Source organism: Miscanthus floridulus, chromosome 14, assembly GCF_019320115.1.
Source record: "Miscanthus floridulus cultivar M001 chromosome 14, ASM1932011v1, whole genome shotgun sequence".
NCBI classification, from domain to species: Eukaryota; Viridiplantae; Streptophyta; class Magnoliopsida; order Poales; family Poaceae; genus Miscanthus; species Miscanthus floridulus.
Window position 1 is genome coordinate 67,371,137 of NC_089593.1, and position 70,777 is coordinate 67,441,913.

The window sequence follows — 70,777 nt, forward strand, 5'->3', positions numbered from 1 at the left end:
TCAAGTTTAGCATTTATTAGCAACAAGGTAGTACCATAATTCCCATAACACATGATCATTATACTGAGACAACAATTAGCTTAAAGAAGACTTAGTAAAGCACAATTAAACAAGAGCTCATTTATGGTGTAAGAATCCCTTGGCCACTCGTGACCGTGAGCACGGCTAGTATACCAGTTTATTAACTCTGCGCAGAGGTGTACACTTTCACTGTGAGTCATGGTTTTACAAGTGCATGGGTTAATTACGTCCAGACACCGAAAACCACATAAAGCTACTCAGAAGTTCGTCTAACCGGGAAGGGCCGTAGAGTCATCAGATATAGGAACCCCCCTTCCCAAGAAAATAAAAGGCCGCTTCATAGCAAGGCACAATAGGACAGAGGTTGTCCTATACCCGACTCACAGTATCCTCTAAGCCAGCTAGAAGAGGTCTCCTAAGCAACTAAAGCCATAGCCATGTAGCCCTCACAGCTGTACTATAAGTCCCAGATGATCACTTACAAACAAGTCCTTAAGGAGAGGGAATTATACCCTCCTGTCATTGCTAACAAGTCATCTTAAATTGTTTAAAGCTCAATTATCAGTCAAGTATCAAGATCATGGTTATTGTTTAGCACTAGCATACACTACCCAAATGCATAAATCCAGGTTTCAAGGTATTCAAATCAAATTCTAGGATATCCTACATAGGATAACAAAGTGGACACATGCAAATGAATTTTAGTGCATCTCATGAATAGGACAACAAGGAAGGTCCTTAGCTATACTTGCCTTGATCAGAATTCTCCTGAAAGTCTTGCTGGTCTTGCTGGTCGTAGAAGTTCTCTTGATCACCAATGTAAACCTCACCGTCTGAACTCGATCAACAACACCAAGCAGCAACATACAATCATCCGAGCAATCATACACGAGGCAAACAAATAAATTTAATTAGAATAGTACACCAACTAAAACAACCAGTTTTGAAAAGTTCATAAAACTATTCTACACGTTGCTACGATCACACAGACGCGAAGATCACAAAAAACAGAGTTACAATGAGAAAGTTAGGATTAAAACAAGTTTCCCTATTAAAGAAATAGATCAAATCTAAACTTTAAATTTAAAGTTCAAAAACATGGTGACAAATTATATGAATAGATAGATCTCGGAAAGACAAATCTAACGCAAGTTGAATGGATCAATTTGGAGTTAAAACGAAGAAGTTATGAGCAATTAAAGGCAGTGGCAAAACTGTAATTAATTAGAACTTCCATTTGAATCTGCATATTAGAAAATATGTTTTCAAAAACGAGAAAACGTATTCACTGGAATACGCCATGGGACTGTGGGTTCTATATTTAAAAACCGCAGGGGCTCTTTAACAAAAGTGCCACGCGAAGGGGTATCTTCTATTATGGATCGTCCGATCCAGATCGGACGGCTGAGATCAGATCCAAGGGGAAAAAAGAGCTAGCCGGCCGGCACAGTACGCCAGCGCTGTGGCGGCCATTACCGGCTATGGGGAGCTCACCGGCGTAATTGGCTTGGGTGATTTTGTGCACCAAATTGCATAGGACCGGTATGATTCGACAGAGGAGATCGAAGGCAACTCACCTAGGGCAACGGCGTGAGTTGAGGCGATCCAAGGACGACATGCCGCTCACGGTGGTGGATGGCGGCACTCTGCAAGGTTCGGCGACGGTCAGAGACCAAATCCGAGCAAAAAACAGAGAGAGGAAACGTCCGGCGGCTTCGTGAGATTAGTATGAAGCTTGGCCTCTGGCTTACGGTGATGAAAGAGCTGCGGAACGTCAGGAACAAGCTCAGCAGCTTAGATGCCTTATGGCTAGGGTTCCGGGTGCTGCTGCGAACTTGAGCGCGTGAGTGAAGGCAGCGGTTCGCTTAGGGTTGCAGAGGGCGTCGCGGATGCGGACGCTGGGGGCTTTATAGACGACACGGGCGTGCGGATTGCGCCGTGACACGAGGAAATCGCGTGGATCAACACCGTGTCGGTGTCCACTTCGTTGCCGACTCAGAGAGGAAGACGGGTGCGGGCCCCAGCTATCAGTGGCACAAGGAGGCGGGCTGCTGCGACGTGCGGCACTCACGGGCTGGCCATCCTGGGCCATGGCCTGTCGGCCCAAGAAGAAAAGGGAAGAGGCCAGTGCGGGCCTGCGCTAGCTGCGCGAGCTGGGTTGCGAGAGAGAGGATCAGGCCAACTGGGCTAGAAGCTAGGCAGAGAGAAAGTTTCCCTTTTCTTTTTATTTTCCAAGCTTTTGAATCCTTTTTTCAGATGAATTTGAATCCCCTTTTGAAATCAAACACAACCAATTCGATTCAGCACAAAATATGCACCAGCATGAATGCTCAAGCATGTATTCCAACTTGGATGTTGATTTTATTCTTATAAATTTATTATTTAGCCTATGTTTAAATGCTCACACAAGTAAAAGTAAATCAATTTAACAAGTTTAAATCTATCCAAATTTTAGGGTGTTACAATTCTACCCCCCTTAAGAGAATCTCGTCCTCGAGATGAGGCTGTGCTTACTCAAACAACTGCGGGTGTGTCTTTCTCAATTCATCTTCTCTTTCCCAAGTTGCCTCTGCTTCTGAGTACCGATTCCACTGAACCTTACACATCTTAATAATTATGCTCCTTGTAACCCTTTTCGCTGTCTCTAAAATCTTTACCGGAAACTCTTCATAAGTAAGGTCATCTTTCATAGCAAGTTCCTCTAGTGGTATTTGTTCTTTCGGTACACGCAAACACTTCTTAAGCTGAGACACATGGAACACATCATGCACTCCTGATAAACTATCAGGCAATTCCAACTGATAAGCCACTTCTCCACATCTCTTTAGAATTTTGAAAGGACCAACATACCTTGGTGCTAACTTTCCTTTCATGTTGAACCTTTTTACACTCCTCATTGGTGACACCTTCAAATACACATAATCTCCTTCTTCGAAAACTAATTCTCTCCTTCGATTATCTGCATAACTCTTCTAACGAGTTTGTGCCACTCTAAGGTTCTCTCTAATCATTCTGACTTGGTCTTCAGCATTTCTAAGCACATCTGGTCCAAAGACTTGACTTTCTCCCATTTGATTCCAAAACAATGGTGTTCTACACTTACGACCATACAAAGCTTCAAACGATGCCATCTTCAGACTATTCTGGTAGCTATTATTGTAGGAGAATTCTGCATATGGTAAACTTTTATCCCAACTAGTACCATACTGCAAAGCACAAGCTCTCAACATGTCTTCTAGTATCTAATTAAGTCTTTTTGTTTGCCCATCTGTCTGAGGATGATAAGCGGTACTAAAGTTCAACGCTGTACACAAAGAACTATGGATTTGTTTCCAAAAGTGAGAGGTAAACTGTGATCCTCTGTCAGACAGAATTTTCTTTGGAACCCCATGCAGACACACTATTCTTTCCATGTATAGCTCTGCTAATTTTGGCCCATTATAAGTAGTCTTAACAGGTAAGAAATGGGCAACTTTAGTCAATCGATCCACAATTACCCATATCGAATCATAACCTTTCTGGGTATGGGGTAATCCTACTATGAAGTCCATACCAACTTCTTCCCACTTCCACTCTGGGATCTTCATTGGTTGCAACAATCCTGTAGGTCTCTAGTGCTCAGCTTTCACTCTCTGACAAGTGTCACACAAAGCTACGTACTCAGCCACATCTCTCTTTAATCCATACCACTAGTACTTTTCTTTAAGATCTAGATACATCTTAGTACTTCTAGGATGAATAGAGTAAGCTGACTCATGTACCTCTCGCAGAATTACATCACGAATAGATTTCACTTCAGGCACACAGATCCTTTTCCCAAACCACAACGTTCCATTCTCATCTATAGTGAATCCGGGTGCTTTCCCAATCACTACATTCTCTACGATCTCTTTTAACTTCTCATCCTCTAACTGACCTCTACGTATCTCTTGCTCTAACATAGGAGTCACTTCTACCTCCATAATATTTGCAACTATACCAAGATTCAAGTGTTTCAACTCTTCACACAACTTCTCTGACCCAGGTCCCTTTTTAAAATTAGCGTTATATCTCTTTCTGCTAAGAGCATCGGCCACAATGTTTGCCTTACCAGGATGATAGTGCACTTCTAGATCATAATCCTTGATTAACTCCAACCAACGATGTTGTCTCAAATTCAGATCCGTCTGAGTGAATATGTACTTCAAACTCTTATGATCGGTAAAGATATCACTCTTATGCCCAATCAGATAATGTCTCTAGATCTTTAATGCATGAACCACAGCTGCTAACTCTAAATCATGAGTAGGATAATTCACTTCATGCTTCCTCAACTGCCTTGATGCATATGCAACAACTCTACCCTCTTGCATAAGAACACATCCCAAACCTTAGACGAGATGCATCACAATAGATAGAGAACTTCTTACTTAGATCAGGCAAAATCAGCACTGGAGCTATTGTCAACCGCTTCTTTAATTCCTCAAAACTAGCTTGGCACTTACTAGACCACTCAAACTTAGCATTCTTCTCTAACAGGGTTGTCATGGGTTTAGCAAGCTTGGAGAAACCTTCAATGAATCTTTGATAATATCCAGCTAAACCAAGAAAGCTACGGATCTCACTTACATCAGTAGGTGGCTTCCAATTTAGTACATCCTTCACCTTACCTGGATCCATTGCTATACCACCATTAGAAACAACATGTCCAAGAAAAGAGACTTCTCTTAACCAGAATTCACACTTACTATGCTTAGCATATAGCCTATGCTCTCTAAGCTTCTGTAGCACCAATCTCAGATGTTCAGCATGATCATCTTCAGTCTTAGAGAACACCAGTATGTCATCAATGAATACTACCACAAACTTATCAAGATACTCCATAAACACCTTATTCATCATATACATAAAGTAGGCAGGTGCATTGGTCAAACCAAATGACATAACTGTATACTCATATAACCCATACCTCATAGTAAAAGCTATTTTTGGTATATCAGTATTCCGAATCTTCAGCTGATGATAACCTAGAACGCAGATCAATCTTAGAAAACACACAAGCACCTCTCAACTGATCAAACAAGTCATCAATTCTAGGCAACGGGTACTTGTTCTTGATGGTTACCTCATTAAGAGATCGATAATCCACACACATACGTTGTGTTCCATCCTTCTTGTCAACAAAGATCACAGGCGCTCCCCAAGGTGATGCACTAGGTCGTATGAACCCTTTATCTAACAACTCTTTCAATTGTTTCTTAAGTTCTTCTAATTCGTTAACCCCCATTCTATATGGTCTCTTAGCTATAGGTGCAGTACCAGGTAATAATTCAATTATAAACTCAATGTCACAGTCAGGTGGCATACCTAGCAAATCATCGGGAAAGACATCTGGAAACTCCTCCACAACATGGTCCTGTGGATTAGCATCCTCATCTAGTTGATTCACTGTAGCTGTTGGTGGTGGCTGCACTATCACGCCAACACTGATTCGATCTCCCTTTGGTGTTGTCACTGCTACAACTCTCTCCTGACACTGAATCATAGCTCGATGTTCTTTCATCCAATCCATACCTAGAATCACATCGATCCCAAAAGTTCTCAACACAATAGGACTGACTATGAAGTCTACCCCCGTTAAGGTAAGACTTGCTGAAGGGCAACAATGTGCAGTAGGTATTGATCCCCCCGATGAATTTACTAGCATTTGGGTCTTCATTGCAATTAAAGGTATGCTATGTGTTCTAACACATGCTTGTGAAATAAAAGAATGTGAAGCTCCAGAGTCAAAAAGAACATTAGCGGGGATAGAGTTGATGTTGAACGTACCCATCATAACTTCTGGTGCTCCAACCACAGTCTCAGGCGCCACATGGTTCACTCTTCCAGTGTTGTACACGGGCTTCTGGTTGCTATTCTGCTTCTGAGGTGTCTGTTGATTCGACTTCTGAGGGCAATGCTTAGCATAGTGTCCCACATCTCCACACCTAAAACACCTATTGGGAGTGCTAGGTGCACTGCTCTTCATCGGGGTACTGTTGGGCGTTCCCTGGCGTGGAGTCTGATTGCCCATTTGCTGCGGTGTACGCTGGTTCTAATTCTGCTATTGGTTCTGAGAGCGTTGGGGAAACTGACCACGGTTCCACTGACTGACTGGACCTTGATACCTCTGCTGATTATTATAGCACGGGCGTGTGTTGCTTCCGGAGACCTGTCCCTTCATCTTTCTCTTCCTGTCCCTCTCCAATCGCATATTGTCAAGCACAATAGCGCGATTCACCAACTGCTGGAAATTAGCATATCTGTTACCAGCCAACTGCAACCTAAGATCATAGTAAATTCCCTTGAGGAAGAGACGTTGCTTGTCAGCATCCTCCCTCACGTCATTAGGAGCATAGCGAGCCAACTGAGCAAACTTGTCGTGATACTCACTGACAGACATAGAACCCATTCTGAGAGATCTGAATTCTTCCTGCTTGAGCTCCATCAAACCATCTAGAATATGGTGTGCCTTGAAATCCCTCGCAAATTCTAGCCAAGTGATAGCAGGAGCATTGTTGGGACGAGCAGACTGATACGACTCCCACCAAGTCTGAGCTGCTCCCTGAAGTTGTCCCGATGCATACAACACCTTTTGTTGATCATCACACTGAGCGATGTTGAGTTGTTTCTCCACTGCGCGTAGCCAATCATCTGCCTCCAAGGGGTCAGCGGCATGAGAGAAAACTAGAGGATGTCCTTGCATGAATTCCCTCCGCTTGTCTCTTGGTGGTGGAGGTGCTGGTGCTCCCATAGGTTGGTTCTGAAAGAACTGCATCATGGACTGCATAAACTGTCCTTGCATCGCCAACACCTCTGCTGCAGGTCATGGGTGGTGGTGGGGGTGGTGGAGCACCTCTCCCACGTCCTCTATTTCCTCCATGGCCAGACATTTGCAATCCAACACGAAACATCACCAATATGTAAGATATAGGCAATTCTGAAAATTTCTGGACGTGATGCAGAATCAGCAGGTCAGAAAAACTATCATAACTCTAGTTCCAGGTATCCAAATAAGATGATCTTTATATGGTTGGAAAGATTAAGAAATTATCTACAACTTTCATGTAGACCACATTTTCTGATTCTGACGTTACATTAATCAAAAACAGACCACAACAGAAACTGTCCTCAGATTCCAGACAGCACAGAAGTTCATATTGTGACAGTCATAACTCTCAGATACGAACAGATAAAAAGGTGATTCTTGTGCCATTGGAAAGACACAGAAGTCTATGATACTCCCTAGTAAAATTTCAATGACCATTGCTCGAGCAGGTGAAAAGTTATAACCAAAACATCACTGACTGTTCCAGAAAACAGCAAGCAAGGAGACAGGATAGACCAACCCGAATTATTTATTATAGCACTTTTAACCCTTAATATTTTAGCTAAGGAACTCATGGACATACCCACAAAGTTCCAGCACTCATCACAAAGATCCAAATCACACATAAATCACAATAATAATCCAGCTAGCACACCATTAGTTCACAAACACTTAAAAGACTCGACTCGACTCACGATACTAAAACGTGCCTATTACAACTGGTTTCATAAACTTAAGGGGCGGCGTTCTTCTTAGTGGAGGGCTCATCTAACTTCTCAAACAGCTTAGGACGGCCCTAACTCAGTGTTAAGGCCATCAATCTCTTTCTGGTATTCTTTGATCATGTCTTGTGCCTTCCTTCAGCTCTTCTTTTAATGCTCCCACCATATTTGTGAGTTCACGGTTTAACTCAACGGTGGCCTCAAGAGTCTTCGATCCTTTTACCATGACCTCTATGGTCCAAGTATTTTCCTTCGGAAGATAGCATGGATAATACAAGAGTCCATCATCCTTCTTATCATCAAAGAGTCGGCCTCGGTAGTAGGCAAGTGCAATGGAAGCAGCATCCTCCATGCTTCTTTCCGCGGTAGCCCGACTTACATGGTGGGTGACAACTGCATCTATCTTGCGAGTATTTGGGGTCTTGATCAGCAACCAAGTATCCCAAGATGATCCAACCAGGGGATGACTGTGCTCCGTAGTGTGATACTCCAGAGTGGCTTGCAGGTCTGGATAATAGCACTCCAACATAATTGTCAGCAAGTCATGGTAGAAGGCATTGTTATCAGGCTTCTTGATGCTTAACTTGTCAGTCCAACCTATACGAGGCAGTGGCTAGAGTACTTCATCTTCATCATCATTGGTCAAGTCAATGGCCTCCACACGTGCTGGGGATTGAGCTATCGGAGTTGGCGAAGAATGGACCTCTTCTCCAAACTCATTCTTCCAGTTCTTCCTCTAGACGTCCTCTCTAGTCTCCATTGGCTCATACACAGCACGCTGTGGTTGAAAGCATCCAACGTACAAGCGGGCAGGACTTGCGGTCACGTGTCATCTATAGAAGTTTCAAATTAATTAGAATAGACTCAATTGATTTTATAATAGAATAAGACAAAAGAAGCACAAAACTTAGCAAATATCAAGATTGAGGTGGAAAGCATGAAACAAGTGAAGCAAAGGAAACTAAAAATGACCATTCTAACTAGGCTTGTGTCCTACAGTCAATAGAGCTCTGATACCAATCTGTCACACCCAGTTTCAAGAACAAAAGAGGATGTATAAAAGTCTTATGTGCACCCCAGGAACGGTCGCACACATAAGTGGACAAATTGTGAATTGTACCAACACAATGTTTATTACATAGCGAATAAGTATTCAATACATAGTCTCAAGCATAAATATAATAACTACTAAGATAACTCTCTTGCGGAAGCTCCAACAGGGACGTCAACCGGTGAACATCAAGCCTAATACTCTTCACGATAATCTTCAATCCAATCTTGATCTGTTACCCATCCGGGATTTTTCCAATATAAAAGATAAAGCAAGGCATAAGTACATGTCGTACTTAACAAGATAACTAAGGGTTCATGAGGCTCAAATAGCTTACACTGGTTGAACTGCAAGTAGCTTTTATGTGTATGATCAAGTTTAGCATTTACTAGCAACAAGGTAGTACCATAATTCCCATAACACATGACTATTATACTGAGACAACAATTAGCTTAAAGAAGACTTAGTAAAGCACAATTAAACAAGAGCTCATTTATGGTGTAAGAATCCCTTGGCCGCTCGTGACCGTGAGCACAGCTAGTATACCAGTTTATTAACTCTGCGCAGAGGTGTACACTTTCACTGTGAGTCATGGTTTTACAAGTGCATGGGTTAATTACGTCCAGACACCGAAAACCACATAAAGCTACTCAGAAGTTCGTCTAACCGGAAAGGGCCGCAGGGTCATCAGATATAGGAACCCCCCTTCCAAAGAAAATAAAAGGCCGCTTCATAGCAAGGCACAATAGGACAGAGGCTATCCTATACCCGACTCATAGTATCCTCTAAGCCAGCTAGAAGAGGTCTCCCAAGCAACTAAAGCCATAGCCATGTAGCCCTCACAGCTATACTATAAGTCCCGGATGATCACTTACAAACAAGTCCTTGAGGAGAGGGAATTATACCCTCCTGTCATTGCTAACAAGTCATCTTAAATTGTTTAAAGCTCAATTATCAGTCAAGTATCAAGATCATGGTTATTGTTTTAGCGCTAGCATACACTACCCAAATGCATAAATCCAGGTTTCAAGGTATTCAAAATCAAATTCTAGGATATCCTACATAGGATAACAAAGTGGACACATGCAAATGAATTTTAGTGCATCTCATGAATAGGACAACAAGGAAGGTCCTTAGCTATACTTGCCTTGATCAGAATTCTCCTGAAAGACTTGCTGGTCTTGCTGGTCGTAGAAGTTCTCTTGATCACCAATGTAAACCTCACCGTCTGAACTCGATCAACAACACCAAGTAGCAACATACAATCATCCAAGCAATCATACACGAGGCAAACAAATAAATTTAATTAGAACAGTACACCAACTGAAACAACCAGTTTTGAAAAGTTCATAAAACTATTCTACACATTGCTACGATCACACAGACGCGAAGATCACGAAAAACGGAGTTACAACGAGAGAGTTAGGATTAAAACAAGTTTCCCTATTGAAGAAATAGATCAAATCTAAACTCAAAATTCAAAGTTCAAAAACATGGTGACAAATTATATGAACAGATAGATCTCGGAAAAACGAATCTAACACAAGTTGAACGGATCAATTTGGAGTTAAAACGAAGAAGTTATGAGCAATTAAAGGCAGTGGAAAAATTGTAATTAATTAGAACTTCCATTTGAATCTGCAAATTAGAAAATACGTTTTCAAAAACGAGAAAACGTATTCACTAGAATACGCCATGGGACTGCGGGTTCTATATTTAAAAACCGTAGGGGCTCTTTAACAAAAGTGCCACGCGAAGGGGTATCTTCCATTATGGATCGTCCGATCCAGATCGGACGGCTAAGATCAGATCCAAGGGGAAAAAAAGAGTTGGCCGGCCGGCACAGTACGCCGGCGTGGTGGCGGCCATTACCGGCTATGGGGAGCTTGCCAGCGTAATCGGCTTGGGCGATTTCGTGCACCAAATTGCACAGGACCGGTATGATTCGACAGAGGAGATCGAAGGCAACTCACCTAGGGCAATGGCATGAGTTGAGGCAATCCAAGGACGACGTGCTGCTTGTGGTGGTGGACGGAGGCACTCTGCAAGGTTCGGCGACGGTCAGAGACCAAATCCGAGCGAAAAACAGAGAGAGGAAACGTCCGGCGGCTTCGCGAGATTAGTACGAAGCTCGGCCTCTGGCTTATGGTGACGAAAGAGCTGTGGAACGTCAGGAACAAGCTCAGCAGCTTCGATGCCTTGCGGCTAGGGTTCCGGGTGCTGCTGCGAACTTGAGCGCGTGAGTGAAGGTGGCGGTTCGCTTAGGGTTGCAGAGGGCATCGCGGACGCAGACGCTAGGGGCTTTATAGACGACACGGGCGTGCGGATTGCACCGTGACGCGAGGAAATCACATGGATCAACACCGGGTCGGTGTCCACTTCGTTGCCGACTTAGAGAGGAAGACGGGTGCGGGCCCCAGCTATCAGTGGCACAAGGAGGCGGGCTGCTGCGACGCGCAGCACTCGCGGGCTGGCCATCCTGGGCCGTGGCCTGTCGGCCCAAGAAGAAAAGGGAAGAGGCCAGTGCAGGCCTGCGCTAGCTGCGCGAGCTGGGCTGCGGGAGAGAGGATCAGGCCAACTGGGCCAGAAGCCAGGCAGAGAGAAAGTTTCCCTTTTCTTTTTATTTTCCAAGCTTTTGAATCCTTTTTCAGATGAATTTGAATCCCCTTTTGAAATCAAACACAACCAATTCAATTCAGCACAAAATATGCACCAGCATGAATGCTCAAGCATGTATTCCAACTTGGATGTTGATTTTATTCTTATAAATTTATTATTTAGCCTATGTTTAAATGCTCACACAAGTAAAAGTAAATCAATTTAACCAGTTTAAATCTATCCAAATTTTAGGGTGTTACAACACCCTTGGTAAGCATATAACAAGAATCAAATTTGATTGAGGATACATTAGCATTCTTGCTCTTGTTCTTGCAATATTGCTCCCTTCACAAAATTATTATTGTGAGTGACAAAGGTCACCTTGCCTTTCTTGGGGGTTATTGGCACTTCTTAGCATAGCTACTAGGTTTGTATCCCTAGAAACGGCGCCAGAAGTGCCTTGTTGGTATTTCTTAGCATCATCACTAGTATGTAGCAATGCTACTAAGAAATAGCCTTGATAGTTCCTTAATAATTTTAGATATTTATCTGTAAGTGCACGGAGCTATCATTGTAGCATTTCACGAGAATGTATTTAGGGTATCATTATTTATATTTTCCCAAAGAAAGGCATTTATTGATTAAGAGTCTAGTATGGATATGATCATGAATAATAATGCTTGCAAGTACACCAATATATATAGCAGGGATAAAAATGGTGATTTCAAGATAGTGGACACACACTTGGCATTCCTCAAAGGATAAAATGAAAAGAAAGAATAAAAGAATAATCCTAATTCAAGCAGGCATTGATCTAGTATAGTCATACAAAGATTAGTTAATGATCATACAAGTTACATAATTAGTTTTAGGGCTAAGTGTGAAGCAGGACGGGAGACCACCGGGTACTGGTCTGCCAGCAACCTCATGTGACAATTTAGACTCCTACACCCCAAACGAATGTGAGGGATTATAAGGGTTGGACAGGGCTGTCACCACCTGTCGCCTACTACCTCAATCGTGGAGAGGGACAATGCATTCACCTGACTCTCCATACCCAAGCACCATGCTTGCGTATACAGAAACTACCTAAATTCCCTGGATCCCTTACCCTACGGATTGACAGGTAAAGGACATGGACACACCCAAAAGCACGATGAACCGCCACCTCAACTTAGCTCTAATCCTGATTATATAAGTTATATGAGTAGTTAAGCATAAAGTCATGTATGCTATTCTCATGATATACAAACTATAGACTAGTTCATATATCAAGATTATAACACAATAACTATACTCTAGTTCATAAGTATCACTATAATTATAATATGAGAGGATAACTTTGGAAGAACTCATGTTTCTATTCATACCTAAAGGTCTCTTCTTCTAAGGAGCCAAGCTCTCCAAGGTAGCTTTGCCTTGCTCTAAACTACTAAAAGTAAAGCTACAACTAAGTGAGGTGTGAGGGAACTCAAGTGGTGTGTGAGTATGCCAAATAGTGTGTGTTGTAGAGGGGGGTACCCCTCTATTTATACAAGGAGTAAGGGCGGTGCTATAGTTATTCTTTGCGTGAAGTCCTGAACTACACCGCCTCAGCATGTCCACATGCGAAGGGGTGACCGAGAGGAGCTGATGGAGGGTCGGCTGCCCCCTGACCAAGCTACCTCATCATCGCCTTTGCGTGGTGGGTTGTGGGCTAGACCTAGATCACTCCTTGGTGGGTACTTTAGCTGGTTGAGTCGAGTTGACGGGCGTCTCTGTTGTTCCTTTGCATGAATCAAAGTCGAAAAGTGCCTTTCAGTGAATTTTTCCATGTATTTGTGTTTATGTCCTGCAAAATAATATTCTCTAAATACATGTGGAACTTAGTTAATACTTAATAGTAAATGCATATGTGTTTAAGATTACCAATTTCTTCTCTTTTTGTACCTTAGTTGGCGGTCGAATTTGATCGTTAAAGACCGCCAACAAGATCCCCCAAGCTTAACCTTTGCTCGTCCCGAGCAAATAGCTAAGTTATTGGTTGTTGATCTAGAGTTGCTACTATGCCGAATCTAATTTACAAGTGCCATGCCTATAACTAAGTATTCTTTCTCAACTTAAATAAGTTTGGCATTCTATCCACCCTTTTAACTTAATTCCCATGGGGCTTATTGCTTTTCCAAGTCTTAGGTGGTTGCAAAATATAACGGTTTTAACATAATTACCAGTCATTCATTCTTTGATCAATCTTCTATCCGAAGGTTTTATGAGTTTTGCAAAATGAAATGTAAGTTCCTCAAATGATCCACTCGATCGTTCAATTTGTATGATCCTCCCCAAGGCATTTGATTGTTTTGCCTTCTTTTCATCCTATCTCTAAAAATGCTTTGGGTGGAGTTTTAGGGAGGTATGAATGAGAGGCATACTTGCATCACATATATTGCTAAGTCAAAAACTGGATCCAAGGAGATGCAAGTCATACACTTTGATCAAGATGTGCAAGTGTGTGGAATATTTCCTAATCCTAACATTTTTTGTACTCCTTTGATCATGACTTTCTCTCTTTTGGGTACTCTCTTTTTTTAGCATAGCCCCATACTTCTTTTTGGCACACGAAAACTTTGGAGAGAAAGAGTCTTGATAAATGAATGGAGTTTTTATTTAGTGGACGGAAAAAACATGTTTTTGCATAACTCTCAGTGTAAGAGTTAGCATTATATTTGTGGGTGTACATGAATCTTGATCATGGGTGCATGACGAGAATCTATACAAGGGTCACAATAATTTGACAAAACTCAATGTGAATACAAGTAGTGTATGACTAAGGTTTTGAATTTGAATCATGTCATATGACCGTGGTAGGAATTCATAATTATTGAGGAACTTTTGATTTTAGCATTTTTTTAAATAAAAAAAACTTCGGATGTCAAGTTTCTCTTAAAATAAAGTCATAGCATATTCTATTTACCATATCATAACTTGCAACAACTTAGAAAAGGATCATGCTTTTGCAAACCATAAGTTTCAAGTTTTAGGATGAGACATTTTAGCCAACAAACTTAAATCTTGGGGAATACTAAGTTATAGCCTAGGCACAAATGAATTATAGATAGAGCAACTATTTATCATTTCAACAAAGGATAAACTAAACATTCTTAAATCACATATGAGAGTGGAATAAATATTTTTGTTGTTTTTATCATATTTCTTTTTTTTTTTTGGATTTTATATTGTTTTGATTTTTTTGAATGCTAATAATTGTATAAATGCAGGAAATAAATAATGCGAAAATAAAAAAAATATGTAAAATAAAAGATACTACTTACCTCTACGGGGGTCCTCCCCCAAGCTAACTCGCCACCTATGGTCCGGGATTGTATCCCATGAACCGCCAATAGGCCACCTCTGCGTCGTGTTGTTGCTTCAACATCGAATTTATTGGCGCCTTCTGTTGCTGCTGCTGCTGATGCCACTGGGCCAAATCCTGCATGTGAGCATGAAGTGTGTTTTGGATCTCACTAGTGTGGAATTCTAATCCTTCGAGACGGGTGTTAACGTCCTCCCATCCTTGATGGTCTAAGACTGATGGTCGAGGATACACAGGTGGGGGTAGTCCCTTGGAGTCAGATGAGTGCATCGTCCATGTTGTGGCATCAGCCTTTGCCCATCTGGATCCTCCAGCCTCGTGTGTCTATGGAGTATGATCCCAACCGGGATGTTACATAGGTGTGAACCCCGGCACTTGCCCAGTCGGGAATGACTCCATGTGGAACACCTGGGGCGTAGTTAGAAAATGTTGCGGCTGCAGCTACTGTGAACTACTTGCTTCATTTCTAGCTTTACTTCTAGTCATCCTGCCAGACATAGAACTTCTGCGAGCTTTCTCTTGTGGAATAAGAGGGAAGGTTAGTGTAGGGGAATTATACAAATGAAGATCTGGGTTAGGTGATGGGATTTCGTTTGTACACCCCCGGAAGAAAAATACAAGTTGTCCAGCTACATTATCTTTCAAGTGATGCCCTTGCAACAAGTAATGCTCATCGATAATAATACGCAGAGTCAAAATATAATCTACATCTCGATCTTCCATCGCACCAACACTAGTGGCAATACGAGTGACAATAGATGTACAAGATGTGGAAGTAGAAAACAATTTGAGCAACTCTAACCAGTACTTGAATATTTCTTTGACAGGAGCAATTTTAATCTTTTTAATCATGGAATAGAGTACTTGCATTTTGGTATTATGAACAACTTGAATATCTTGCCTAGAGAACAAAGTCATGGTGATACAACGATGCATGAGCCTCAAAGTGGGGTGTTGGATGTCCATGTTACGAGGTTGAAATTTTCCAACTACGTTTTGACCCAAAATTTCATTCCAAAATTTATGGCGATTAAAACCACTAAGAGCATTATCTAAGTCAATTAAGCATCTTTATTGGAAACCTATGTGTTGAGCAAGATCTTTCCAAGTGCAAAAATATTCTATTTTAAACAAGCGGAAGGTGGTCCCATTGTCAACTTCTTTTAGTGAGCATAAAAATTGAATGGTTAAGAGACAAGAACCTTGTTCCCAAACGGGATCGACTTCCTCCAACCCAATGGCTTTCCAAATAGAGATGAATTTGACATCCATACCTATTGCCTAGAGAAGCATGGGGTCGTACAACGGCGTGTGGTCGAACTCATGATTCTTGGTGATGTTGTATGCTTCCATCTCCCAGCCTCTTTCCAAGTCAAGGTGGGGTGCGTCATCCTCTTTCATCGATTGTCCTTGTCGTTGTTCTTGTTCTTCTTCTTGCTCTTCCGTCGGCACGGTCTCTTCATCTTCATGCATCAGACTCTCTTCATGCTCGGTGTAGCGCGTGCTTGAGCTTCCATGGGAGCGACTTGAGCTTGACCCCGTGATCTTCTTGAGGGTGCCGGCAAGCCTCATCCCAAGCTTACCCATGGTGAAAAATAACACAACAACAAGCGAAAACTTGGCCACAGGTTAGGGTTAGCACAAAATATAAAATATGAACCCAAGGACTAGCTTGAGCTTGGAATTTTTGTAGAGCTTTCTTGCACTAAGCTTTGTTGGAAAAATGCTTGAAAGAAACTTGGGAGCAAGTGAGTGAGTAAGAGAGTGAAAATGTGAGAGTGTGAGAGGGGCAAGGGGCTTCTCCCGGCCACCTAGGTATTTATAGAGCAAAAACCTAAGAGGAGGGGGAGAGGCAACGGTCATGCGTCTCCTGTCCAAAGGGCGGTGCCAATGGCCACCTATAGGGGACCGCCAATGGCCACCTACAAGGGCTGGCCAACCCCTGGGGTTCCCCGCCCCCTGGTGGGCCCACTCGGCCTATCCTTTGGTAGGTAGTGGCCAACGGCCATTTCAAACTTGTGGCCATTGGGACTTCGCCTAGATTCCCAATGGTCTGCTCGATTTTGATTTTCCAACAAAATTTTATTGAATTTTTATTTTTTTATAATTATTGCAAAAATGATAAATAGTATTAATAAATTATTTTTATTTAGAAAATGATTTTTATAGAATTTTTCTGAGATTTTTATTTTGACATAAAAATTCAAATTTTTAATCTTAGAAATATTTATTTTGAATATTTTGAATTTAAAGATAACTATTGATTTACCTTCGGCAAGTGTTCGACATTTTTGGTCCGTCGAACAAGACCTCTCCTCCTTCATTGATCTGAAGCTACATTAACATTTTTGAGGGAATTCTCGGGTTGCCCCGAGGTTTTCCCCGAATGATCGATAGGAATAGCGACAGCTATTTGTGAAATTTGAGTTTCTATCATTTTGTTGAAACTTAATTGATTTTTCACTGAGGAGGATAAACTTTCTATTTTAGAGTTGATGTTCTCTAGCATTTTATCATTGTACATCAACTTCTTAACGAGATTTTCATTAATTTTAACTTGACCTAAAATCAAGTCCTTAAAAGAAGATTGATTTGAATTATAATTGGAATTGAAATTCGAATTACCTTGTGGGCGAGATTGGTTATTCCACCCATTATTACCTTGTGGTTGACGAAACCCATTATTGATAAGGCAGCTTCATTGCGGGTTTTGGGACAATCATTCCCCAAATGGCCAACGTTTCCACAGACCTCACACGTCATGTGTGATTCCAAGTCCTAGACGGTGCCCTTCATTGCTTCTTTGTCTTGGGCCTGTTCCTCCAATTTTTTCATCAAAAGATCTATTTTTGCAGCAAGCATATCTGTCTCCTTCATGGTATGCATACCTTCTTGTGATTTTCTTTCTTTCCCCCAGCTTTGATTAGACACCATTTTATTGATGAGAGCCGTGGCTTCATCAATGGTGAGGGAAAGGAAAGCGCCTCCAGCCACCGCATCGATGTGCCTCCTAGACATGAATGTTCATCCATCATAAAAATATTGAAGCACTAACCAATTTTCAATCCCGTGGTGCGGGCATGGTTGGATGTAGTCATGTAGCCTTTCCCACGCCTCGGGAATGGATTCTGTGGTGTTCTACTGGAACTTAGAGATTTGTCCCCTCAGGGCATTGGTTTTTCACATGGGGAAGAATTTGGTGAGGAACGTCATGGAACACTTATCCCACGAGTTGACAGCTTCCCATTCCTTGTAGAACCACTATTTCACCCTCCCCGAGAGGGAGAAGGGAAACAAGCAAAGCCTGATGCTCTTCGGTGCGACATCCTTGATGACGATGGTGTCGCACAACTCGAGGAAGTGTTGGAGATGCGCATTCACGTCCTCGCTTGACAAACCAGAGAACTAGTTTGCCTGCACCATCATGATGAAGCCGGTGCGGAGCTCGAAGTTCCCATTCCTAGTGTTGATAGTCGGCCCAATGGGCACATTGGCAACAGCGGGGATGGAATAGTCACAACGTGTCTTGGCCATGATTGAAGTAGCGAATGATGTGGGGGTGACTAGTTCGTCTATCGGTGGAGTGGTAGAAGAAGAAGCAGCACGAGACACGTTCTTCCTTAGGACTGCTTCTAAATTTGCGGTGTAGTTGTTCGGTAGAACAAAACCGGTCAAACACGTTCTTCCCTAGGAACGGCGCCAAAAATACTTGTTGGCACTTCTTAGCGTAGCTACTAGGTTTGTATCCCTAGCAACGGCGCCAGAAGTTCCTTGTTGGTATTTCTTAGCAACATCACTAGTATATAGCAATGCTACTAAGAAATAGCCTTGATAGTTCCTTAACAATTTTAGATATTTATCCACAAGCGCACGGAGCTATCATTGTAGCATTTCACCCGAAAGTATTCAGGGTACCGTTATTTATATTTTCAGGAAGGCATTTATTGATTAAGAGTCTAGTATGAATATGATCGTGAATAATAATGCTTGCAAGTACACCAATGTATATAGGAGGGATAAAAACGGTGATTTCAAGATAGAGGACACACACTTGGCATTCCTCAAAGGATAAAATAAAAAGAAAGAATAAAAGAATAATCCTAATTCGAGCAGGCATTGGTCTAGTATAGTCATATAAAGATTAGTTAATGATAATACAAGTTAAATAATTAGTTTTAGAGCTAAGTGTGAAGCAAGTCAGGAGGCCACCGAGTACTGGTCTGCTAGCAACCTCATGTGGCAATTTAGACTCCTACATCCCAAACGAACGTGAGGGATTATAAGGGACGGATAGGGCTATCATCACCTACCGCCTACCACCTCAACCGTGGAGAGGGACAATGCATTCACCTGACTCTTCATACCCAAGCACCATGCTTGCGTATACAGAAACTACCCAAATCCCCTTGGGTCCCTGACCCTACGGATCGGCAGGTAAAGGACTTGGACACACCCAAAAGCATGATGAGCCACCACCTCAACTTAGCTCTAATCTCAATTATATAAGTTATATGAGTAGTTAAGCATAAAGTCATGTATGCTATTCTCATGATACACAAACTATAGACTAGTTCATATATCAAGATTATAACACAATAACTATACTCTAGTTCATAAGTATGACTATAATTATAATATGAGAGCACAACTTTGGAAGAACTCATATTTCTATTCATACCTAAAGGTCTCTTCTTCTAAGGAGCCAAGCTCTCCATGGTAGCTTTGCCTTGCTCTAAACTACTAAAAGTAAAGCTACAACTAAGTGAGGTGTGAGGGAACTCAAGTGGTGTGTGAGTATGCCAAATAGTGTGTGTTGTAGAGGGGGTACCCCTCTATTTATACAAGGAGTAAGGGCGGTGCTATAGTTATTCTTTGTGCGAAGTCCCGGGCTGCACCGCCTTAGCATGTCCACATGCCACCGCCTGTCGAAGGGGTGGCCGAGAGGAGCTAGTGGAGGGTCAGCTGCCCCCTGACCAAGCCACCTCTTCACCGCCTTCGCGTGGTGGACTGTGGGGTGGACCTAGATCACTCCTTGGTGGGTACTTTGCCCAGTTGAGTCTAGTTGATGGGCGTCTCCATTGTTCCTTTGCCCAAATCAGCGTCAGAAAGCGTCTTTCAGTGAATTTTTCCATGTATTTGTGTTTATGTCCTGCAAAACAATATTCTCCAAATACATGTGGAACTTGATTAATAGTAAATACATATATGTTTAAGATTGCCAATTTCTCCTCTTTTGTACCTTAGTTGGCTATCGTATTTGATCATTAAAGACCACCAACAGGGGTATAGCCTAATCCCTCTTTGTTGAGAGAAAACCTTTGGCTACCCAAGCACTTTAGCAAGCGGGCATCTCCACCATAGGCATTGTCTAAGGCGCGAGTGAGCTCATTCACCTCCTTCTCGAGGGTCATATTTTCCACCATTAGTGAGGCATCACAAGTGAAACCATCACTCAAAGGTGAAGTAGAAGTGGAAGTGCTACAAGAAGGGTTAGTGGGAGCAACAATGATAGGTTCATAGAAAGATTCATTAATTAGATCACAAGTAGAACCCACATCACATGTTAGAACAACCTCCTTCTTGCCTTGATCAAGGAGGGACGAGTGAGCTTTTTCAAGCTTTGCGTGAGCCTTGCCAAGCTCCTTATGGTCTTCCTTTAGACTCTCATGAGAAGCATTGAGCTCATAAAAGGATTGCTTGAGAGCTTTAAGATCTTTTCGCAACTCTTTGCACTCCTTCCTCTTCATCTCAAGACATTCATGAGCTTGTTCTAGCATGTCCATGAGATCTACCTCCTCATCACTATCACTATCACTCTCATCCTTTTATACCTTAATGGACTTAGCCATGAAGCATAATGGAGTGTCGAAGAGAGAAGTCTTGTTGTTGATAGCAATGCTTGCAAGTGCCTTCTTCTTGGACTTCTTGTCATCATCACTAGAGTCACTATCCTCCGATGACCCATCACTATCCCATGTCACCACATAGCCTTCACCCTTCTTTTTCTTTTGAAATGTCATCTTCTTCTCCTTCTTCTCTTTTCTTCTTTCTTCTCCTTCTTCTCATCCTCATCATTGTCACTATTGTAGGGACAATCCGCTACAATATGATCCTTGCTCTTGCAATTGTATCATCTTCTCACATAATCTTTGCTCTTGTTGTTGTCTCTTCTCTTCCTTGCACCATAGCCCTTCTTCTTCATGAACTTGCCAAACTTGCTAGCCTTGAATACTACACTCATCTTCTTCTTGTATTCATCCTTCTTCTCATCTTGATCAACCCCTCCCTTTCTACAGGGTATGTCTCTTGTGTCATGACATCACCTAGTACTTTGTTGAGGGATAGTTGCTTCAATCCTCCTCTAATGATGATCAATCTCAATGTCTCAAATCTTGGAGGCAAGCACATCAAGAACTGATGAGAGACATCATCATCATTGATCTTCTCTCTCAATGCCTTCAAGTAATTTACAATCACTTGGAGCCTATAAAACATCTCTAGGATACTCTCATCATCCTTTATCTTGAAGCTTGTCAACTTGTCCTTGAGAATATATAGCTTGGCACTCTTGACCACCAGTGTGCCCTCATAGGTCTCTTCCAACCTCTTCCACACTTCACTAGCTCTATCAAGATCCTTGATTTGCTCAAACACCCTTGAATCAATGGCATTGTAGACAATGTTGATTGCCATTGTGTTGCATTGCTTGTTCTCTAACTCTCTTGGGGTAGGATTGGTGGGATCAAGAATCACATAATCATTTTCGGTCACATCCCACACCTTGTCATTGATTGAACCCAAATACATTCTCATCTTTCTCTTCCAATAATCATAGCATGTGCTATCAAAATATGGTGGTTTACCCCCAACATGGCTGAACATAATTTGAGCCATCTTTTGACATTGAGGTTGTTAAGCCTTCAATCAAACGGTGTCCATGGCTCTGATACCACTTGAAAGGTCCTAATATGGCTAGAGGGGGGTGAATAGCCTATAAAAACTCTATAAAATCACTAGAACAATTTGTTAGTACACTAAATGGCAAAAAGCAATTTTGCTCTAGCTCTACAAGGGTTGCAAGCTACCTATCCAACAAGTCTAGTTGATATAATCACTAATTCATACAAAGGCCTAGGTTGCTACTTACTAAGCTAGTGAGCTCTCAAAGGCTAACTAAAGAGCCTCACTAACCAAACTAACAAGCTATCACAACTAGTTACACTAAAGAGCTTGACACTTGCCCGACCCTAAGGCCACAGGCTCCACCTCGCCCGACCCTTGGGTTTGCGCTCTGCCTCGCCTAGCCCCAAGGTCATGGGCTCTGCCTTGCCTGACCCTTAGGTTTGCGCTCTGCCTTGCCTGAACCCTTGGGTGTGGGCTCTATCTCGCCTGACGGGGTCCCATACCACCACCAACCACTCTAGGTCCAGGCATATGGGCCTAGGTCAAAACTCTAACACTAGGGAAGAGACCAGCATGCACCAATGTAACCCGTAGCCATGATGGGCCATACCTAAGGGTTCACATCAGGAACAACATTGGGCATACCGGTGTTGTTCTACCTAACCCCCGTATGAACACTAACAGGTGTGTCAGTTCACCATGATGTTCGCTAGGACGGAGTGGAGTGCCATGTCCAGCAGATGACGCATGTGCATGGCACCAGTGATAGATAGGGCCACGATGTGGAGCCATCCCTGTTGACATCTACATGGTCGGTAGGACTCGCATGAAGGATAAGAAGGACCTAATGATCCTAAAGGACTTCCTCTCTCTCTCGTTCTTCTCCTTTTCCTCCACTATAACCCATGCTTTCCCTTGGCCTATAAAAGGGAAGGCAGGGCGCCCCATGAGGGGGACTGACTCATCGAACTATTGATTCAGGCCAGATCCAATCGAACCATCATAAACCTATCGAACCTCAAACCGATCAGAACACAACACAAGCACACGGCGGAGCAGCAACCGAGCTCTTGGCACCCGTTACTCTTTCCACTAGAGACTTAGGACATGTCCCTCTCTCGCCCGTTTGTAACCCCTACTACAAACTTTCAGTGCTAGTAACATGAGCAGCAATGATGAACTAGACATAGATATATTCTACCCAAACCAGTATAAACCTCGTATCCTCTAAGCACACCATCCGAGCCAGACGCATAATACTAGAAATTTACTCGTTGGTGGTAACTCAAAACACCGACAGTTGGCGTGCTAGGTAGGGGTCTTTTGTGCATCTCAACATCCAAACTAGGCCTCAGATGGCGAGTCACCACGTCAACTGGGTCCTAGGCACGCACGTGCACCTCAGGGACCTAGACTTCATCGTCACGATGGAGGGAGAGCTAGTGCGGGCTCCCATCATCATCCAACATCTCCACTCTGCCATCCTCGACTCAATCACTGAGGCACTTGAGGAGCTACAGCTGCACACACTAGAGGCCCGTGCCCCTAGGAGTGACCAGCTCCTCAGCTTTGACTACGAGAGGTTAGAGCGTCAGCTTGGTGCCTTCCAAGGACCCTGACCGTCCTAGGACCTGCGCTACCTTGCCCTCTTGTTCGCTAATGTCATGGCATAGCTTGCCTGGGGTGAACCGCTCTCCCTAGAATACCTCATTTGGAGCGCCTCGACAGTGCTCCTGTCCGATCTCAAAAACATCGCAGAGACCATTGGCCACCTTGTGGCACAACACACGCCTTCATCCCTCACGAACGACGAGTTTGTGGGGATGACTGAATATGTTGCGGAGTCTTTCCATTACCTCCTCATCAAAGGAATAGAGTCAGCCTCCACCTCTGACTCAAGCAGGGGGAGCCATCACCCCTCTCATGAATGTTTCATGACAGGTACCCCCGAGGGACATATTGAAAGCATCTATGAGGAAGAGGCTACCCTAATGAATGACCTCGACGATGAGGTCGAGGGGGACGCAGGGGCCCCACCTCACCTACAGATGGAGCAGCTGAAGGCTCGGCACCAAGAGCTCAAGGAAGCACGACTCTAGCTTGAGCAAGAATGCGTGGAGCTTGATCGAGAGATCGAGCGCCATGGAGACGGTGGGCATGCGTGCGCCATGGCCTGTGACATGAACCGGAGGATCATCGAGGATGATGAAGCCCTCCCACACTTCACCTGAGTGAGTCAGAACATCGCCGCTGCGGCAGCCTTGCTTCGAGGGCTTTCGAGGCCCGCGACGCTCGAGTATCGTCGGGCCCATCATGAGATTCGCATGCTACTCGAGCTTGCGGTGGCACAGCAGGCCGAGAGCTCACTGTCTCGATGACGCGAGCTCAATGCCAGCTAGCGCATGCCCTTAGAGTGACCCGACAAGGATGCGTTAGTCCACTAGGAGCCGCAAGACGGTAGGCCACACACCGTGGTCCCAATGCATGAGCATCTTGGCCACCACCATGACGCGCGCGACACCCTTGATGCCCGCAGGCGTGCCCATGGTGATGCAAAGGAGGGGCTAGCCATGGCTACCACCTTCATCGTGGTGGACGCTATGACTGTGGCGACGATTGAAGCTCGAGCCCCAACTTGCCGAGACCTCAGGCCTTCGGCCGACACATCCTCAACGCCGCCTTCCCACCATGGTACCGACCACCAACCAACATCCCAAAATACTCTAGGGAAACAAACCTCGGACTGTGGCTCGAGGATTATCGGCTTGCTTGACAGGCCAGTGGAGCGGATAATGATGATTTCATTATCCGCAACCTTTCATTATTCCTAGCCAATTCGGCACGAACATGGTTGGAACACCTTCTGCCCAACAGAATCCAAAGTTGGGCGGACCTGAAAGAGATCTTCATGGGAAACTTCTAGGGCACATACAAACATCCTAGGAACCCATGGGATCTCAAAAACTATTGATAGAAGGCTAGGGAAACCCTTCGTGGGTACATCTGGCGCTTCTAATGGTAGTACAATGAGCTGCCTAACGCCGCCGATGCCGATGTCATAGGAGCTTTTCTATCTGGGACCACCTACGAGTCCCTGGTCCATAAGCTAGGACGTAAGGGCCTATGAACCACCAAGGAGCTCCTCGACATCACCACTAGCCATGCCTTGGGCGAGGAGGCGGTTAGAGCGATATTCGACCGCCTCAAGGGCAAGGCGAAGCAGGACAAGGACGCTGGCGAAGGCACCTCCAACCGCCCCAGCAAGAAGAACAAGCAATGGCACAAGGGCTCGTTCATGGCCGCCGTCGACTACAAGGGGGTCGGAAGCCCACAGAGGGTACCCTGAACCACTTCGAGAAGTTGCTCTAAGGGCCATGCTAGAACCATGCCTTCCCTGTCAAGCATCTCTACAAGGACTGTGGCCTCATAAAGTGGTACTTGTCCAAAGGCTCCAACAAGGGGGAGCACACGGGGACCCCAAGTCAGTCGTAGACGACATCAAGGGGAATGATGATGGCTTTCTAATGCTAGATGGCTGTCTCATGATCTTTGGAAGGTCGGTAGCCTATGACTCCAAGTGCCATCAGAAGCTTGTGCATTGTGAGGTCTATACGGCCGAGCCAGCCATGCCTGCCTTCCTCCAATGGTCAAAGTCTGCCATAACCTTTGATTGGACCGACCACCCAGAGAGCATCCTACGACCGGGGAGATATCTGCTCATGGTCAATCTGATCATCGGCAAGAAGTGGCTCACCAAGGTACTGATGGATGGAGGCAGCGGGCTCAACATCATGTACGTTGAAACACTCGATGCCATGGGCATCATGCTTGGAAAATGGGTCATGCCACTTGGGTAGATCGATCTACCCATCACCTTTGGGGATCTAACCAATTATAGGATGGAGACCCTTACCTTTGAGGTGGTCGGGTTCCACGAAACCTACCATGCCATCCTAGGACGTCCATGCTACGCGAAGTTCAGTTCATGGCCGTCCCCAACTACACCTATCTGAAGCTAAAGATGCTGGGACCGTGCGGGGTCATCATCATCGGCACCTCCTTTCGGCGTGCCTATGAGTGAGACATCGAGTGCTGCGAACATGTCGTGGCAATCGTCGCCTCCAAGGAGTTTGCGGCCATCACGAAGGAGGTCACCGAAGAAGCTCCCAACCCTAAGTGGTCAGCCAGGTCTTTCGAGCTTGTGGAGGGCGCCAAGGAGGTCCTCATAGACCCTAGTGGCTCCAAGGGCAAAGCGGTACGCATTAGCACCACGCTTTCCTCAAAATAGGAAAGCGCGCTCATCGACTTCCTTTGCGCCAACAGAGATATCTTTGTGTGAAAACCCTCGGACATGCCATGCATTATAAGAGAAGTCGCCGAGCATGCCTTGAAGATCAGGCTGGGCTTCAAGCCAGTGAAGCAGCACCTGTGTCGCTTTGATGAGGGGAAGCGTAGGGCCATCGGCGAGGAGATCACGAAGCTTTTGGCGGCCGGGTTCATCAAGGAAGTATACCACCCTGAGTGGTTAGCCAATCCCGTTCTTGTACGAAAGAAGAGTAGGAAATGGAGAATGTGTGTTGACTACATGGGTCTCAACAAAGCGTGTCCAAAGGATCTATTTCCTTTGCCATGCATAGACCAAGTAGTCAACTCAACCTCAGGGTGCGATACCCTTTGCTTTCTTGATGCATACTCCAGGTACCATCACAATGCTGTTTGGTCTAAAGAACACTGGGGCTACGTACCAGCGCTGTATGCCCAAGTATTTTGGGGACCTCATCAGGCAAACTGTTGAGGCCTACATGGATGACATCGTGGTCAAGTCCAAATGGGTTGACTAGGTCATAGCCAACCTAGAGCAGACCTTCGCAAAACTCTGAGCAAATGGCATTAAGCTTAACCTCGAGAAGTGCGTTTTTGGGGTCCCAAGGGGTATGTTGCTGGGCTTCATCGTCTCTGAGGCATCGAAGCCAACCCAGAGAAGATCTCAGCCATCACAAGGATGGGCCTGATTCAAAATGTAAAGGGGGTACAGCGAGTTGCAGGGTGCCTCACCGCGCTCAACCGCTTCATCTCGCACCTCGGCGAACAAGGTCTCCCCCTCTATCAGCTCTTGAAGAAGGCCAATCATTTCAAATGGACGCATAAGGCCCAGGAGGCACTTGACGCAGTCAAGTAGCTTCTGACGAAGGCCCCGATCCTGGTCCCTCCAATAGATGGAGAATCGCTTCTGCTCTACATTGCAGCCACCACAAAAGTGGTTAGCGCCGCCCTGGTGGTGGAGCGAGAAGAAGAGGGGGCACGCCCTCGAAGTGCAGCATCTCGTGTACTTCATTAGCGAGGTCTTGTCCTGATTCCAAGACCCGCTAACCCCAAATCTAGAAGCTCCTATACGCCTGTCCTTATCGTCAAGAGGAAGCTATGTCACTACTTCGAAGTCACATACGGTGACGGTTGTGACGTCCTTCCCCCTCGGCTGAGGTTGTCCAAAACTAGGATGCCACGGGAAGAATTGCACAAGTGGGCACTCGAGCTGATGGGTCAAGGCATTTCGTATGCCCCCTCGGATGGCTATCAAGTCCCAAGTGCTGGCTGATTTTATTGTAGAGTGGACCGAGGTCCAAATGCCGCCGGTAGTCGTCGACCTAGGAGTACTAGATGATGTACTTCGATGGATCACTGAAGAAGAAAGGTGCCAGCGCTGTGCTGGTCTTTGTTTCGCCCCTTGGGGTATGCATGAGGTACATTGTTCGCATCCATTTCCCCTCCTCCAACAATGTGGTCCGAGTATGAGGCGCTCATCAATGGCCTACTGCATCGCCATCGAGTTGGGTAACCGACGCCTCAACATCCAGGGCGACTCCTAGCTAGTCATCGACTAAGTCATGAAGGAGTTGAGCTACCACAATGCCAAGATGGCTACATATTGTCGAGAAGTCTGCCAGCTGGAGGACAAGTTTGATGGCCTCGAGCTCAATCACATCTCGAGGCATCTCAACGAGGCGGCCGATGCACTAGCAAAAGCGGCGTCTAGCCGAGAGCCGATGCCAATAGGCATCTTTGCTAGTGATCATCACAAGCCCTCGGTCCGCTACGAGGAGCCGGAACAAGCCAGTGATGGGCCACCTGCCCTAGGCTCAGGGGCTAACCAGCCATTGGCTCCATCGGATCCTGAGGTCATGGAGCTTGATGAGGATCCAGTGACAGAGCCCGACCCTCTGACCGACTGGAGGATGCCTTACCTCAACTACCTTCTCCGTGAGGCATTACTGACGGACAAGACAGAGGCTCGACAGCTCGCGTGTCGCGCCAAGTCCTTTGCCATTGTTGATGGCGAACTCTATAGACGGAACCACATCAAGATCCTACAACGCTGCATCCCCATCGAGCAAGGGAAGCAACTGCTGAGTGATATCCACGGTGGGGTCTGTGGTCACCATGCCGCATCTAGAACCCTGGTCAAAAACGCATTTCAACAAGGCTTCTACTGGCCAACCATGGTAGCCGATGCTGAACATATTGTGCGCACCTGCGAAGGGTGTCAGTACTATGCCCGACAGACCCATCTACCGACCTAAGCACTCCAGACGATCCTCATCACATGGCCATTCCTGGTCTGGGGGCTCGATCTGGTCGGACCTCTCAAGAGGGCGCCCGGGGGCTATACGCACTTGCTTGTCACCGTAGATAAGTTTACAAAGTGGGTAGAAGCTCGACCGATCTTCGTGATCAAGTCCGAGCAAGCCATGTTGTTCTTCCTTGACATCGTCCATCGCTTTGGGGTCCCGAACTCCATCATCTCGGACAACGGCACGCAATTCACCGGAAAGAAGTTCCTCCGATTCTACGATGAATATCACATCCGCATCGATTGGGCCATCGTGGCGCACCCCCGCACGAATGGGCAGGTCGAGCACACGAACGGCATGGTCCTACAAGGCCTCAAGCTTAGGATCTTCAACCGGTTGAACAAGTTTGGCGGACGATGGGTCGCGGAACTTCCCGCGGTGCTCTGGAGCCTGAGGACGACCCCTAGCTGGGCCACCGGCTACACACTGTTCTTCATGGTCTATGGATCCGAGGCTATCCTCTCGACCGACCTCGACTATGGAGCGCCAAGGATCAGGGCATACGACGAACAGGGAGCCAAGGCGTCCCTCGAGGATGCCATGGACCAGCTAGATGAAGCGCGCGACATCGCCCTCCTCCGCTCGGCCAAGTACCAGCAAGCGTTGCACCGGTATCACAGCCGTCGAGTGCGGGGTCGGGCCTTCGACGTCGAGGACCTGGTGCTCCGCCTCGTCCAGAGCAACAAGAACCGCTACAAGCTCTCTCCACCGTGGGAGAGACCGTACATCATCGCGGAAGTGCTCCGACCAGGCACCTACAAGCTCAAGACCATCGATGGCGAGGTCTTCGTCAACGCCTGAAACATCGAGCAGCTACGTCGCTTTTACCCTTAATATATGCACACTTTCTCTTATCAGTTTCGCTATCAACTCCCCGATCTTTAGTGACACCCGACCCTAGCAACGGCAAGGGGTCAGGCCTCACTCGGGGGCTAATAAGGGCATATTTATCCGGTAGACATTCTCTACGCCCGACCCTTTTTCACGTTAAGACCCAGAAGCAAGGTTTGCGGAAACAAACGCTGAATAAAACTGGTTGGACTACGAGAAACCTACGCCCCAGCGGCTACGGCATCTTTGCTCACCTGCGTGATTAGAGTTTTCTTCCGCACCCCGGGCTTTTTAGCCTTAACTACGAAAAGAGTCGGTATGCGTCTAAGAGTATATCCGCCTGGCAAACATTCTCTGTGCCCGATCATCTGTCACGTTGAGACCTAGAAGCTAGGGTTGCGGAGACGAACGCTGAGTAAAACTGGTCGGACTGCAAGAAACCTACGCCTCGGCGGCTATGGCGTTTTTAGCTCACCAGCGTGATCAGAGTTCGTTCACCCGCACCCGAGCTTTACGGCCTCAACGACGGAAATGGTCGGAACGCACTAACTTTTTTTATAAAAAAATGGGAGAAGGGCTAAAAAGTTGTTTGGCCATAACGAAATTTAAGAACTTCCATTTATTACAAGTTCGCTACCTGGCTTACCTGCCTAACTGATTTTATTGATAATAAATTCTAGTTCTAGTTTATAATCTGCTCTACATGATGTGCAATTTCTTCATGTCATAGGGAAACAACCTGGATCTCCAAACAGTACTAGTGACTATGATGTCAAGCAACAAGGAATCCGTGAAGAGGACAGTGATAGTGACGAGGAATACACTGACTCCAAGTACTACTACTCGAGGACTGCCGCCAATCCACTGAACAATGACGAAAAAAGGAAAATAATCAGTTTGGCTTCGATCCAACCGGACAATCCTGCGTTTATTACTGTCCTGCAGCTGACCAATGTTCGCCCTAGGAACAACCCTCTGGTGAGATTAATCAATAAATGCAGACCATTTTATCGTTGACTTAGGCCTGTAGAAGATTCTCTTGTAGTCCAGCATTTTTGTTTGATGATACTTGATAAGAATGAGAAAGGAGTTTAGCACATCTATTGTAATTATAATTATAGTAAGGACCGAATCTGCCCCCCTCACTAATGGGTAGTGCCCTTTTTTCTTTATGTTGTCAAATTATGTTTGAGGCTACTGAAGCTCAAAATTAGTGGTTAAGCCTTGTAAATAGTTGTCATTCAGGTACAGTGTATATACTTATCTAGTGGTAATTTTGTGCGTCTATTTATGACAGCCATGTTAATTTTGTTGATCTTACCCTGTATCAGTACTGACAAACAACCGACTCTTTGTGCAGACCATCCCCAGCCAATTTGCTGCTGATCATCTTGGGGAGAGATCACATGAGATCATACTTCGTAGGCCAAACAGGAAAGACAAGTGGTGTGTCAGGTACTATTACACGACAGTCATCTGAAGCGTCAAAGGCTACCATTTATCCAAGTTTGTGTGCGAAAACAAGCTTCGCGAGGGTGACATCTGCGTCTTCGAGCTCATGAAAGGCAAAAGGAGGGTTACTATGAGCGTTCATGTCGGGTTTGTTCTGGTAGCATAAGTTGTTATATATTTGCTGTACTGCATTGTATATATCCTCCTAGATAATGCACATGTACAGGTCTAGTTTCTGAAACTGAAACTGGAGGTGCCTGGAGTGAGCTTTTGTGTCCTGTCAGGTAACTGGTTGATGCAGGTAGGGAGGGTACTAGAACAACCTGTAACGTTTGTGATAGATGTTCCTAAGCAAATGATGCCCTAAGCTAAAAATGATCTCTGTCCAGTGCAGTGCCCGGGTAGTCTCTGTCCAGACATTTTGTTTCAGGTCCGTCTGGAGTTGAGTTCAGTAGAAGGTTGTTTATGTTGTAGTGATTGTGAAACTAGTTGCAGTTATATAAATATATGCTTCTCATGCATTTGTGTGGCTTGATCTTCTCGTATGATGATGTGCATTCTCATAAGATTCTGGTAGTTATGGACATATGGTTGCATGGCATGAGCTGCCATTGTGAAGTTTCAGGCTTTCAGATAAAGCGGGAGTAAGGACGATTGATCAGAGTTGTTGGAATAATGCAACTTCACCTTTTCTATGCTGCTGTACAAGTGCACATATTGAAGTGTTTTATTGCCGGAGCAGCTCTAGATGGGTAATTATCAGGGATAATGCCGACTGTGGTTGATGATGAGTTGAGACAGCCGTCTTGTGACAGCTATCAGCTATGGTCTTGAACAATTGGGGTTCTGGGCTTCGGGCCACAGGAAGTGGACCTTGGACATCGGCAGAGGCCCGTCCTTGTACTGCCCAATTTGATCCAGACGGCCCAGTGGAAAGCCAGCCGCAACCTGTTAGCCCGCCTAGAGTAAAAATTGGGTCGTGGGCCTCGTGGCTCTTTTCTTTATTCAACTAGTCGAAATTCATGATCCAATGAAAAGGAAAAAAGTTGAAATTGTTGAATTGGTAGAGAAGTATAGATATCGCATCTTTTCTTCAGACTACGTGCATCTCTGTTCACCAGCACCAGATAAATTTGCGGGAATTTATCTCTGCAGCAGACAAATTTGCGTGAATCGATAGGTAGTCCGGTTCTGGTAAGGTTCAGAGTTCAGACCTGATCGATAAAAATATTTATTTATAGCAGCTAAGTAAGCAACAGAAGTAACAGCGATCGTAGCATTTCACTCGTCTCGGTCTGAGTACAGTCACCTTCTGACATCGTGGTTCTAAAACAACCGAACAAAGGACTAATCCTGAAAGCAACCTAGCAGAAATGCTGTGATCACTATTCAGCTCACAGCTCGACGGAGGAGATAAGGGCCTCTTTCTTTGGTGGGCTTCACCTGGCTTCAAGTGTGTCCGAGTTAGCTAGCCTGGGGGGCAGAGCAAGTGTGTGTGTCTCCCAGTTAGCTAGCCTACAAAGTAATTGTGGTTAGTCCCAGACTTCAAGATAGTGGTTACCTAGTGGAGTTGAGAAGTGTGTGAAGAACTTGACATCCCGGTTCCTGCTCAGACCCATTCATCCATAGAAACTTGCACCCATGCTACCAACTGGATGTGAGCTCAGTCCTGGAAAGTGGAACAGGAATTGCAGAAGGATTCCTTACTAAATAGTAAATACTAATAAGAAAACCAGATTATGAAGATAGAAGCCTACAAAGTATTCTCAGGTAAAAGAGAAGTCTAGCTCATTTGGTTTTCTCACTCAACTGAAGAAGTAATTGACAGCAGATGTGTATAAAGAAAATCTCCTTCAAAGTGGTTAGTGTCAAACTATGCTGCCTACTACCTTTATTGTCCCGTTCCAACTCCGGTTTAAAGTCAGTGCAGCCTGCCAAGATGATGAGTGAAGATCAACATTTGCTTTTTTCAAGAATTTTTTGGTTTATTAGACTAGTCATGACCACAAGTCTTGCTTCTAAAGACATAATTATCAAAAACTAATTATTTGTCAAACTCCTTTGCTTCAGAATGCATCCATCACTTTCTCATCAAGACAAAGTCCTTAAGCTCTCACTAGAACTTCTCATTCAATGCCTCATAGGCCTAATCTCCACCCATGCTCTTTCTAACTGGCAAATGTTCTGGTAACTAACGCTACGATGAAAAAACAGAATTAAGGATCTACAAAGTGACTCACATCACATTCCACAACCAGATAATGTGGATGTGGCTTCCATTAAATTAACAAATTGATAATATTAATACGGGATACAATTGAAGGAGCAAATTAAGAAGGAAGAAAATTGGGGTGCTTGACAGAATGAGGCAAGCAAATTATACCTTTGTGCATGCTACATGTCCTTTTTAGACAGTGAGAGAAACTCCAGCCTTCGCATCATGAGATGTGGACAACCTAACACGCACAACATGTGGAAGAAAGATTTTGTGCTTTCCAAACTGCATATTCACCAAAAGAATTCAATAGTATCAGTCACTAAAGGGCGTACCTAGTGCAGAGAGCTCTCGCTTTGTGCGGGGTCTGGGGAAGGGTGTCAGTGGCAAGCCTTACTCTCACCAAAAGAATTCAATAGTATCAGTCACTGATTTTACTAATCAGCAGCAGGTCCAAACAATTAGTCATCAACTCATCACTCAGTATATTGAGCAATAACTTTACATAGCTGATTGTTTTTATTAGAATTATCACCTACTGTGCAGTGAGATTAAACCACCTATAGCAAAGCGGTGATATAAAATATATATTTTCTATGTAACTTGCCAAGGCATCACCAATATATCATCCTTCAAAGAATCAAGACTGCAATATTTGAAATAATTCAGGATGAGACTGGTCGGCCATTATAAAAACATGGACGCCATCACACAACTCAACCCAGCTACACCCAGGCTCTTTCTTCACACACTCTCTGCTCATGCTCTCCCTGACTGTCCAGGTCTCATGCCAATCATTCCCTGATGCATGCACACTTGATAGAGCAACCCAGTTGCTGTGGTTCTCAGGGTCAAGCTTGAGCAAACAGGAAGCCGCAAACTGACCTAACTTGGCATTCCCATGTATTCGAGATGAGTTGAGTAGCGTGCTCCACGCAGCAATGCTCGAGTCAAATGGCATATTCTGAATGAATTCAAGAGCTTCTTCTAGGTAACCACTCCTGCATAGGAGATCCACCATGCATCCGTAGTGCTCAGGTTGCATCTTAACTGAGCTCGAGCCATCAGACATCAAACTGAAGTAGTACCAGCCTTCTCTAACAAGTCCACCATGGCTACAGGCTGACAAAACCGCAAGATACGCTATGCCATCTTGTTTTATTCCCAAGTGTGCCATCCTGTCAAACATGCTGACCGCATCCCGTACACGGCCAGACTTGCCATAAGCTGAGATCATTGTGGTCCAAAGAACAGCATCATTCGATGACACTGCTTTGATGACGAGCTCGGCCAAATCGACACAACCACACTTTGCATACATATCCACCAAGGAGTTCCTGACAACGACATCTGCCTCAAATCCACCACCAATGACCTGCACGTGCGCCTGCATCCCCTGCTTCAATAACGCCAGCTCCCCACACGCATCCACGACTATGGAGAACGAGAAACCGTCCACACCAATGCCACAAGAAGCCATGGAAACGAATAACCTCAGTACATCCTCGGCCTGCCCACTCCCAAGAAGAGCCGCCATCATCGAGTTCCAAGCAACCGTGTTCCTGACACGCATCGCCCTGAACACTCTCAGCGCATACTCTATGTTTCCACACCGTGAATACATATCAAGAACCCCATTCTCCACAACCGGGTCCACGCGAGCTCATCTTGACCACACTGGCATGGATCTCCTTCCCGTGAGCAAGCGCGCTCCGGCCAACACCGGCACAGGCCAGCAGTCCACCGGATAGGGAGTAGCCGTTGGGCTCGACACCAGACCCCACCATGCGCCGGAGCAGCGCGAGGGAGTCGCGGTGTAGCCCCTGGTGCGCGTGGCCGGTGACGAGGGACGTCCAGGAGACCACGTCCCGGCGGGGCATCTCGTCGAACAGCTCCCGCGCGTACCGCGGAAGCCCGCTCCGCAGTGCCAGGTGCGCCAGGGAGGTGGCGAGGATCGCAGAAGCGGAGAGGCCGAGCTTGAGGAGCACGGCGTGGAGTGGCCCGACGTGGGCCGCGGAGCGGCGGGCGGCCCCGGCCTTCAGGGCAGAGGCGAGGGACGTGGCGTCCCACGCCGCCGGGGTCGGGCTCTGCCATGAGGCGGCGCATGGAGGTGGCATGCCCGTGGCCGCGTCCGTCTAGAAGATCCTCTTGTTCGGACAAGGAGGACAGGAAGGAAGGGCGGCGCAATTGAGTTCGCTGCCGGCGGCGCTGTGAGAAATCGTGAACGCGGTGGCGATTTTTTTTTTAATTTTAACACTTTTTTTAAAATAATTTTAAATCTAACACCGCTCGTTTTTTATTTCCAAATCTAACCCTTTTGGCCGCGCCTATTGCTATGGCGCGGCGAAATGCCTATGCCGCGCCATGCATGGTGGCGCGGCGAGAGAGCTGACGTGGCGACGGCCAGGGTGCTGATCGGTGACGTGGCAAGGTCTGTCGCGCCACCGATCTTGACGCGGCTCCGCCGCGCCATCTATCACGGCGCGGTAAAGAGCAGCCGCTGGAATTAATACGACGTGATGGGCTAGCTCCTCGTGGAAATAATTTCGCTTTGGAAAATGATTTTTTTTTTCTTGTAGCGGAGGACATTAGTCAAATGGCAGTGGCAGATCAGATGACGCCCCAGAGGCTACGTGCCAGCCAGTGCCCTGCGCTGCCCCTCTGGGTTTTTGTCTCGAGAATCGCGGAAGAGAGAGAGACAAGAAAGAGGACACATAAGAGGTAGGCATCACCGTTCGGTTCATTAGTGTTGTGGCTGCAACGTGTGCGGCTAGGTGTGTAAAGGAGTGAGGCATGAGCCTCCTTTCGAATTTCGATGCCAGATGTTATTTTTTTTCTCTAAAATTAGTTAAATTAAAAATAGTTTGACTTACGATGATTCTATAAGTTGATTTATTTTAAGTATAGTCTGATGAGGTTTACTACCTCAGTTCTATAAATAAAATGAATGTAATTAAAGAAGTGTTTAGTTAAATATTCTTAATTTATTAAATTTATATAAATAATATTAACATTTAAGGCAATTAATATGAAACATTACTACATTAGATTCATCGTGTAATATAATTTGGTAGTATAATTATTTGAAGTTATACGTGTTGATATTGTTTTTTTTTCTTTGTAAACTTATTTTTTGTTTTTATTTTCGTCCTATTCTGCTGCAGCAGCCTGCCACCACCAGTTTAGTTCCTATCATATCGGACATTCGGATACTAATTAAGAGGACTAAATATCAGTTAATTATAAACCTAATTACACAGATGGAGACTAATTTACGAAATGAATCTATTAAGCCTAATTAATCCATCATTAGCATATATTTACTGTAGCACCACATTATCAAATCATGGACTAATTAGGCTTAATAGATTCGTCTCACAAATTAGTCTCAATCTGTGCAGTTAATTTTGTAATTAATCTATATTTATTATTCCTAATTAGTGTCAAACATCGAATTTGGCTAGAACTCAAATTTAATCCGTGCGACCAAACACCCGGCCAATATCATCTACTCCATTCGCCCCTACGCTCTCTACATCGTCAGTGCCGCATCAGACGTGAGGCTAATAGTAGATAAGAAAGCAGCGAAAGCTGATTTTGTGTAGGGATGGCCTTGTAATAGTAGGAAGTATGGTTGGTATGGCCACAGTTCTTGTCATGCTGATTGGTATGGGCTTAGTACTAGGTGTACACCTATTGTACTGTATTAGAATTTGTATATAATCAAGTTCAAGGACCAACTGTATCCTTAGTTCAGTAGCAGCAACACTCTCGTGCGTGTGTTTTCGTGCTCTATGTTCTCTCTTCTGAACTTAATCCAGAAAGAAGGGGCCTGGGAGGCGTGTACGGATTAGATTGTTGACCGGCTATGGCCGGCGTTCAAACGGCCAAGTGCTTTAGTCACATTCACACATGACTTCGTAGGTTCATAGGTCGCATCAGGGGCGTGGTGTGTGGTAGACTGACTGGCAGCACGAAGCTTTACATTGAACATTGTGCTATGTACTGTGAACCTGTTGCTCTGTACCGTGAACCTAGCCAGCCAGCCAGTCACAGACTCACAGTGGAGGACAGCTTACCCCACGAACCCAGCCACGCGTCCTGAGGTAGGCAGTCCGCCTCGCGGCTGCCGGCTGGTGCGCCCACGGCGCCCCACACAGTTCTAGCATGGTGCCTGTGCTTCCTCTAGTCCTTTTGCTCGCTCGTCGCACCATCTCTTTCTCTTCTAGCTCGTCGTCGAGGCGGCGAGTAGTGTATCCACTATTGCATCGGGTAGAAAAAGATCATTTCCTAAAACGAAATCATTTCCACGAGTAGCTAACCCCATGACGTCGCATTGATTCCAACGGCCGCTCTCTGCCACGCCGTGATGGATGGCGCGGCGCAGCCACGCTAAGATTGGTGGCGCGGCAGACCTTGTCACGTCACCGGTCAGCGCCTCAATCATCGCCACGTCAGCTCTCTCGCCACGCCACCATGCATGGCGCGGCACAGGCATTTCACCGCGCCATGGCAATAGGCGCGGCCAAAAGTGTTAGATTTGGAAATAAAAAACGAGCGGTGTTAGATTTAAAATTAATTTAAAAAAGTGTTAAAATTAAAAAAAATCACGGTGGCATGGAGATGGCAGCTTTTTACCGCTCTCCAAGAGTCTCTGTCACATTAGAATGTACTCCCCCGTTCTAAAATTACAGTTATTCCAAGAATCATCAAAGCATTTCAAATTTAATCAAAATTATAGAGTGAATTATAAAGATTTGTAACATCAAATTGATATATAATAAAAATATAATTAACAAAGAATCTAATAATACTTAGTTAGCATCATAAATATTATTATGTTATCATATAAATTTGGTCAAACTTGAAATGCTTTGACTCTTCAAAATTCTTAAAATGACTTATAATTTAGAAATGAGAGAGTTACTTTGGTTTTCATATCCATTAAAGTTATCCAAACGGTACCACTAAGACGTCGAAAGGCTGAATGTCTCACTCTACTCACTGTCGCACACGTTGTTCGTCTAAAAAATAAAATCAACTCCCGCATACCTCGCTTCACTCCGCTGCCACCCTTACCCCTTCCGCGCTCCTCATCCCCTACCGCAGCGTACCAACGCCCTGTGTCCCCTCCCCCACCGGGAGCCCGCAATGCACGCAAATCCGATGGCCCTCTGCCCACTCCGGTGAGATTCACTCACCTCCAACAAAATCCATAGAGGTGCGTGGCGGTGTTGCAGGGAAGTGGCTGGCTCTCCTTCACCTCGGCATGGCGCCCTCTCCACCTCCAGCGGCGCCCTCTCTCACTCCGATGACTAAACTCCCCCCCACCCAGTGGCCATGGCGCTCCTCGTCCCCATCCCCCACCGCCGCCGTCAAGCCAAGCCAAGTACTGGTGGTGTTGGTGATGGTGGTGCTCATGCGCCGCCGCCCGCCGCTCACCGCTAGCCCCGACTGAGATGGTTAGAAACGACCGGCCCAGGCTTCCCTTCTTCTATGTTGCAAATGTATGTTTCAGGTGCTTTAGTCGTTTCAAAGATATGTTGCAGTTATTTTTTATGGATGTTGCAAAATTAGACCGGTGGATGTCGCATACGTAGCAAGTGTTTTCAGAAGCATGTTGTAAGCGTTTGTTCAAAATGTTTCTGTCACACCCTGGAAAATTTCATTTTTTTAAAATAGCCAAATTGATTTATTTAAGCAATTTTTGTGAGCATTGAACCTAGGGAAATAATAGTTTTATGGAATTAAAATCAATTATAAGGTTAGTAACCTCTTGATGCATACATGCTGCTGCATATTCATTCTTGGGTTGATTGGTTTGACCAAATTTGAAAACAAGAATTCAAATCCATTTGAAAAATACCTTTGAAAAACTCTAGAAAATAAAAAGAAAAAGAAAATTTCTTTCCCTTCTCTCCCTTCCTCAGTTTCGGCCCGCAGGCCCTTTCCTCCCCGCGGCCCGCTCGCTTTTCCCTCTCTTCCCCTTCTTGGGCTGGCCCAGCTCGGCCAAGCAACCGCCGCCACTCTCTCGGCCTAGCCAACGTGCCGGCCCAGCACCACGCGCCTAACCACTGTCGTGCACCTGCGCCCCATGCCTAGCCGCTGACCGCCTGGCCCCACCTATCGGCGTTGTCTCCTTCCTTCCGCAACCGTCACGCGTCCCACAACAGCTCGCGCGCCTAGAGCAACCGCCGCCCCGCGCCCGCTCTTCTAGCATCGTGGGCGCGTCGCCCGCTCCCCGGCCTCTTTAAAACGAAGCCGAACCCCTCCGCGCGCACTCCCTGCTGCCTTCCCCGCCTCTTCTTCGCATTCACCGAGCGCTGTAGAGGCTACAAACGCCGCTCTGAAGACGCCGTGGTCCGCCGTCCACCATCCGCATTGTTCGTCGACCCCGAGCCGTCTCCGACCCCATTCTTCCCCGTTGTGAGCTTCGCCTTGTTCCCCTCTCTCTCTCGGCGCTTTCATTTTGACGAACCGTGGCCTCTAGGGCTCTAACCGCGTACGCCCATGAGCTCTTACTCACCGGCCATGGCGACCGTCGCCTCAGCCCTCTTCTCCGGCCGCCGTATTGGCCTTAGCGAGTTCCCCTTCACCCTCTCGTTCTCCCGGTGCTCTCGGATTCGCAAATCGAGGCCCATAGGCCAAATTACCCGCTCGCTGGCGAGGTCTTTGCCGCCGTCCATGGCTCGGCCGCACCGGAGCTACTGTGCCGGCCGTCGGTGCCCCTTTCTCTCTCCCTTCACCCTCTCGTTCTCCCGGTGCTCTCGGATTCACAAACCGAGGCCCATAGGCCAAATAACCATAAGGACATTCTAGTCATTTAATGACTTGTTCCCTTGACTCCTATGGGTTAATTGCATATGGGTAGATTGCTAGTGCTCTAACTGAACATGATCTACATGATGGTGAATGGTTTTATAGAACTAAAAGTATAACATGATTTATAACAACTGATCCATAGGGCGAAGGTGCAAATGACTTTTGATCATGTTGCTCCTAGCCCTCCATAAGGACTTATCTGTCGACAAAAGCTAGGACTGACAGTGCAACTGTGAGAGTCATATGGCTCTGACTTTAGCTCAATAATAGGACCTTTTCTAGCTTGTTAGAGGTTACCTTTATGGCGCAAGAGGGGCTTGCCACGTTGGGTATAAAGCTGCCTCTATTCCTATGTGTATAGCCGCGATGGATATGTGCCATAGAAAAGGGGTTCCTACATCTGTCTGCCGAGGAAACCTAGCGGCCCTAACTTGTTAGAGAAACCTATGAAATGGCTTTATAGTGTACCCTGCCCGCTCACCTTGGCAGTGACATAGGAGTAATTAACCCGGGCATATGAGAATCACGACTCATGGTGAATGTGCACCACCTCTGCAGAGGGTTACAAACTATTATAACAGCCGTGCTCACGGTCATGAGCGGTCCGGAAAACTCACAGAATAATTGGTTACTCAATGTTGTTCATTTGTGATGGTTTATGATGATATGATCCAAATGATGCTGATATTTGATTAAGGGGGTTCAAATGGGAGCTTAAGCATAACTTGATTAAACTTGATAATAAAATCTGGACTTACTAAAAGTGATAACTGCAGTAAACCAGTGTCGTCCTTTTTGAGCTACATAACCCCATGTTATCTTGTTAAGTACGGGAAGTACTTACGCTTGTTTATTTCTTTATTTGGACAAAAAACCCGGATGGGTAACAGATGACAATGGGTATGAGAAATTTCCTGAGGATTATTAGGCTTGTGGTCAATTAGTTGACCTTCTCTATGATGAAGTCCCACGAGAGAGTTATCTTTTTATATCCCGCCATGTGATGTAAGACTAAGTTATATTATGGTTCTTGATGTAAGAGACGCCGTGATGATACTTTATGTAATTTGTCAGCATATGTGTGTGATTGATCCCTGGGCACACATAAGTTAGTACATTCAATTTTATCCTTAAAATTGGGTATGACAAATTGGTATCAGAGCAGTGTTGACTGTAGGATGCAAGCCTAGTAGAAACTAGTCATTTTAAGGTTTAGATATTGCTACAAAAACCCTTGCTCTATGAACCTTGATATTTTCTTCTCTACTATATCTCTACCTTTGTTATACATCTCTACCTTGGTGCTTATTTTAAAGACTTTGTTCTTATCTTCACCCCTTGATTTGATATGCTTTTAGAACTATCCCTCATCACCTTCTTGAGTAATCTGAAGAAGAGTCTTAGGATTATTATCCCTAGTATAATCAGGATGATAGTATCGCAAGTTGAGTCAATGATTGAGTTGTGCATCTCTATTGATTGTTGAATTGTCATTATGCTTATGATTATTTTGAATCTTTGTAATGATTGCAATGATCTTGTTGGGTGTTCCCATAATTTCATTTAGTTATAGGCCTAAGGCATAAGGATTAATGAAATAAATAGTCGGCTTTTGGTTTTCTTCTGTTTTCCCTATCCTATCTTTTCGGAGCAGTCTGCACTCTTTGACTTATATCTCTGATGTTGGATGACCAAAATCATGAGAAAATTCTAGACAATAGTAGACTTCAATATCTTTCTCTGAGCGAAAGAATCACCTTTATAGCTATTTTGGTTATGGAGATACAAAAATCACAAGGCGATGCATTTGGAACCTAGAATAGTTTCTGTTGTGTACCATTTTTGACCAAATTATCTATGGAATTTGGAAAAGTGTTCTATAAAGAAGTTGTGGATAATTTTATAAGCTTTCCAATAGTATAAGATACAACTTCATTGGATTAACAGAATAGGAGTTACAGCTGTTTTACTGCACTGCTATTTTTCTGCTGGCGAGGAATTTCAGGTTTCTCGTTCTTGCCCATACACAAGAGTCTCATTGAGATGTCAGGACATCGTGATACTAGTTAGATCATCTAAAAGAAGGTGCAAGTTATCTTTTTTGTGTCTCATAGTTTAATTTTCTTAAGGGGGGTATCCAAGATGAAGAATTTGTAAGATGAAGAATCATACGTTCTAGTTTGCGCAGCAGAAGCGTGGTGGTACCCAAAAAAGTGGCTTGTTCATTAAGTCAACTAAGAAAGCGTGAGTTGAACTAACTGACATGTTATTTGGAGTTATTCATTGTGGAGCATGACAGTACTATCTTCTTGGAAGTAAAAGTAATATATAGGAGGATCACAAGAATCTACAGGACATCTTCACCAAGTTGGTCTTGAGCTTGTGATATCTTCGTTGGAATGAGATTGATGATGACTTGGAAAAGTGCTAACACCTGGAGAAGTAGCCTATTAGTTGGAACTGCCTGAGAGTTTGTCAGGTGCATGATATGTTTCAAGTTTCTCAATTAAAGAAGTGTTTATGAGTACTAGAAGAGCATATTCCTTTAGAAGAATTTGTTGTTAAGGAAGATCTCACATATGAAGAGTATCCGATAAAGATCTTACAGACAACAGCAAGAGTTACAAGGAGCTGAGTTATAAAGATGTGCAAGGTACAGTGGAATCGGTATACAGATGATGATGCTACTTGGGAAAGAGAAGAGGAGTTGCGAAAGTCTTATCCCCAATTGTTTGAGTAAGCAATCATCCGAATCTCGAGGACGAGATTCATCTTAAGGGGGTAGAATTGTCACACCCTGGAAAAATTTATTTTTTTTAAATAGCCAAATTGATTTATTTAAGCAATTTTTGTGAGCATTGAACCTAGGGAAATAATAGTTTTATGGAATTAAAATCAATTATAACGTTAGTAACCTCTTGATGCATACATGCTACTGCATATTCATTCTTGGGTTGATTGGTTTGACCAAATTTGAAAACAAGAATTCAAATCCATTTGAAAAATACCTTTGAAAAACTCTAGAAAATAAAAAGAAAAAGAAAATTTCTTTCTCTTCCCTCCCTTCCTCAGTTTTGGCCCGCAGGCCCTTTCCTCCCCGTGGCCCGCTCGCTTTTCCCTCTCTTCCCCTTCTTGGGCTAGCCCAGCTCGGCCAGGCAATCGCCGCCGCTCTCCCGGCCCAGCCAACGCGCCGGCCCAGCACCGCGCGCCTAACCGCTGCCGCGCGCCTGCGCCCCACGCCCAGCCGCTGACCGCCTGGCCCCACCTATCGGCGCCGTCTCCTTCCTTCCGCAACTGTCACGCGTCCCGTAACCGCCTGCGCACACCTGGAGCAACCACCACCCCGCGCCCGCTCTTCTAGCGTCGTGGGCGCGTCGTCCGCTCCCCGGCCTCTTTAAAACGAAGCCGAACCCCTCCACGCGCACTCCCTGCTGCCTTCCCCGTCTCTTCTTCGCATTCATCGAGCGTTGTAGAGGCTACAAACACCGCTCCGAAGACGTCGTGGTCCGCCGTCCGCCATCCGCGTTGTCCATCGACCCCGAGCCATCTCCGACCCCGTTCTTCCCCGCTGTGAGCTTCGCCTTGTTCCCCTCTCTCTCTCGACGCTTTCATTTTGACAAACCGCGGCCTCTAGGGCTTTAACCGCATACGCCCGTGAGCTCTTGCTCACTGGCCATGGCGACCGCCGCCTCGGCCCTCTTCTTCGGCCGCCGTATCGGCCTTGGCGAGTTCCCCTTCACCCTCTCGTTCTCCCGGTGCTCTCGGATTCGCAAATCGAGGCCCGTAGGCCAAATTACCCGCTCGTCGGCAAGGTCTTTGCCGTCGTCCATGGCTCGACCACACCGGAGCTACTATGCCGGCCGTCGGCGCCCCTTTCTCTCTCCCTTCCATCTGTTCTGAGCCATCCGTTCTTGATCCAACGACCACCGTTGGCCGATACCCCTTCGCGGGTGGATTTGCTAAAGAGCCCCCCTGTTTTCACTTAATTGTACCTGCAGTCCATAGCGCAAATTCCCAAGTACGCTTTCTTCTTTTGAAAACGTAAACTAAACTGTTCTAGTCCAAAGTATGTTTTCAGTATTTACAGAAATATCATTTATACTGTTTTGCTTATAAAATCGTCGTTTTAGCTCCGAATTGATCCGTTCAAATTATGTTAGCTTCGTAATTTCATAATCTATGTGTTGGTACCACTGTTAATCAAGTTTGCAACTTTTAAATTTCATGATTAGTTTTAATTACATTAAGTGCTATAGAAAACCCCGTTTAATTCATAACTTTCGCGTTTTAGCTCCGATTTTCGTGAACTTCGCATTGACATGATCGTAGCGAGACGTAGATTATTTTTATAAACATTTTATCTTGTTTTCTATACTGTTGGTGTACTGTTCTAACTGTAGGATTGTTTGCTTTGTATGAATGCCTTTAGAATGTTGTATGTTGCCGTGTTGGTCGCGTTGAGACGGTGAGGAGAACGTTGGAGATCAAGAGTTCTTCGACGACCAGCAGGACCAGCAAGGGTTTGTGAACCAAGGCAAGTATAGCATGGGCCTACCTTAATGTCGTATTTACTTTAATCATTTACTCATGTGCATGTGTCTAATTTTGATAACCATAAGGACATTCTAGTCATTTGATGACTTGTTCCCTTGACTCCTATGGGTTAATTGCATATGGGTAGATTGCTAGTGCTCTAACTGAACATGATCTACATGATGATGAATGGTTTTATAGAACTAAAAGTATAACATGATTTATAACAACTGATCCATAGGGCGAAGGTGCAAATGACTTTTGATCATGTTGCTCCTGGCCCTCCATAAGAACTTATCTGTCGACAAAAGCTGGGACTGACAGTGCAACCGTGAGAGTCATATGGCTCTGACTTTAGCTCAGTAATAGGACATTTTCTAGCTTGTTAGAGGTTACCTTTATGGCGCAAGAGGGGCTTGCCATGTTGGGTATAGGGCTGCCTCTGTTCCTATGTGTATAGCCACGATGGATATGTGCCATAGAAAAGGGGGTTCCTACATCTGTCTGCCGAGGAAACCTAGCGGCCCTAACTTGTTAGAGAAACCTATGAAATGGCTTCATAGTGTACCCTGCCCGCTCACCTTGGCAGTGACATGGGAGTAATTAACCCGGGCATATGAGAATCACGACTCGTGGTGAATGTGCACCACCTCTGCAGAGGGTTACAAACTGTTATAACAGCTGTGCTCACGGTCACGAGCGGCCCGGAAAACTCATAGAATAATTGGTTACTCAATGATGTTCATTTGTGATGGTTTATGATAATATGATCCAAATGATGCTGATATTTGATTAAGGGGGTTCAAATGGGAGCTTAAGCATAACTTGATTAAACTTGATAATAAAATCTGGACTTACTAAAAGTGCTAACTGCAGTAAACCAGTGTCGTCCTTTTTGAGCTACATAACCCCATGTTATCTTGTTAAGTACGGGAAGTACTTACGCTTGTTTATTTCTTTATTTGGACAAAAATCCTGGATGGGTGACAGATGACAATGGGTATGAGGAATTTTCTGAGGATTATTAGGCTTGTGGTCAACCAGTTAACCTTCCCTATGATGAAGTCCCACAAGAGAGTTATCTTTTTATATTCCGCTGTGTGATGTCAGACTAAGTTATATTATGGTTCTTGATGTAAGAGACACCGTGATGATACTTTATGTAATTTGTCAACATGTGTGTGTGATTGATCCCTGGGCACACATGAGTTAGTGCATTCAATTTTATCCTTAAAATTGGGTGTGACAGTTTTATCTATTTCTAGACATATATTGCAATCGTTTTTATCTAGATATTGCATATGTTTTTACACATATGTTGCAACAGTATGTTTTAAATGTTTCAGCTGTTTCAATTTTATGTTGCAGTTAGTGTTTTTTTTATGTTGCAATTGTTTTATCTGAATGTCTCATATGTCCTAAATGTTTCATCTGTTTCAAATGTACGTTGCATTCGAGTGTTTCATGTTGCAAGTGCAGACCGCGGGCATTAGTGTCCATGAGGGCGGTAGGGCCAAGCCGCAGCCACCGATGTGCAGGCCGCCACCGGCGGTGTGGAGAGTAGACACAGGCTCCGCGGTGCTGTTGTGGAAGAGGCGGGGCGAGTCTTCCGGCGGCCTGGATGAGACAAGCGCCGCAACGCCGTGGGCTGTAGATCTGAAGCGGACAGTTCAGATGCGAGCGTAGGAAATGGAGCTAACACGAGCAACGCGCAAATCCGAGCGGATAGGGCGGGGCAGCCGCGGGCGTCCAGACGCTAGTGCTGCAGTTATCCAAATTTTACCAAAATTTAAAGTAAATAGTATTCACATTTATGTCTCCAAACCAGTATATTAAGAAAAATATATTTCATAATAAATCTAATTATATTTATTTTATATCATTAGTATTTGTATTATTTGATATAAATTTGGTTAAATTTAAAAATATCTGGGTTTATCGAAACGCGAGAATTGCATTCGGATGGAGGGAGTAAGTAAAATATTGTGCAATGGTGAACCTTCCGCGGTGGCCCACGTCACAGTGACAGGGGTCTACGAGCTCCTGGTCCACCCTCATGTACTATACTGTTCTTGGCGGTGTCAACTTCGAGAAGACAGGGGCAGCTTCACCTCGGAAGCTCAGACTCGCAGGATGCAACAAGAACATACCCGAGCTTCAGTAACCCTCTCTCTCTCTCTCTCTCTCTCTCTCTCTCTGCGTATAATCCTGCCAAATATCTGTGCTGTGACACTGACAGTGTTTGTGTGACTGCGTTTTGGCAGATGGTTGAGAAGGGGTGTGAGAGATGCAGGGAATGGAAGGAGCACTACTACTGGGAGCACATGGATGTGAGCAAGATCCGCTTCTTCAAGCTCATGACTGGGGATTTCGCCCGGGGCATTGTAAGTTTCTAACTGTCCAAAGCCCACTGTTCTTTGTTCTTTGTTCCGGCGAATATCCCACTGCCATGTGAAGTCAATACTAGTGTTCGTTTTCTATAAATGTTGGTCTAGAAAACATGCTGTTAAACTTTTACAAAAGTTTTGTTTGTGCTGACCACTATTGAGCTATCCCTGTAAAAGTGTAAAGGAGATATGTTACAGCAAGGAGCTTAAGCAGGAAAAGGAGTAAAGGTCAAAGGACACAAGCTTTAAATCTCATGTCTGGATCTAAATATGAATCTTACATTCGCAAAAAAAAAAAATTAATCTTACCTAGGAGCACCTATTATGTGGCAGATATGCTGTAAGTAACATAAGTGTGATCTTAATCTTATGTCCACTTGCCAAGTTTAAAGTTTCTTTATCAAAAAAAAAATACTGGCAGGAACTCTACCGTGCATAATAACTGAAAGCAAATTCTCTTCTACTACTCTGCATTATTATAGTACAAGAAAATTTGCTAAAGTTATTTTGAAGATATTTTGTTCTTCTTTAGGGATCAAGATTACTATTTTTAGCTGATTATGAAGCGATATTTGCCCTGTTACTACATTATCATCATCTGAAAATTAACTTTATAAGCAAAGAGTTGTCACTCATCTGCTTTCATCTTAGAGGATACCGGACAAGTTTGCAAAGAATTTCAAGGGACAGATCACAGAAGAGGTTCAGCTGAAATCACCTAGTAGTGCTGAAACATGGCACATCGGTGTAGAGAAGCATGGTGATGAGCTGCTCTTCATGTCAGGATGGAAGGATTTTGCCAAGGCTCATGAACTGCAGGAGAATGATCTCGTGCTCTTCACTTGCAGTGGAAACTCTTCCTTTGAGGTCCTAGTCTTCGAAGCGAGTGGCTGTGAGAAAGTGTCTTCCCTGTTTGGCAATGGAATTGGTCCTGATATGTGCAAACAATTCAATGATATAGTGGGTCAACATGGTGAGCATCACTCTGTGACTGTGAGCGATTCTGAGGATACCATTGCGCCGTCGCAGCTGGTTGGATCCCCTCACAACGCTTCTCCTTTGAAGGAACCCAGTGGGAAGGCTAGACCAAGTGAGTAAAAGTACTATAAGTTTGCAGTGCAACACTAGGCATTGTTTGTTCTGAATAAATTAGTACATGGAATGTCTTAATATGTTTATCTTTCAAGGTAGTATATAAATAATATACCTGAAACTATGCATCATCAATACTGTTGGAGTTGATCATTTTCAGTATATATAAAACAATATACATAATGTAGATCTTTCTTGTCAGGTGAATATGAATCACCAAATGCCAACAACTTTATTGTCAAGCATGTGGCAACTGGCGAAGAGGATAGTGATGATGGATATGCTAACTCTAACTACTACTCGAAGTTTGCCAATCGACTAAGAGATGAGGAAAAGGAGGAAATAATAGGTTTGGCTTCCATCCGACCAAACAATCCTGTATTTGTGACAGTTCTGATGAAAAACCATGTTCAGCGCAGAAACAACCATCTGGTGAGTTTATTCATATAGCTAAAGAAAATGAAAATGATTGAATATTTAATTTATTTATTTACTTTTGAAACGAATTGAATATTTAATTTAGGCATGTGAGATCTTTGTAAGTTAGGTTTTGATTTGTTAATAGGTACTACAAAAAAGCTTTCCTCTTTCAAATGTTGATATTATGGTGGAAATTTGCTGGCAGACACTCAAATGGTGCTCTGTTTTTATATCTGAAGGTACCAAATGGTAGCTATTTCTGTAGTCTGTGTCCTGCCAATCTGACAATGTCCAATACTGAAAACACTCAGCTGCCTAAAAGCAGCTAACTGTATATACCAAGGAATGAATATAACCAACCCTAACATTCTGCTTTTAAGGAAAATTAAATCTCACAGTAGTGTTTATATTACCTCATATATTGATGGTGGTACCTTCATCTCCACACTAGAATTCTGTGAATATCAGTTTAAAAAAAAAGAATTATGTGAATATCTTCATATTATACTCTTTCCGATACAATGTTAAACTAGCTGATTTTATTGCACAGGTCATCCCAAGTAAATTTGCTGCTGATCATCTTGGGGAAAGAGCACATGATATCATACTTCGTAGGCCAAATAGGAAAGAGAAATGGCTTGTCAGCTACTATTACTCATGCCGCACCCGGTGTTTCCACAACTTACCGTTGTTTAAGTTTATGAGCGAAAACAGGCTTCGTGAGGGTGACATCTGCGTCTTCGAGCTGATGAAAGGCAAAAGGAGAGTGACGATGACTGTCCATGCCATCAGAAAGGCCAATGACCGGTTTATTCTGGTAGGCTAATCTGATGTAGTGCACTTGTACTGTTGTAGTTTCTGCAGTATGTACTATGCAGGGGGTAGCATTGTGAACTGAAACTGGAAGTGCCTAGTGATGCTTGCAAGGAATGCAAGTGTAATTTTGTATCATGTCGTGATCAGCAGTATGGCAACTAGAACAAGGTGTGGCCTATGTAATGTAAATGTTTCTAAGCAAATGTTACCCTTGGCTTATGCTTTTGTGCCTGGTTCAGATCTCCCATCTGGTGCAGTGCTTTTTAGATCTTCACGTGTTGTTTCAGGGACGTCTCAAAAAAAAATGTTGTTTCAGGGAGGGGGCAGTTTCTATGTTAAGTGGAAGCTTGTATAGTAGCACTTGCAGAGTTGCAGTGATATGCCTCCCATGCATTGTTGTGGCCTCTGTTTCCTTCATATGATGAATTGTGATGTGATGTGTACAGCTGTTGAAGTTCTGAAACAGTGACATGGTATGTGCTGGCACTGTGAAGTTGCTGCTAAGGTAGTGGGTCTCAGCTCAGATTTTGGAAGTTGGAGCCTGATCTCTTCAGTAATGTTGTGTGATAAATAAGCCAAATATAAGACTCCGATCATGCAATTATCTGAAATCATACTGATCTTGCTTGATTCTTGTTTGAGACAATCAGATTGTGACGACCTAGTTCTTGGAATAATTGTGTGATGCATGCTAGCAGCTAACGGTCTGCTCGCTGGTTAGTTTCTGGGCCGATAAGTCTGGCTGATGCTGGTTTATTGTGAAAGAAAAACACTGTTGACTCGCTGATAAGCCATGGCTAAAACCAACAAGCAAGTGGCTGTAAAACAGATGTCTGTCCCCCCTATACGAATTAGCAAAGGAAACAAGTTTTCGTTCACTGCCCGCCTCATTCCCAAGTGCCAACTTTACCTTTCCCCAAGATGAGGCAAACAACATTCTAGTGTTCACCGCCCAAACAATAAAAAGAAAGGATCCTAGTGCATCATCTACCCTGACCCCAGTTGGCAGTGACCAAGATCCATGAACAACTGTTCTACCAGCCTCTAGCCAGGCATATGTCCAATCTCACAGTAAAAGCTAGTAACAACTCCACCGCTCAAAAACTAGTAACAGCTCCTCTCACCTCCATAAAAACACCCCCTCGTTAACATCAAGGTGAACGGAGCCACTATGCAGCTTACCAGAGATTGCAGGATGAACAAGGTAAGAACTCTCGCCATACTTCCTTCTATGATTTCCAACAGATATTTAGCCAGACAAACTTTGGAAGATGTATGCTGTGACAATGTTGTGTGGTTGCATGGCAGATGGCCCCCCATCTGAGGTGTAAGAGCTGCAGGAAATGGCAAGATCACTGCTACCAGGAGCACATGGCGAGGGAGAGGGTGAGTTTCTTCAAGCTCATGACCGGAGATTTTGCGCAGGGCATTGTAAGTATCCACTATCCTGCCAAATTCTTCATGGTTTCGTCATTTAGCTATGAAAGATTGTGGTTGTGTTGAGAGCTTGTGTGCTGGTTTGTTACTGGACAAGTGTTACAGAGAGGGAAAGTAGGCAATAGAAAGGACATACTACCTCTGTCCCAGAAAACGACTTGATGTTCTTGGATTGCCCAAGTCAAACTATCCTAAGTTTGACTATTTGAGAAATATACACTTATGAGATGAAATAGGTATACTACGAAAATATATTCTATGGCAAACCTAATGGTATGAATTTGGTATTATAAATACTGATACTTTTATAGTAAATTTGGTTAAACATACGAGTTATTACTCCCAAGGATATATGAGCCTTCTTATATAAGAAAAAAGGGGGAAACATTTGTTTATATGACAGTTATCAATAGTTTGCATTTGTCACTGATTTTTTTTTACTGAGATCATTTAAGCTACTGATTGCACGTGCAGTTCTTTATATCAGAGACACATAATCAAATCATCTGCACCATTATCCTCTAAAGGTAACAGTATGACATGTCTCCTGTTTTTTATCTTATTAGAGCATACCGGAGAAGTTTGTGAGCAATTTAAATGGGCAGATCACCGAAGTGTTCAACCTGAAAGCACCCAGTGGCGAAACATGGCTTGTCGACGTCACAAAGAATGCGGATGAGCTGCTCTTAACGTCAGGATGGAATGATTTTGCCAGAGCACATGAGCTGCAAGAGAATGACCTTGTGATCTTCACATACAGTGGCAACTACTCCTTTGATGTCCTGATCTTGGACTCAAGTGGCTGCGAGAAGGTGTCTTGTTTCTTCACCACTAAGAAGGATCCTTGCATGCACAAGCATTTCGATGGCAGAGTGTATCAACAAGCTGAACACCGCATGCTTAGTGATTCTGATGACTTAGGAATGCCGTTGCGCCTCATCGCGTCCCAACACAGGACCTCTACTTCAAAGAAGGGTGGCAAGACTAAACCAAGTAAGTAGAGTACAAATTTGCTTCAGTTGTTAAATTCGTATACATATCTCATGTACAAATTACAATCAGTGATGTGTTTTGCTCGCCCATGCTCAAATGCAAGTTTATATAAATAACGCACACTTTTGACAGGGAAAGAGCCTGAATCTCCGATCAATAGCAATTACCATATCAAGCAAGAGGCGATGAGCGATGAAGAGCAGAGCGACGAAGACAGGCTTGCCGATTCCAGCTACTACTATTACTCAAAGTCTGCCAACATCCTAACTGGTGGTGAACGGGATCAAATATTCAGTTTGGCTTCAATTCAACCAGGCAATCCAGCATTTGTGGCTGTCCTGCTGAAGTCCCATGTTGGGTACAAGAACAACATGCTGGTCAGTTCACATATTTTTGTGTACCTTCTTCTCTGCTGATCTGAAGCTCCATACAAATTTCCGTGTAGTGTGGCCATTTGATTTGATAGGAAATAGAATAGTTTCCTTGGTCACTCATCTTATGACTGCCTACCCAAATATTACAAATAAGTGATAAACTAATTTTGTCGTAAACCCTAATTTTTTACTTCCATTTACCAATCTGTAGTAGTAATTAGTAGCATTAATTGTGTGTGACAGTATGAGTAGTGTTTCCAATATTTGTTTCAGTGTTAACTATGCACTGTGCAGCAAGGGCTGACCTAGTTGTGCTTGGTAATTGCAATGCAGACCATCAACCATGGATTTGCAGCAGAGCACCTTGAGGGGAGATCCCATGAGATCCTGCTCCTCAGGCCAAACAGGAAAGAGAAGTGGTATGTCAAGTACTACCACGCCAGCCACACCAGAGGCTTCAACTGCTGCCGCTGGGTCAAGTTCGTCCGAGACAACAGGTTGCACAAGGACCACATCTGCGTCTTTGAGCTGATGAAACGCGCCAAGAGAACGACGATGGTTGTCCATGTCCTCAGGAAGGTTGATGGGAGGCTTATGCTGGTGGCCTAAGTTCATGTGTCTAGTTCGCTATGTATCATGTGATGCACAAGTGTTGTGCAGTTGCTATGTACCATGATGCAAGTGTTGTGCTATATGTATCATGTATGTACACGTATGTGCCACTCACTGGAAAACCTGAACTCCAAGTAAGCACTGCTACCCTGCTATGAAGCTATATATATGGCTATGGCTACTAGAAATGTGAGATGTGTGGATGTTTCTAAGCAAATGGTGCCATAATTCGTCACTCATGCACAAAAATACTATATAGACATAAGAGACCATTACAGAGGCAGTAATCAATATGACGATATGAGACGGTAGGTGCATCTCTAACATTCAGGAGAAGTACAACACAGATTAAGGATTTGTGTCATCACCAATGATTTCAAAAATGACAAATGAAAATTAAGTTAACACCTCATGCAAGTCACCAAGGTAACACTATCATTTAACTCAGGTCAACTGAAATTTGACACCAAAGAATCTTTGCAGATGGTAGTATAATCACTTACCAAAAAGGGGAAGATAAATCCATGTGCACAAACCATGCCATGTATTATTTCAGTATATTCTAAGATCCTAACGAGGAAAATGGCTATTGCTGGGTAAATTCTTCTAACTTTGCAGTGGAAGAAATGCCATAATAGCTTTTCCCAAAAGACACATCTTTATCCTTTCCAAAGGATGGGATCAACGCAACAACTTCAAGTACCTGCAAAATAGCAACAGTATATGGTAAGCAAAGGCTTGGGAAATTTAAAGCTCACTGCAATATGAGACATCAAGAACAATGATCGGACAAATCTGGGAAAAAAAACTTCCTGCCACAAATATTAAAAAAAAAGAAACATCAAGGGGAGCCTTGATCAGGGCACACAGCAAAGATAAGAAATGAAGATAACATGCTTGGTGGCCCCACATTTGACCAATCACAAAAAAGTACCGCACTGTCAAAATCAAATACTAACCCCAAATACACAGCAAATTAGAAAATGAACTTGGGCCCTGTTTAGTTGCACCCCAAAATGCCAAAATTTTCAAGATTCCCCGTCACATCGAATCTTTGGATGCATGCATGAAGCATTAAATGTAAATAAAAAATAAAACTAATTACACAGTTTAGATGAAATCCACGAGACGAATCTTTTAAGCCTAATTAGACTATGATTGAACACTAATTGCCAAATAACAACGAAAACGCTACAGTAGCGTTTTGCCAAAAATTTTGGCATCCAAACTGGCCCTTGTTATCCCCACATTTAACCAATCATGAAAAAGTACTACAATGACAAAATCAATACTAACCCCAAATAGACGGCAAGTTAGAAAATGAATCCAAGAACTATGAGAACTGAAACTCTTTAAGTAGTAAGTGTTATGTGACAGTCATAGAAAACATTTGGATTGGTAGTGCCAACTGCCAAGTGATCAAAAGTGTAAACAATGAACCACAGAAATTCTGAATACACTCATTATTCTTACTGATTGGGAAGTATGGAAACATAGGAACAATTGCATTTTTTTATGGAGCTGTCGCTAGTGTAGTTTGGTGGGGTGAGATCAGTGGAGTAGGAAGGGGCCCTGTGGCAAGCTGCAGGCTCTGGAAGCTGCTGCCTGGATACAAAAACTTGATGCATAGTGCAGTGCATCTGTTTTTTTTTTCTACCATGTAATGTTTGAACTGATTCCTATGGGCTGGTGTTTTGTATTCCTTTTCTTGTACTATAATGAAATGAATCTTGTACTACAATGATATGAAGAAAATAGAGGGGGGTAGGAAAGACCATTCTCTAGCTGGAAAAATGATTTTTTCAAACAAAAAGTAATTGATATCAAATCAAACAGATAATAAGAATCATAGATCATGTCAATTATATGGGGTTGATACTGCAGGAATATTTTCTAACATTAAAACCTGCTAAATGTTTCACAATGAATTACTAATAGGTCCAGTTCTGCTGAATTTCGGTTTAGGATGAATGAGAAAAAAATCAGTATTACCAAAGGAGTACATGCTTCAAACCAGCACCTTTGGCAGGCTCTACAATGGCCTCTCTTGCATCACCCATCTTTTCCGTTTCCTAACAAATCCCAACCGTACCCACAATCAACTAAAGTTTCAATATTGTGCAAAAATGTTTCTCTAGGTAGTGTATTTGAACAGTTGTACAATGTAGCCAATTTAGTTAAAGAAAATATAGCATTAAAAAAACTGACTATAGGTAAATGTACATCATTATACGATTTTCATGCTTCAAAAATGATGGTAAGAAGTAAGAACACAGCACACAAAGGCTGGTGATGAATCAAAACACCAGCAATGCATTCAAGCATTAGTGTGCTACGGCTGACAGCGAAGGCCAGACACTGCATATTTACAAGTTTACTTTATTGTTCCGAAACAATTCCAAACTCACAACTAATCAATTATACTTGTGTAATTCAATATTCAAGGGGAAATGGGGAAAGAATGTGAAAAGGGGACCTACATCATTCTAGGACGGAAGGTCCCCATCAAGTTGTGCAGCCTCCAACATCAACCATCTTTTCCACTCCCTATAAAATCCCAATTTTAAGCTCCACTCAACTTTGTTAAGAGTAGAAAATACAGCGTACATCACATATAGCCCCTAGCGCTCCCCTCAACTTTGTTAAGAGTAGAAAATAAAGCGTGCATCACATATAGCCCCTAGCGCACCCTGCATTGCTTGAAATTGCACCTTTTTACAGCAGTAGGTAAGAGTTTGTACTAGGTACTGGTTTCATGATATACTAATACCTATTAATGAACAATAGAACTAGGCTCACTCGAAACTACAACCGCATTTCATTTATAAGCCTCACTTGTTTGAACCATGAAACGAGTGAATGGCAAAATGCATCTACGACATACATCCATTCAGTGTCCCAAGTGAACTTCGCAGGCGACACACATTCGCAACAACGATCACAAATCAGAATTATATTATATATAAAAAAAACATTGGATGGCATCACATGTAGCAGCACGACTTTAGATGGCACAAGAGCGGGGAAGTAACGTACCCTGGGAGAGCTCGCAGCACGCCCGCGCGCTGGCACCGGGGTGCGCCGTGAGACGCGCCATCACCGAGGCCACCGTCACCGGGGATCCCATCATCGCCGCCAGAGGCCTGCAAAAACCACACCCCGATCCCATCTACCGTGTCAGATCACCACCGTCCCTCATGGCTCCACGGGGAAGTAGGCACGTTGGATTGGATCGCTTACCGCGCGGAGGGGAGCGGGGAGGAGGAGGTGGCGAAGGCGGACGGGACGCGGCGGCGCGGGGCCGCGAACGGTCGCGGGGCGTGGAGGCGTGCGGCCGCGGGCACCGCGGCCGGGCGGCGGACGGCGGCGAGGACGGCCCGGGTGGCGGGGCCGCGCCACGCCATGGCTGGCTAGGGTTTCGTCGACGGAGGGGAAATGGGAGGAGGAGGAGGAGGAGATGGCGGCGGCGGCGGGCAGGGTATAGGGTTTTTATTCAGCAGCTCTGCCTTGTTGAAGAGGAAGAGGAGAGAGGAGTCGTGGGCCGGATTCTGCGCCACTTGGGCCCGTCAGTGGTTAGAAATGGGCTTTTGCTAAGGAGACGAGCGGCGGTTTCGCCTTTCGCAACAAGCTCTCTCTGAAGCTCAACGATATCGGTTCCTGCACTTCAGGATTTAGGAAAACAATAATCAAGATAGACACGAATTCTATCTTGATTGATTATCATCACAATCACAAATATAAATTTATATAAATTCACGTATAGGTACGTCATCAAACCATTTTTAACTTCAGCCATCGTTGTCCAAAAAAATTACTCCTTCAGTTCCAAATTATAAGTCGCTTTGATTTTTTTACATATAATTTATTATGTATCTAGACATATATTATATTTATATCTAGATACATAGTAAAACAGATATACCAAAAAGTTTAAGTGACATATAATTTGGAACGAAGGGCGTATATAGATTGGCATTACCGTCGTTACGAAAAGTACTTTTGTAACATAGTATAGCTCTTTTCATGAAGAATAAAATGCATATTTCTTATAAATATTTTTTAAAAAATGAACTCGCACAAGGACACTCATATTTATGGTCATAAAAAGTACATGCTATAGTATAGTAGTTATTACTTCGATAATCCTAATTTGTCTCATTGTTTGCGCCAAACGGGGGAATAATAGGCTTGGATTACCCCAGTCCCCATGCCATGATCCATAACTTGTTTTGCGAGACCTAGTTTAGTCATAGACGCTCATATACACGAGCGCACACTTAAATCTATGAACGTACGCACATCCTACTTCCATGAGCACCTTCGTAGGACTAAACTAGATTGGCAAATTTTGAGATTAACAAATCACCACTAAAAGAAGAATAGCACCGCCAAAGGCACATGGCCTAGCCTATTGTCCTTCCTGCTGGGAAATAAAACTCCTCACAATTTTAGTATGCTTCGAAAATCCAAATGGGAGGATTTTTTTCTGATTCGTCCTTGAATTTTATATAGGTCTTACATGTTATAGTTGGAGTAGTTCAACGAATATACTTATGTATCAAGTAAAATGCTTTGACTAGTAACGCACCAGCTAAACATCCCGATATACATGTCTCATTACTACAAGCAAAATAATCCGAAGTAGTGCTGTAGAGAGAGAGAGAGAGAGAGAGAGAGAGAGAGAGAGAGAGAGAGAGAGAGAGAGAGAGAGAGAGAGAGAAGGCTCCAATTGTGCAGCTGTGATGCAATCCACGTCCATCCACAACATCAAAAGTGACAATTCATCACCACCACCAAGGCTCCAAGAGTATGCTTCCAATCAAGATGGAGCATCCTGTCTGGTGACATTGCATGCTCCCAAGGATTTATATATTTAGCTTCGCTTTTGTTCATTCATTCACTACTAGTGATCTTGTTCCATTTGCAACCCTATGGTGAAGCCCTCCATTATATTCTCTATCTCTGTGAGTCAATTTCCACTTGTTGCAGCATGTCCCACCTGGGGGTTGGCACATCCCTTTCTTCTTTTATTCCTTGTATATATGCAAGAGACCAAAAGCCCCAGCTAGCTAGCTAAGATAGAGTGCCCTTTTCAATCAAACCAAGCATTATTTATTCACCAAATGCATAGTGCATCTCAAAACTTATCCCCTAGCTAGCTACTGCGTCCATGCTCAACTCCTAATTGTTAGATTTGTTTGTTTCTTCCTCCCAAATGTTACAGAAGCAACAAGAAACTAGAGCATTGCATTGCGCTTAGCTTGTTTAATAGTACTTGTTCTTCCTCCCTCCCATCCTAAATATAAATTAATCATTTTCCCCTAAACGCACTTAATTAATAAGTCCATTTACAGCTTCAATGCACCCTTTAATTTTCTTTAGTTTTCCATGTCATTCCACCCCCATATAAATTTACCTTAATCAATGCGATGTACTTTTTTTGAATTTGTAGTATAAATGCATACCCTCACGTAAATGTACACACACATTCTACCTCTACAATGAGCACTTTTGGAAGACTGAGATGGCAAATTTCGAAATTAACAAAGTCACCACTAGCACCTCATTTATTGATAGGCACATCGCCTAGCACTGAAAGAATAGTGGATCTAGGAAAATACGAGCACCCGTGTTAAGTCGAAGACTTAAACCTAGGTGCTTCAGGTTTCACCATAAGAAATCTAACTAGGTAAGCTAAGCTCACTTCACACTCAATGCAGTATACTCCCTCTGTCCCAAAATAATTGATGTTTTTACCCCTTTATTACGTCTTGTTTTTACTCTAATATTGGGAGTTACTATGCGTATTGCTTGACATAAAACCAACAGTGGATTTGTTTCTGTCTTTTGTTGAATCTTTTCATGGCTCAATAGAAAATTTGATAAGCCAATGATTTTTTCCATGTTTGATAATACCATTTCTAGATAGCCGAATTTGGCTACATCCTTTGATAGTTTAGTGGTTAAAGAATGGTTGGCCAAAAACGATCTCCAACAATAGTTGGAATGGTAAAAAAGTAAACATCTCTCCAACTAATATCATGGCCCATCTTTTAAAATTCTACCAACTACTACGCCTTAACATATTTAGAAATTACAAATGACGCATAGCAATGACATTTATTTAATTTATGTTTAGAAAAGATAACTACAAATAAACAACTTGCAAGTGGGAACATTTTATTTTCCCAAGAGAACGTGTCAATGGCCTATTCGGGAGACCATTCCACATGTCCTAGAGCTCTATTAGCTTAGATGCCTAGCAATTGGTGTTGGCATATGCAAGGTTCTATATAATAAAAAAATACAAGTCCCTCCATTTCAATCATGTGGAATATTCCTCTCTACGACTCTACATCACCGCATGCTCCTGTCCCACACAAAATGCAATCCCAGTTAGCGAGCTAAAATATAGTCCAAATGGCATCACTGTCGTCCTTGGAGAAGAATGAGAGAAATCTAGAAATATATTATGGATGTATAATGATTCTTTTGAAAGGTAGCTATCCGTGTCTACTTCCTTCTAGACACTTAGTCATGGACAGCATATGTATATGCCTCACATATTCACCTTAATTATAACTTATATATAATTCAATTAGATTGGGTGGCCAAATTAAATTAAAGGAAGCTAATAAGATCGACAAAAAAAAAACCTGAAGAAACAGTAAAAAACATTTTGCACCTCGCCATATCGTGGTCGACGTTCTCCTATGCCGCCTGAAATGGAAAATGTGAAGTGGAGCAGGAGTGACTTTCACTCATGGTCTTAGTCGAAAGATGCCGAAACATAAATGTTTTGTAGGGACGGTTTGGCCAGCCGCCCCTACCAAACCGTCTCTATAAATCATGTATTTGTAGGGGTGGTTCTCAGGCCGTCCCTACAAATCGATTTGTAGGAGCGAATGTAGTACCAGCCGTCCCTATAATACCTGTTTGTAGGGGCGGATCAGTCTAGAACCGTCCCTACAGTATATTTTTTCGTCAAAAAAATCAAATTTGACCAGAACACTGTTTGTTTCAACGTATTTCATCCAGCGTTCGTGTTACCGAACGCCCCGCGACCAATGTTCCGCCGAACACCCCACGACTAACGTGAGCGAGGAAAGCGAGATAATCCCGCCGAACGTTCCGCGACCAACGTTCCGAACCGCGTTCGCTCAAGAGTATTATATAAATTACAAGCACAAGAGTATTATATAAACTACAATTACAAGTCCAATTCACAAGAATATATACAATCCATCATTAAATAGACATAATTCATAAGGTAAAACCAATGTCAAATTCCATACACATTGTTATCAACGTCCTAGAGCTAGCCTTTCGGTCTCACGAAGGTGTTGGTACTGAGGATTTCTACCTGTCAGACTCTCGGTCATGGTAGGTGCCTTTAACGTGTACAATCTGATCCAATATGAAGTTACAAAGGTCGCCGATGAGCTCTAAGAGTTGGTCATCCTTGTATAGGTCTCTTTTCATTTCTTTCTCTTCTTTCTACTATAAGAGAACAAGTTTCGGTTTAGTATTTCATACCATGTATGAAGTTTTTATACTACGGGTGAAGAGGTTCAAACTTACCCTTAAGGGGTGTCTCCTGTAGGCACCGGTGTTACTCATCATAGAACATACATAGTATCCATAATGTATACTCCCAGGCTTCTGCTTGGAGCACTGTGTGTGTTGCATATGGAAATGTTAAGTAATGCTTTTGACAGTCATGTAATGGAGTACTGAAGAAGTAAGTTACACTTATCGCACATAGTGTTTTTATAGCCAGCTTTTTCTTCCTTACTAGTTTATGCCTTCCGTGATGTTTAGTGACATAGAACCTAAATACCTCGTTCGAATTATTTAGGAAATACAACTTATTAGTATCCAAAAGTGAACGTTACAAGTATGTATACAAACATATAAGCTAATGAGGATTGTCGATATATATACGTCTTGAGAATCGATATGAAGTCTTTGTATCCCTATCTATTGAATCAAAGACCCATGCCATGCTCCTCCCAACATCGATGCCTATACAAATCCAGTGGTTGCTGCATGGATTTAATCATAGAACTAGATAAGCTCTTTTGCATCGAATAAAATATATCGAACAAAGCTTTAAGTATAGAGTTGAACTTACTCGAAGTTGTATGGTAGCCATATAGTAGTGCTGTTGGAGAATTTTGAAAGCCATGGCAATGTATGCTGCAACCTTAAGGGACTCTTCCCTTAGTTTCACCGTACGGATATGTTCTTTCTCCCGAAGGGTCTTTCCAACAGCTAGGTCTTTGGCATACAGTTTCCATTGTTTAGGGTAATTAAAATTTGTTTGTGCTATAGCTTGAGGGTCTATATACCCGGCTTTCACACTTAGCATTTGTTTGGCAATATGCACTTGCATTCTACAAATCACGGCATGGGTTAGTTACAACAAGATTCAAAGATTACATTCATATCATATCGGGAGGACAAGGACTTACAGGCACCATGTGTGAATTAGATTCATCTCTATTGCTCCAAGGTGAAAGCATGTATGCATGTCATTGAAGTCAAAGACAATTTTTTCGGCTAGGCTTCCAAATATGCCGGTGGGGAAGCATGCTTGTATGAGGTCTATGCTCATTGGTAGAACACGCAAGTACCAATCATGGAACCTTCTCATTCCAAGTGGTAGGCGCTAGATGTCCCGGTTTGGTAGGAAGGGCTTGCCTCTTTCATATGTTTTTGGGCAATCCTTTGACCATTTGATGGCATCAACATTTGGATATTGCTTTGTTGTTTGGTGGAGTTTGCTAGTGACGGCCTCCTCAGAACCCTGTGATGTGACTTTTTTAACTTGGTTCTCAGGCTTGAACTGGTCATGGGAATACCACTTGTGCACCGACGAGACGTCTTTCATCGAAACATAAACTGGTCTTATGGTGATTGGATGCTTCTTTCGAAGTTCCCATTCAGGCACGTCCTCGTCTTCTTATGCATCACCTTCTTCAGGAGGCACTCGTTGTTCATGTATCGGCTGTGCCTGTTGAGAAGACTGTGGCGTCTCATCATGCACTTGCTCAGTATGAATCAGAGAAGGTTGTGGCTTATCAGGCACATGCTCGCTAGGAGGCTGGGAAGAATGTGGCATCTCAGGAATGTGGTGGTCATGAGACAGTGAAAATATCTCCCCAACCTCAACAACTCGCTCCAAATTTGGGAGAGGGGGAGGCGACGAAGAAGCAGTCAATATAATGTCCCGTTTGTGCTAGAGGATGAACTGCCCCATTACGTCTCTGAGTAACACCAGCCCCTCAGGAGTTGCATAGTCTATCCTCCACTATATGAACTCGAACTTTATGGTATGCACCTCGACCCTAGTGTAGTCCGACGGTATCTTATTATTGTGGTGTAAGCCACTGGGAGGATGTGCCACACCCGTTGCCACCTCCATCATAATGTTCTATCGGTCGCTGAGAAACACCAAGGTGCACCTAGTTGGTTCCCGTATGCGATTGATAGGGGTTGTGGCTATAGTGGAACCTTAGCTGCTAGGAACTTTTGGAGGGCTGCCACTAATGCCAGTTGTCCCGGCGGCATCATTAATGTCTGTGGCTCCGTAGACAGTCCTTGTTCCTCCAACGCCTTTGCAACTAGAGCCTTTATTTGGAGCTCAAGATTAGTCTCCCAGACTCTGCCATGTTTCTTGTACATGTGCCTATCCACTTTGAATCCGTGCTTCCAGGTCATCTTTTTCCCTAGCCCCCTAGTGCGGCCTATGTGCTCCTTGTTTCCCAAGCCAAGGCTAAGCTCGTCCCTCTCTCTGGAAGGATTAAATGAGCCATTCTCCTTGTCTTCAATATATTTTAGTATCCTTGATACTGTCTCTTGGGTCTCCAGCTTATCAAACTTAAGATTACCGTCGGATGATTCTGTACTCCTCGCATATATTCAATTCCTTGAGCGTACCTTCAAATTCGTCACATCGATATTCCCATTAGCTGTGGCCTCTTCATCCATCTTCCTAAACTGCTCTTCCTTGGCATAGTAGCCATCGGGCCTAGATGATGGTGGTGTTTGTTCCTCTTCGCCAGCTCGGTGTTACGGGCATTGAGCTCCAATGCCTCCGGTGAAGTCTTCTGAGCCATTAGCTCATCCCATTGACTAGGAGTTATTTTGCCGAACTCATTGAAGGGAGTTAACCCCTTTTGGATATACTTCTTGTTCGGGTTTATCCCTACCTCCTCGTTTGGGTCAAAATCCTTGTCCAAATCTTCCTCCGTTGGCCTCCTTCTGGCTTCACGTGGGAAAGGATCCTTGGGACTTACATATCCCTCTTCTAAGTCATCATCATCATCATCCTCTTCTTCTTCGCCTTCAGCAGCCTCTCCTGCTCTTCCTTCTGCTCCCCCTTCCTCCTCGTCACACTACTCCTGAGTAAGCATCATTTCTAAATCCTTTTCTAACTTGTTATTGAACTGCTCCTAAGTAAGCTGGTCCTCTAGTGCTTGCTCCTCATAGGTTGGCTGCTCATCATACTCGGGGCATCGGGCTGCACTGTCTGGTGTCCGTGACATTATTTCACGCTTTATTCTAATAGATGCAAGAAAGTGTGCTTTAGGTATACAAGAAGGTATAAGAAATAAAAAGATCTATAAATCAAAGTAGTCCTATAAAACAACAATATATCAAAAAATAAGTAGTAGCAGTAGTAGAGGCCTCAGAAACATGTCAATCATCATTTGATCATGAACTTGGAGCATCAAGGCATCATGACAGAGAAGAGAGGAGAAGGTAATGTAGGGGCGGCTGCTAATGATGTCAAGTTCCTCACAAGTTCTTGATCATCAGCTCATATTCCATATAATGTATGGACTTAGACAATTTCATCATCGGCAAAATAAAGGAGAGGAGAGGAGAGGGGAGATTTGGCAAAAAAGCAACAACTGCTTAACAAACATAGAGAGGAAAAGGTATAAAAAAGCAGCTGCCGTTTCCCAAACATAGAGGATAGGAAAGGTGGCAAAAATAGAGGAGATGGGAGATTTGGCAAAAAAAAGCAGCAGCTACTTCCAAAAAAAGCAATAGCTGCCATACTGACTTTGCTCGATCACACATAAACATCATATGCCTAATATCACATTTATTATTTATTATGGCGTTGTCACAGCAAAGAGAGAGAAGAGAGAGAAGGTAAAGTCGCTCATTAACTGTAAAGCAGCAGCAACTGCTGTTTGGTTCAATTGAATGAATGTTGATGGGACCAAGGGGACCAAGCAAGCAAAGCTACTGAAGAACAGAACCAACAAAGGATCAGCTTGGGGTTGGGATCATAGAAGAATGGAGGGCGCAAAGGATCAGCTTGGGGTGCAACAGAGAGGGAGGTGCTCAATAGACAAGATGGTAGGGTGCGAGGCCACAAGTCGAGGTGAGCACCATACACACACTACTTGGGAAAAAGGATGCCTCAAGCAGGCTTAAGGTTCTTTAACCCAACAATCCTTGTGCCATAAATTCCACCATGGAAACAAAAAAGGATTCTCTAGAAACATAAATAACATATAGAGGACCTTGTTAGGACTATCTGCATAAACACAGCACAGATGATTTAGTGTTGCATGCTAGTACCACGAGAATAGTATTGCAGCATATCACATAACACATAAATGGCTATTTTGAAAAAAGTATAATGTGCAACAGCAGAAGGAAGGGAAATCAAACAAAATAAATCATATGATAAACCTAAGCAATTTCCTGCATAAGGAAAACTGATAAAATTCATGGCAAAAACTAGTTATTAACTGAACTGAGATGCAACACATCATGGCTCAAGTTATTAATTGAACTGAGAGCGCGTGCGGGTCGGCTTGTTCGGTGGTCGAGGTCGGAGAGGGAGCGCTGGTGGCGAGGACACCATCTAGAGCACGCGACCGAGCTGGCAGAGCTCAAACCCTAGCCCCCACTAAAGTCGTCAGAGCACACACACGGGCTGGTGAGGTCGGAGGTACAGGTCCCAGATAGGGCGGTGGTAGGGTGGCTGGCGCTGCGAGCTCAATCTGGCAAACCCCAGCCGCCTCGGCGGCCTGCGAAAAGGCGGTGATTGGGGAACGATGGATGGAGATGCAGTTAGGTGAGGATAGAGGAGGTCAGAGAAAGCGGTTGTAGGCCACGGAGACGGCAGCGGCAACAATGGGAGCGACGGAGAATAAATCAGCATCCTGCCGATGTCCGAGAGGAAGAAAGCGCCCAGGACTTAGAACGGTGGACGGAGCTCTTGCTTATATACCGTAGGTCATTTCTAGGGACGGTTCCTGATCCAGCCGCCCCTACAAATCGATTTGTAGGGGCGGTTCCTGAGTAAGCCGCCCATACAAATATTTTTAAATTTATTTTAATTAATAATTTTGTAATTTATATATAAAGAACACAACGTAAATTTATATAATACTTTTTTGATTATTCTATATATGTATAAATAAATATAAATATAAACAATTTTATGATATATATATACAGATATAATTTTATATTTTCTTCTTTACAAAAATAATATTTTAAATTTTTAAAATTTGAATTTCAAAAATACAAAGAGAATTTTAGGACACTAAATGACCTCAAGTAAAAATTTTGTAAACATCAAAGTTGTAGAACTCATCAAGATGTACAACTTATATTTTGGTCATCTTTTCATTTGACCATTCAAATTTTGAATTTCAATAGTTTAAATTTTGAATTTCAATAAATATCAACTTCAAATAAGATTTTGAAACCTTAAATGGTTTCAAATAAGAAAGTTATGAACATAAAAGTTGTTGAACTCATCACTATATACAACTTTTATTTTGGTCACTTATTCATGTGACAAAGTATTAGTAAACATTGTTCACAAATTCACATATGACTCATAGTTTCATGAACTATACGAGAGACATATTGATTTGTGAACAATGTTTACTATCACTTTGTCAGATGAAGAAATGATCAAAATAAAAGTTATAGATCTTGATGAGTTATACAACTTTGGTATTCATCACTTTTTCAGCTGAAATCATTTAATGGTTGAAAATCTCGTTAGAACTTGTCATTTTTTTAAATTTGAAAATTTGAATTGCTCAAACTTTGTCAAATGAAAAGAATGACCAAATCAATATAGTAACTTGATAGGGCATGATTTTAGAAAATTTTAGAAAAAAAATCATCACATTTGGAGTTAGTATGAGGGAGAAAGACTAGTTACAAAATTTACCCAGAGATTAAAAAGAAAAATAACAACTGTTCATGATGATCAATGATGAACAAGTGTGATTTCTTTTTTTAATCTGTGGCTCAAACTTGTAACTAGTTTTCTTCCTCATACTAACTCCAAATGTGATAGTTTTTTTCCTAAATTTTCTAAAATCATGCTCTATTATTTTAGTCTAGTCATCTATCTTTGTCACTAATTTTGAACAATTCAAATTTTGAATTTCAGAAAATGACAGTTGTTTTCAACTACTAAATGATTTTCTGTTGTAAAGGTGATGAATATAAAAGTTGTTGAACACATCACTATCAACAACTTTTATTTTGGTCATCTTTTTATTTGACAAAATTTAAACAGTTCAAATTTTAAATTTCAGAAAATGACAGCTTCAAATCTAATTTTCAACCACTAAATAATTTTAGCTGTAAAGGTGATGAATATAAAAGTTGTTGAACACATCACTATTAAAAGCATCTAGGCCCCTAGTTGGGTTTCGGTGATTAATGATAATACGAGATTACTGTGACTAACGTGTGTTTTGCAGATGCAATTAAGTTAGGTCATGGTAATGATAATTGATTGGGCAATCATGGTTGTCATGCCCCTACGATGGAAATTATTTCGGTTTTTAAAGGATGGAAGACAAGGTTAATGATGGACTAGTTCTAAGTGTCGTTTGGTGTTGAAGAGACACTTAGAGTAGTTTAGGACTTTGTTTTTCCTTTAGCCATACTATTAAGGGAGGTATAGACAGATAGCTTGACCTAGGTAAGTCTAGTGGGTTAGGTATGATGCACACTTGTTAAATCTAGCACTAGGTAGCTCCTAAAAGCCCTTAGATCAATTAGAGCAAACTTTATTCACATATGATTGCGAGTTGGAAGTGAATGGAGGGTCAAATATTGACCGGACACTGGCGCACAGTCCAGTCAGTTCATTGATCAAGATAAAATCATCTGGATGTGACTGGACGCTGAGTGAAATGTGATCGGACATTGGGTGCCAGAGTCCGATCAACTCTAGTAAGGTCCTAGAGAGGAAGAATCCTAATTGAACGCATCCGGTCAATGCTGATCGGACGCTGGTCAGGTTCTGGCTACTGACCGGACGCTGAGCGGTAAAGTGATCGGACAGTGGGTTCCAGAGTCTGGTCAACATCAATAAGGTTTCAGAGGGCGGTTTTTATGACCGGACACGTCCGGTCAGTGTCCAGTCACAACTTAACTGCTTAGAGGCGGGGAGAACTGACCAAAGTGTCCAATCACCCCGCAGTGGCACATAACGGTTCGTTTTGAATGATGGGTTATAAATACTTCCTGTATTCACTCAATGGATTACTTTTGCTCATTCCAACAGCTGAGAAACACCCTTAAGAGTGCCAAGAAGAGCAAGGTCCTAGTGAGGTGATTGAGATTTGAGAATCCAAGTGAGAGGCCTCATTAGTGAAAGTAAGAGTAGCAAAGTGTGCATCCACCCTTCTCATTAGGCTTGTCGTGGTCAAGTGAGAGTTCGTGCTTGTTACTCTTGGTGATCGCCATCACCTAGATGGCTTGGTGGTGATTGGAAGCTTGGTGATCATCCGATGGAGCTTGTGGATGACCCAACTCAAGTTGTGAGTGGTTGTGGGTGATTCACCGTGACAGAGTGTCGAAGAATCAACCCATAGAGAGCACTTGATCCTTGCACCGATAAAGGGGGAGCTACATCCTTGCACGGGTGTTCCAACGAGGACTAGTGGAGAGTGGCGACTCTCCGATACCTCGGCAAAATATTGCCGCGTTCCTCCTTCTCTCTTTACTTTGAGCAATTCAATTCTTTTTTTTATCGAAAAGACTACGGGGGAGATCCCCACAGTGAGCAACTTTTTAATTAATTTAAAATAGGAGAGAGGGTCTTACGTACAAATCTAGCTAAAAGCATCAAGCCAAACATAGAAGGTTGATCTAAGGTCATCCTTAAAATGAACAATTCAATTCTTTTCTTTACATTCATAGAATTGCCATACTAGAGTAGGATTAGAACATAGGTTGCTAAACTTTTATGCGGTAGAACAATACAAACACTTTCTAGGCACAAGGGGTGAAGTGGGCTAACCGTAGGGTTTAATTATTGCAAAGAATTTTAGAATTAGCCCAATTCACCCCTCTCTTGGGCATCTTGATCCTTTCAATTGGTATCAGAGCCTCGTGCTCACATATTTAGGCTTAACCATCTAGAGAAAGATGTCTCACGGGGATGGACCTCCTCCTATCTTTGAGGGGGATGATTTTTCTTATTGGAAAATCCACATGGAGGCATATTTAGAAGCTCTAGATGTTGGAATACTTAGAGTCGCCTCACAAGGATTCCCAAAACCTTGGGATCCCACGCACCTTCAAGGCGATGAAGTGAACTATGATAAATGGAATGCAAAGGCTCAAAACACCATCTTTAGAAGCCTTTGCAAAGATGTGTTTAACCGGGTGAGGAACCACAAGGATGCCATGCACTATGGTCGGACATTTGTGCGCTCCATGAGGGAACTAAGAGCGAGCATGAGGAATGCTATCATCTCATAATGAAAAAGCTTAATTCTTTTGAGATGCTTCCTAAAGAGAGTGCTAATGAAATGTACTTATGCTTGAATGTTCTTGTAGAGGAAGTCAATGGGCTTGGACTTACTCAAATGCAACCATCTGATGTTATGAGAAAAATTTTGAGTGTCCTCCCCATTGATAAGTATGGGCATATTGTGACCGTGCTTTATCAAGATGATCTTTCCACCGCTACACTGACTCAAATCTTAGGAAAGATTAATGCACATGAGATGTACATGCACATCACACCACAAGATGGTTCATCCTCTACCAAAAAGAAAGATAAAGACTTAGCATTCAAGGCTAGCCAAGAGAAGGGCAAAGCAAGAATTCAGTATGAGAGCTCAAGTGATGATGAAGCTCATGATGCAAGTCTTGCTCTCATGGTGAGAAGAACCGCCAAGATGCTAAAGAAGCTCAACAAGAGTGACTTCAAGTTCGATGGCAAGAAAAAGAAGTTCTTCACTAGCATAAGAAGGAAGCCAATCTCCAAGATGAATTGCTACAATTATGGAGAACTTGGTTATCTAGCACATCAATGCACCAAACCCAAGAAAGATAAGTACAAGAACAAGTACAAGGGCAAGAAAGATGACTCAAGTAATGAAGATGAAGATGAGAAGAATAAAAACAAGTCATACAAGAAGAAGGATGGCAAAAAGAAAGACTTCCACAAGAAGAAGAAAAATGGAAAGGCATATATCATCGGTGATTGGCTCATGGATATCGATTCATCAAGTTGCTCATCCGATGATGATAGTGATAATGAGAAGGTGGCTGCAATTATGATTGACTCTTCATCATCTTCACCGACATCACCGCCATCATCCTCTACACACCTATGCCTTATGGCCAAGGGTGAACAGAAGGTACCAAATGATGATGATAGTAGTGGTGATGATCATGCTAACAATGATAATAGTGATAGTGATAGTGATGATGATGAATATGAATCACCTTCATATGATGATCTTGTTAAATTACTAAATCAATATACTAAGATCATTAGAAAGACTTGAGCTAAGAATGACAAGCTAGAAGCTAAGAATGATTCTTTTTTAGCTAAATATGATATAGCTAAAAAGGCTAGTGTTGAGCTTAGAGAAGCAAATAAAGCTATGTCATCCAAACTCAATTAGCTCAAATCTTCTAAGAAAGAGCTTAAAAATAAACATGATAAACTTGAGGGGATACATAAAGAGCTCATCACTAGCCACAATATGCTAAAAGAAGAATATACAACTCTCAAGATAAATCATGATAATCTTGTTATTGCTCAAGAATTTTTATCCAATTAGCCACATGATGCTACTAACGATGTTGTTAAGATTGATATAACTACATCATGTGATGATTTAATTGTTGAGAGCATTGAGCAAGGATCTAGTAGCAAAGGCAAGCAAGTGGTTGAAACCAACAACTATGATGAGTATGTCAAGCTCAAGCATGATAATGAAAAGCTTCAGAAAGATCTTGAAGAGCTCAAAACCACCAACACTATAGTGCTAGAAACTCTTGATCATGATGGTGGTTTGATTATTGAGAATGAGAAGCTCAAAGAAGAGAACAAGAAACTCAAGGAAGAGAAAAAATGAGTGCAGAGAAAAAATGATGCACTCAAGGAAGAGAACAAGAAGCTCAAGTTGGAGAAAGAGTATCTCAAGATTGGATTGAGCAAGTTCACAAAAGGCAAGCATCTTCAAAGTGAGCTACTAATGAACACCGTCATGAAGATGGATAGAAGTGGCATTAGGTATTTGGTAAACCAAGAGAAGAAGGCTCAAGCTCAACAACAATAACACAAGTCAAAGTCAAAGCCAAATAGGTGTTTTGAGTGTGGACAAGAAGGCCACTTTGCCCATGAGTGTCAAACTCCACCACCACAACCCTTGCCCAAGCATGCTAGACCCTTTGCTTTCAATGCTCATTACATGCTTAGAAAGGACTCTAGTGGAAAGATGAAAGTTATGTTCTTAGGACCTCCCAACAAGAATAGGCCTAAGAAAATTTGGGTAGCAAAGTCACTTGTTGAGAAAGTCAAGGGCCCTCAATAAGTTTGGGTTTCTAAAGCTTGATCTCTTGTGTGTAGGTGAACTACAAGATCAGTGGAAGTCATTGGGTAATTGATAGTGGTTGCACACAACATATGATCGGTGATCCTCATATGTTCATCTCACTAGATGAAGAAGTAGATGGACAAGAAAGAATCACATTTGGAGATAATTCAAAGGGCAAAGTTAAAGGATTGGGCAAAGTGGTAATATCAAATGATCATTTAATCTCAAATGTGCTATATGTTGCTTTATTGAGTTTCAACTTGCTATCCGTTGGATAATTGTGTGATCTTGGCTTCCAATGCTTGTTTATCGAGAAGGAAGTTGTTGTATCTAAGAAGAATGATGATCAAATGATATTTAAAGGATTTAGATACAACAACCTATATCTAGTAGATTTCACCTCTGAAGATGCTAATTTAAAGACTTGCCTATTCACCAAAACAACACTTGGGTGGCTATGGCATAGAAGACTTGCTCATATTGGGATGAGCTCACTCAAGAAGCTAATGAAGAATGATTTGGTAAGAGGCTTGAAGGATGTGAAGTTTGAGAAGGACAAGCTTTGTAGTGCATGTCAAGCCGGCAAGCAAGTTGCAAATACTCATCCAACTAAAGCTTTTATGTCAACCATAAGAGTCCTAGAACTTTTTCACATGGATTTATTTGGACCAACAACATATAAGAGTTTAGGAGGAAATCTTTATTATCTTGTGATTGTTGATGGCTACTCAAGATACATATGGGTATTCTTCCTTCATGACAAATCCAAAGTTGCATCATACTTCAAGAAGTTTGCCAAGAGGGCACAAAATAAGTTTGAAGTG

General features: G+C 43.4%; 6 protein-coding genes, 1 non-coding gene and 1 pseudogene across 9 annotated transcripts; 5 read left to right on the forward strand and 3 right to left on the reverse strand.

Moving 5' to 3' along the window:
- Positions 1–6,103: 6,103 nt before the first annotated feature.
- On the reverse strand, positions 6,104–6,844 carry LOC136503633 (uncharacterized). Its single transcript, XM_066498647.1, has one exon. The coding sequence runs from the start codon at positions 6,842–6,844 to the stop codon at positions 6,104–6,106; it is 741 nt and encodes a 246-aa protein (XP_066354744.1).
- Positions 6,845–17,652: 10,808 nt separating this feature from the next.
- On the forward strand, positions 17,653–17,759 carry LOC136506250 (small nucleolar RNA R71). Its single transcript, XR_010771474.1, has one exon. It is a non-coding gene; the product is annotated as a small nucleolar RNA R71 (small nucleolar RNA).
- Positions 17,760–25,842: 8,083 nt separating this feature from the next.
- On the forward strand, positions 25,843–28,069 carry LOC136503634 (uncharacterized). Its single transcript, XM_066498648.1, has 2 exons — positions 25,843–25,998; positions 27,437–28,069. Exons 1-2 carry the CDS (start codon positions 25,843–25,845, stop codon positions 28,067–28,069), a joined length of 789 nt encoding a protein of 262 aa, XP_066354745.1.
- A 1,339-nt stretch (positions 28,070–29,408) lies between these two features.
- LOC136503635 (B3 domain-containing protein Os12g0592300-like) lies at positions 29,409–30,431 on the forward strand. The gene is made up of 3 exons (XM_066498649.1): positions 29,409–29,439; positions 29,682–29,929; positions 30,312–30,431. The coding sequence occupies exons 1-3, from the start codon at positions 29,409–29,411 to the stop codon at positions 30,429–30,431; spliced, it is 399 nt and encodes a 132-aa protein (XP_066354746.1).
- A 2,781-nt stretch (positions 30,432–33,212) lies between these two features.
- Positions 33,213–34,792, reverse strand: LOC136502581 (pentatricopeptide repeat-containing protein At2g13600-like; annotated as a pseudogene).
- An 11,281-nt stretch (positions 34,793–46,073) lies between these two features.
- Positions 46,074–48,855, forward strand: LOC136506162 (B3 domain-containing protein Os12g0592300-like). The gene is made up of 5 exons (XM_066501276.1): positions 46,074–46,133; positions 46,238–46,357; positions 47,012–47,450; positions 47,655–47,884; positions 48,423–48,855. The coding sequence occupies exons 1-5, from the start codon at positions 46,107–46,109 to the stop codon at positions 48,696–48,698; spliced, it is 1,092 nt and encodes a 363-aa protein (XP_066357373.1). The 5' UTR covers positions 46,074–46,106; the 3' UTR covers positions 48,699–48,855.
- Positions 48,856–49,859: 1,004 nt separating this feature from the next.
- LOC136502718 (B3 domain-containing protein Os12g0592300-like) lies at positions 49,860–52,290 on the forward strand. The gene is made up of 5 exons (XM_066497959.1): positions 49,860–49,892; positions 49,997–50,119; positions 50,692–51,118; positions 51,251–51,495; positions 51,826–52,290. The coding sequence occupies exons 1-5, from the start codon at positions 49,860–49,862 to the stop codon at positions 52,099–52,101; spliced, it is 1,104 nt and encodes a 367-aa protein (XP_066354056.1). The 3' UTR covers positions 52,102–52,290.
- A 154-nt stretch (positions 52,291–52,444) lies between these two features.
- Positions 52,445–55,589, reverse strand: LOC136505865 (uncharacterized). 3 transcript variants are annotated; one of them, XR_010771339.1, is made up of 4 exons: positions 55,345–55,589; positions 55,141–55,247; positions 54,097–54,176; positions 52,445–52,807 (listed from the first exon to the last, which is right to left on the reverse strand). XR_010771339.1 is itself a non-coding variant. In XM_066501000.1 (4 exons), exons 1-3 carry the CDS (start codon positions 55,506–55,508, stop codon positions 54,632–54,634), a joined length of 291 nt encoding a protein of 96 aa, XP_066357097.1. In that variant the 5' UTR covers positions 55,509–55,589; the 3' UTR covers positions 52,447–52,807; positions 54,585–54,631. The 3 variants fall into 3 exon arrangements, 2 of the variants coding, with proteins under 2 accessions (XP_066357097.1, XP_066357098.1); XM_066501000.1 differs by lacking the exon at positions 54,097–54,176 and adding an exon at positions 54,585–54,651 and having other exon boundaries at positions 52,447–52,807; XM_066501001.1 differs by lacking the exon at positions 54,097–54,176 and having other exon boundaries at positions 52,448–52,807.
- Positions 55,590–70,777: the final 15,188 nt, after the last annotated feature.

Bases quoted from the DNA above. Each gene is read 5' to 3' on its own strand.
- LOC136503633 (XM_066498647.1), bottom strand. From the start codon at position 6,844: ATGCAAGGACAGTTTATGCAGTCCATGATGCAGTTCTTTCAGAACCAA.
- LOC136503635 (XM_066498649.1), top strand. From the start codon at position 29,409: ATGGCGTTTTTAGCTCACCAGCGTGATCAGA. The intron at 29,440-29,681 runs GTTCGTTCACCC...TTCATGTCATAG, and splicing joins AGCTCACCAGCGTGATCAGA to GGAAACAACCTGGATCTCCA. The intron at 29,930-30,311 runs GTGAGATTAATC...CTCTTTGTGCAG, and splicing joins GCCCTAGGAACAACCCTCTG to ACCATCCCCAGCCAATTTGC.
- LOC136506162 (XM_066501276.1), top strand. From the start codon at position 46,107: ATGCAACAAGAACATACCCGAGCTTCA. The intron at 46,358-47,011 runs GTAAGTTTCTAA...CTTTCATCTTAG, and splicing joins GGGATTTCGCCCGGGGCATT to AGGATACCGGACAAGTTTGC. The intron at 47,451-47,654 runs GTGAGTAAAAGT...CTTTCTTGTCAG, and splicing joins CAGTGGGAAGGCTAGACCAA to GTGAATATGAATCACCAAAT.
- LOC136503634 (XM_066498648.1), top strand. From the start codon at position 25,843: ATGCCATGCATTATAAGAGAAGTCGCCGAGCATGCCTTGAAGATCAGG. The intron at 25,999-27,436 runs GTATACCACCCT...GAAGTCTGCCAG, and splicing joins CGGCCGGGTTCATCAAGGAA to CTGGAGGACAAGTTTGATGG.
- LOC136505865 (XM_066501000.1), bottom strand. From the start codon at position 55,508: ATGGCGTGGCGCGGCCCCGCCACCCGGGCCGTCCTCGCCGCCGTCCGC. The intron at 55,248-55,344 runs GTAAGCGATCCA...TGGTTTTTGCAG, and splicing joins TCCCCGCTCCCCTCCGCGCG to GCCTCTGGCGGCGATGATGG. The intron at 54,652-55,140 runs GTACGTTACTTC...GGGATTTTATAG, and splicing joins GTGCTGCGAGCTCTCCCAGG to GGAGTGGAAAAGATGGTTGA.
- LOC136502718 (XM_066497959.1), top strand. From the start codon at position 49,860: ATGCAGCTTACCAGAGATTGCAGGATGAACAAG. The intron at 50,120-50,691 runs GTAAGTATCCAC...TTATCTTATTAG, and splicing joins GAGATTTTGCGCAGGGCATT to AGCATACCGGAGAAGTTTGT. The intron at 51,119-51,250 runs GTAAGTAGAGTA...CACTTTTGACAG, and splicing joins GGGTGGCAAGACTAAACCAA to GGAAAGAGCCTGAATCTCCG.